The sequence below is a fragment of the Topomyia yanbarensis genome, unplaced genomic scaffold (assembly GCF_030247195.1).
Source record: "Topomyia yanbarensis strain Yona2022 unplaced genomic scaffold, ASM3024719v1 HiC_scaffold_51, whole genome shotgun sequence".
In the NCBI taxonomy this organism is placed as follows: Eukaryota; Metazoa; Arthropoda; class Insecta; order Diptera; family Culicidae; genus Topomyia; species Topomyia yanbarensis.
Window position 1 is genome coordinate 119,131 of NW_026683725.1, and position 72,089 is coordinate 191,219.

A 72,089-nucleotide genomic window follows, 5' to 3' on the forward strand; every position below is an offset into this window, starting at 1 on the left:
TTGGTATATGAGACTCGGCCCTCCGGGCCTCGGGTAAACTTTTCAAAGTTTGAGCGAATCCTATACATTTCTTTTGTAAGAAATGTAATAAAACGTGAAGGTTCTACAAACAACATATATTATTTATATCAAAAATCTAAACGATGGAACCAACGGTTACAATCTTAATAATGATAACACGGTGCAACCAAATAAAAAAAATTGAGGTGATCTGGTAAAGGAAGATCTATTATAATAATTCAATAATTATTGAATGTGAATTATTGATTCTCGTCAAGTCTTAGCTTTACGTAAGATATATAAAATAGAAATATTTTTTTCAAAAGTTTTGCATGGTACCGAATATACCGGTATATATAATAATATACCTACTTATTTTTATTCCGTACCAATATTTCGGTACCAAAAGTAGATCGGTATTCTCTTATTGTTTATTGTTTGCACAAATTCGAAATTGCTTTTGTTACCAAATTTAATTAGTTATTTCATTTTTTATTTGTTTATTCAACCATGTAAAGTAAGACAGCTGCCTTTTTTAAATACTTTGCTTAAGTTCAGTATTTATGATTATATCGACATTTCAAAATTAATTTTAATCTCTAATTCTATCCTCTCAAATATTTTAAATTTAGTCCGCGTTGTTGAATTCGCGTAATAATTCTCGCCTAAAAGCTAACTTAGAAGTACAAGATTGAATTGAAAATGGTAGGTTATTCCAACAAACAACACCTGTTACAAATATTGATTGGTTGTAATATGCCCTATAATTAAGTGGCATTGAAAAATTTAGTGTACGAGGATTACGAAGAGGTATTAATTTTGAATACAGGTATTCAGGCCGCTTAGACTGGATAAATCGATATAATATTAGATTGGACCGTAAATTAGGTGGTGATGAAGATGGGTCACTCGAGAAAATATACACTGAAAAAAATCCAAACGTTAATTCTATTTGCTTCAAACCGCTTAAAATTCATATGAAGAAGAAATGTTATCACGCGCACACATACCTTCTATGTGTCAACTGTATAAACTATGTATGCACACACATATGTTATATCGTCGCTGTTGTGCTATCTTATGACAAACGCCATTTTGGGCTAAACTGAGTTAGATATGCCACATTGCTTATCTAAAAAATATCTACAAAGTGACGTTTTCAGAATTTTGACATTCTGCTTGGTTACCGAGATATAGCGAGAAACGTGCTGAGAAATTTTCAATTTTGTGCTTCAAATGACTGTGTATGGGGATTGGCTCAAGTTATCTTGATGTATAAGATGTTTTTATGTGTAAAACTATCCGAGAAACACAATGGCATAATTATTTTCAAAACAAAAATACACGCATTGTTTGAAAAATGCAGTTTAAGTATTAAATTGGAAATATAGCATATTTGACAACACTGTAACCAAAAATAACTATTTTTCTAGATTCCCTGACTCATTTCCTTCAAAATGCATCTAACAGATTGTTTATAGACCAAATGAAGCCAAAGATATGACTAAAAGTTCATAATTTGTGATTTTTTTCTATGGAAAATTTTCCATGCACGATTATGACACGCCATACAAATTTTGTCATCACATGACACGTGTGAGCGCGACTTTTGGTTACATTTATAGTAAAAACTCGCAACATAGTCAACAGATCTTCGTAATATTTGAGAGCTTAATACAGAATAGATAGAAGCATCAATTGTATTCTTTGAATTGTTTATACCATTTATAAGCTTCAAGATATTCAATCTCAAACTTTAAAAATCGTTTTTCTCGGAATATGCTAAATGGCGCTTGTCATAAAATAGCACAACAGCGACGATATGTGCATATTGTTATAGAATGGGGTGTTATGTGCCTAATAGTTATGAAATGTGAATGTAAGATTAATATTTCTTGTAAATACACACATTAGGCTTATGTGCCAGCAAATAGTGTCTATATGTCTCCGTTAATTGCAAAAATCTATGTGTAAAATCAATAGGCATAACGTTTACATTTTTTTGAGTGTCGAAAGATTGTACACTGAAAAAAATCCAAACGTTAGATCTATTTACTTCAAACCGCTTAAAATCCATATGGAGAAGAAATGCTAATGTTACCACTCGCACACATACCTTCTATGTGTCAACTTTATAAACTATGTATGCGCACTAGACTGGTTCAATTTTTGACTTTTAGCTCCACCAGGCTGCCATACGGGAGCAGTGGGTGGTAAGCCTAGTTTACACTTGTATAACGATGAAGCTATTCAAACAGGGTTGCTATGATTAATAATAAAATCCACTTGTTTTGAAGCCATGCTGCTTCTTTAGTTAATAACTTTTCTCAGCGAATTTTCACAAACTTACCTTTAGAAATACATAGTTTTCTCATTAATTGATTGATGAGGTGATTTTTTAAGAATTTATTTTTAATTTTAGCCGATTTTCCATACTAATTTCCATATAAACTTTGGAATTTTTGGAGGGTCCGTAGACACAACCGATCGGTACCAAAATTTGCACAATTACTAAGGGCCATAAAAGGAATCAGTAAAGCCTGGTGTAGCTAAAAGTAAAAAATTGAACCAGTCTATTGCGCACACATAAGTTATATGTGAGTAAAAATTCCATAAAAGGAATCAGTAAAGCCTGGTGGGCTAAAAGTAAAAAATTGAACCAGTCTAATGCGCACACATAAGTTATATGTGAGTAAAAATTTCTGAAGTGCCCCCCCCCCCATTTTTCACAAAGTGAACGATGAACTTAAACAGAATGAATATCGCGTGAAGAAACCATTTAAAACTGGATTTTATTGAAAAATTGTTTAAAAAATAGTAGAAATAGTTAACATTTGTTAAACCTTTTTTTGACATTTCAAGACTAAACATTTTTTTCCATACGTTTATTTGACACGGCATTTGCAAAAGCTTTTTACGCCAGTTTCTTTTTTTACATAGCACGTTACAAAAATCCTTAAGACTAATTTTAACTATACTAGTAATTTGTCTAAAACTAACACTGAAATCACTTTATTGTTTGCTTTTTTCCTTACATTGCTGCATTTCATAATGATCTAGTATTTTCGGGTGTATTTATTTACTTTTTTCTGTTATTGTCTAAATTTAAAAACTGAATATTACAGACGCTGTTTTTAGAAAATGATAGATAAGATCCATGTATAGAGAATCGCGATACGCCAGGATGTCTCTAACAGGAACATGGATTGGTCTTCCTTGGACTCGGACTTGTAAAGAATCTACTAATTGTGATCTGGCTTCACGATATTCAGTGCAGGACCAAACAACATGCTCAATGTCATGGTAACCCTCTCCACAAGCACAATGATTACCCTCAGCGAGCCCAATACGACGGAGATGCGCATCTAAAGCATAATGATTGGACATGAGCCTAGACATTACACGGATGAAGTCCCGACTTACATCCAATCCTTTGAACCATGCCTTCGTTGATACTTTAGGGATAATTGAGTGTAGCCATCGTCCCATATCTCCATTGTCCCAAGATGTTTGCCAACTAGCAAGTGTCCTCTGTCGAGAAGCGCTATAAAATTCATTGTAAGCTATGGGTCTTTCATATATTGCACCATCTAGTGCACCAATCTTGGCTAAATTATCAGCTTTCTCATTGCCCGCAATAGAGCAATGGGCGGGGAGCCACACTAGGGTAAATTTATATCATTTTCTTGTTCGGTTACTCAGAGATTCTCGTATCAGTGAGGATAAAGTAATGGTTCGGGGGTAAAGTATTAATTATTTGCAAACTATAGTGAACTGGTGCTAGTTCCGCTATATAAACAGAGGCGGGTTCTGCAAGTTTGAGAGAAATTGAAAAATTATTGTTGAAAATACCGAATACAGTGGCCTCACTGATTCGTGACCCATCAGTGTAAAAGATTTTAAGGCAGTCTATGTGTTGATATTTGCTTGTGAATATTTTAGGGATCTCCCGCGAGCGTAGATGATCCGGGATTCCACGAAACTCTGCTTGCATGGACGTGTCGAAGAATAAAGAGGATTCAGGAGTATCTAGTATATTGACGTATGTGAGAACATACCTAGCAGGCGTTATTTCTTGTGACATTGGATTGAAATACACTGTCATGAATCTGGTTTGGGGTTGAAGCTCGACAAGTCTTTCAAAATTTTCAATTACCAGTGGGTTCATAACCTCACATCGAATAAGTAAACGAGAGGAGAGATCCCAGAATCGGTCTTTTAAAGGAAGAACTCCCTCTAGTACTTCAAGACTCATCGTATGGATCGACTGCATGCAACCTAAGGCGATTCGTAAACAACGATACTGTATCCGTTCCAGTTTAATAATGTGAGTGTTCGCAGCTGAACGGAAACAGATGCACCCATATTCCATTACTGAAAGTATTGTTGTTTGATACAATCTTATCATGTCACTTGGATGAGAACCCTACCATGATCCAGTTATTGTTCGCAGAAAATTTATCCTTTGCTGGCATTTCGTTATTAGATACCTAATGTGGCCTCCCCATGTGCCTTTAGAATCGAACCAAATTCCAAGGTCCAAGGTTTAAAAGTCAGGACTTGGGCTATCGTTCTACCAACCAACTGAAACTGAAGCTGAGCTGGATCACGCTTCCTTGAGAAAACGACCAACTCTGTTTTCTCTGTAGAGAAATCGATGCCCAGCTTTAAAAATTATAGAGAAGGGGGCTTAGACAAGAGCCTTGTGGGAGGCCCATGTAACTTATTCTGAGTGTCGCCAAATCGCCATATGAAAATTGCATGTGCTTTTCTGACAATAAATTGTATAAAGAATTATTTAATATCGGTGAATGACCACATTGATGTAGCTTCTCCGAGAGAACATCAATGGAGACTGAGTCGAATGCTCCTTTTATGTCTAAGAACACAGACGCCATTTGTTCTTTTTTTGCGTAAGCGAGTTGGATTTCTGACGAAAGTAGCGCCAGGCAATCATTCGTTCCCTTTCCTCTCCGAAAACCAAACTGGGTATCTGAGAGCAAGCCGTTCGCTTCAACCCAATTGTCGAGACGTCGTAGGATAATTTTTTCCAAAAAATTCCTGATTCAGGATAGCATTGCAATCGGTCGATACGAGTTATGATCGGAGGCTGGTTTTCCCGGTTTTGGAATGGCGATAACTCTCATTCTCCAATCACGCGGAATGGAAATTCAACAAGCGTCTTTTTGCTAGGTCAGGCAGATTCTTCACCAAGTTGAATTTAATTCTGTCTAGTCATATTGTCATTCCAGGATTGCATTTCGTTTGGGCTTGTTCTGCTGCTTCAATAATTAAACCCGCTAGGAATTCATATTCTTCGGTAGGGAGTAGCTCTTCTGTGGAAGCAAGAGAAGTGGAAATTAATGTTTCGTATGTTTTCCAATCAATATGTCGTGTTAAGTCATAAGGAACATTGATTGAATTCGTAAGGCCTAATTCACTGTTAATTGAAACAACGATTGGCAAATGATCGCTACCGTGAATCAGAATATATTGGCTCAAATGGCACGTTCCCCGGACATAGTCGGGGATTTGTGCCTAGATCTATCTATCTATCTATCTATAGATAGATCTAATGCACTTGGACGTGCAGGAGGTCTGGGGATGCGTGTTGTTTCGCCAGTATTTAAAACTGTCATACTAAATTCGTCGCAAACATTGTATATCAAAGAGGATCGATTATCATTGTAGAGGGAACCCCACAATACTCCGTGCGAGTTGAAGTCTCCCAGTATCAGACGCGGAGCCGCCATGGATTCCACTACCTCAAACATTTGACGTTGTCCAATTTGAACTTTGGGAGGTATATATACAGAAGCGATAGACATGCTATTCGTTTGGACTGCTACAGCCTCAATGCTCAATATTCTATAGAAAGAATAGCACTTTTTAATTTCTAGAAGCACTCCTCCATACGGAGTGTCTCGGTCTAGGCGAATAATGTTGAAACCATTTAAGTTGAAATTAATGTTTGAGGTAAGCCATGTTTCACATAGAGCAAAAGCATCGCATTTTAAATTATGCAGTAAAATTTTTAAGGAATCAATTTTTGGTATGATACTTCTGCAATTCCACTGTAAAACAGTGATGGAGTCTTTCACCTTAGGATTTGAATTATCCATCGAAAGATATAATTGCTGCAAGGATGGGCCATTGAGCAATCAGCTGTTCTAAAAATGTTCTAATTGTTGGGAGGAAAGCTGAAAGTCTTTAGTGGTTCAGAAATAGTGAATGCTTTAAAAATCCGATCAACAATTTCAGAAAATTTCAAAAAACCTTACTCCCGGTTGAGGCTCAGAGGAAGTCGAAATTTTATTATTTCCAGTAATGGTGTTCTGTTTCGATTGTACATTCCCAAAACCGGGCGGAATTGACTTCGGTTTTGAATCGGAATTTTTCGGTTTTGGGCGCAGTTTATCTATTGGTGGAGAAATTTTAAGGCCCATTCTTGGCAGCTTATGAAAAGAAGACTGTTTTCTTTTTCTGGAATTTACGGGTAAAACAAATGATGTACCTTCGCACGCTCCGTCAGAGTCAGACTGTTCCGAAAATAGAGATGTGTAAGTGTTTTCTAAAAAGATGGGTTTAGGGGTAGCATTTTTAAACGTTTCTGCATAGGAGCGCTTAGACCTCTCCTTCAAGGATCGTTTAATTTTATCCTCGCGCAATTTATAAATGGGGCATGCAAGGAGCTCATGCGAATTTTCTCCGCACATTAAACATTTTTCTGAATTTTCATTGCATGTATCCTCTTGATGAGAACCCCCACATTTGCCATACCGTGCCTTATTGGAACAGTAAGTGGCGGTGTGGCCAAGCTGTTTACAATTAAGGCAATTCATTACACGAGGGATAAAAAGGCGAACAGGGAGACGAATCTTATCGATAATGACATAGTTGGGCAGCGCAGACCCAGCGAAAGTCACTCGAAACGAGTCAGACAGTCAATAAACTTTTTTATCTCCTTCGTGCGATACTGAATGCAATTGCTTGCATTCAAGTATTTTTACGTCTTTAAGTATGGTGTCTTTGAAACGACCAACCCCATGCTTAATTAAGTCATCAACAGTCAAACTCGATACTGTGATGACCCCATCAATTTCAATTTCCTTTGAAGGAATATACGCTCTATATTCACGCGTAAAAAGCTCGCAAGAAGCAATTGCATTGGCTTGTTTGAGACTACCAACGACAATGCGTATTTTATCTTTATTAACTTTGACGATCTCTTTTACATCCGAGAATCGCGAAGTCAAATCTTTCGAAATTTGAATGATATTAAGCGCCTTTACTTCACGCCTAATAAATACAATCCATGGTCCCGTTGACGACTCTGGGTAAATTTTAATTCTAATCGGGTTGACATTTTCAGCAGAAGGCTTAGGGGGAGGGTCTGTTACTCGTTCTCCCTTATCGTCATCCATTTTACTTAGCAAGAAAAACTATCACAAAAAGGAATGAAAAATATACCTGTTATCTCTTAGGTGACGAAGACACTCGTAGAACACACCTCATGTGTCACGTTGTAAACTCGGTGCCCGTTGTTTGACAATGTGACACTTGCTGTCCTTCTTCGTCGCGTTGCTTCTTCAGTAGAGAAATAGGCCTACCTGCAACACTTCAAAACTCTCTCCGGTTAAGCTGCTCGTCGGTATCACCACCACAAGCGCGCTCTCTCCGTTTCCACCACCGCGGTAGACAAATGTGGCTACCTGTGGCTTGCTGCGAAAATCCCACTGTCGATGCGGTACTTTTCGGTGCCATTTGTTTTCCTTATTCGTCGTACCGCTTCTGCGGTAGACAAATAGAGCACATGGGTCTACCTGTGACGCTTCCCCTTCCGTCGATTATAATTGCCCGACGACACCAATACAATATATTTTTTCTGTGTGTACAGGCACGATCACTGTCGATTTCTGCCACCGCGGTAGGCAAATTCGTCTACTCGCGGTTTGCTGTCAAAACACCACTTGTCGAGGATGCCGTTGACCACGCCTCCGACGTATCAACTGTCGACTCACACTTAACAAACTGGTCTCTCTCCCACAAAAACGCATACAGCGTCTCGCACTTCGTCGCTCTCTCGAGAACAAAACCTTCCACCTGGAGGCACAACCGTCTCAGCCGGTTGCAAAAACTATTATGAAGACTAAACATTCGTTAAACCACCAGTGACGTTTGGTGCAATTCGAAATAAAACTTTGGCTGTGAAAATATTACAATAAAAAGGTGTATAAATTTTCAATTAACTAAAACTATTATAAACATTTCGAATAACGACAAAATACTTCATGTGGATGTTTAGGGGTACCTAAACAATAAAATTAAAATATGTTTTGCAAAATTCACCACTTTGTGAAAAATGGACGGGCACTTCAGAAATTTTTACTCATGTGCGTTATAGAGTCGGATTTTATGTGCCTCATTTATGACATGTGAATGTAAGATTAATATTTCTTGTAAATGCACACATTAGATTTATGTGCCTGCAAAATAGTGTCTATCTGCAAAAATCTATGTGTGAAATCAGTAGGCATAACGTTTACATTTTTTGAGTGTAGATGTATCGAACACATGCATTCAAAGACACTCTTAGTTTACGTAGTGACGTAACTGATGCATTAAGATATAAAAAGTCGCCATAGACGAAATGAGGAAGTATCAACGCTTTAAAAAGTTTTAGTTTAATTGCCGTACGCAGATGTTTCGTTGATATTACACTATTCGAAGAAACCCGATCACAAAAAGGGAGTTCACTATAGCCAGTAACAGCTACATAACATATAATCGCTTTCTCTACTCAAGACACGTAGCACAAACCCAATCGAACCTAAAACGAAACCCAAAACAGTTTTGGTCCTTTGTAAATGGGAAACGTGAAGAAAATGGGCTTCCTTCCAGTATGTTTCTCGCAGGTGAAACGTCCAATACTCCCAGCGGTATCTGTAATTTGTTCACAAAACATTTCTCGAGTGTGTTTAAAAATGAATCGGCTAGCTCAACTCAGGTGGACTGTTGCCTTCAAGATGTCCCTCGCGATGTAATCAATTTTGGAAACATTCAATTTACTGACGAAGACATTATGGCTGCCATAAGCAAGTTAAAGTCCTCTACATCGGTGGGGCCAGATGGGATTCCTTCCATTATACTGAAAAAATGCGCAAGCGCATTGTTTACATCTTTACGACTAATCTTCAACCAATCACTGTCGCAATCAGTGTTTCCCGTGTGTTGGAAAAAATCAGTAATGTTTCCCGTTTTTAAAAAAGGTGATAAGCAAAATGTTGCGAACTATAGTGGCATAACCTCGCTCTGCGTTGGATATGGAAACTCTGGCAAAATACATTCAGAGCGGTATTTGTTGGGAAAAAATTGACTGGCCAAATGGATGCACCAGATATTCTCTCACAAATCACATTAACGTACCCCCCAGAAACCTTAGATCACGTATTTTTTTAAGAGTAGACTTTCAGTGCACCGAGTACGGTCAGAACGAACCCATAAGGGCGATGTGTAATGTTTTCAATAGTGTGTATGACCATTTCGATTTTTATGTTTCTAGTGATGTTTTCAAGAATAGACTTGGGAGATTGACTTAGCTTATAAGATTATGTGAAAATATTTCTGTAATGTTATTGCAATGCTGTATACCTTGTAGGTAATTTTGTTAATTTGTACAGCGGCGGCGCTAAGGGGGGGCGAAGGGGGCAGCCGCTCCGAGCGGCAAAATCAGGGGGCGGCATTTCCTACTAAACAAATTTCTACTTTAGTTTGTAGTAATTCTTCAATTTTCATTAACAACGATAATAATCAGGTGCGGGTGAAACGCTTGAATTTATATTATTTTCGAGCCTATGGACAATTAAAAAGATAGGGGATCAGGACGGCGGATGCGATCGAAAAAAATTATATACATATTGCTTAGTCTCAAAAGATTGAGTTTCCGAATGTACTTAAAGTTGTGGGAGTATGCGGAGTACCCAGGTAACCAATAAGCATGCAAAATGCGCCTTAACGCCTACCTGATAAGCATTTAAGTCGTTCTAAATGCTATTTAAAAGTTGCTTTTGGGAAAATATACGGCTACATTACTACTGTGCCATAAAAATGCATCTTTACTGCTGTTGTGCATTCAGAATGCTGTTTACTGGCATAAAGTTTTTAAACAGTTTTTTGAATGCTGATTAACAACAGCTATGCATAACGAATGCTAATATAGTGCAAGAAGCATCTGAAATGCAAATTATATGCTACTTTACTGCATGCACTAATTCTTACTGGTTACCTGGGTAATTTATTGGGATTAAACTAGGGAGCTCTATCATATACAGAGTGTTTAGTTCATAGGTAAAAAGAATCTTTCGAGCGGTGGTAGAAAATCATATATGGGGAAAAATTGGTCTACACAAACTATCAAATCTCAACTGTTACAAAACTATTGAACTTTTTTTTGCAAACAACTTGTTTGTTTTTAAATGTCTCAAACTCAAAAAGTATACTTTGTATTTTCAATCTTTTAATTCCATTGGAAAGGTGTTCTCTTTCCCGTTAAATACCGGGTGCGTTGGTCTAGCATAGTCGATAAAACAAACGGTCTAATAAGTGTTTTATAGGTTACTAGCTAATACCCATCGCGCGTTGCTGCGAAATAGGAGGAAAACACAATTTGTTCCAATGCGCCATCTGGCGGGCAGATAATCTCCAACTAATAGCACACAAAGACGCCCCATACCAAATACCTACTGTGTGCAAATTTTTACGGAAATTGGTTAAGCCGTTTGGGAGTCTATAAATCATATACATACAAAATTTGACTTTTATATATATAGATAGATATAAGATATATATATATATATATATATATATATATATATATATATATATATATATATATATATATATATATATATATATATATATATATATATATATATATATATATATATATATATATATATATATATATATATATATATATATATATATATATATATATATATATATATATATATATATATATATATTAGGGTGGGGCATTGTTATATGGAAAAACGTAATCAAAGCCACATCAACCGAGCACAGCACTTTTTTAATTCCTTTTGGGGTCCCAAACAACTGTGCAAAATTTGGGGTCGATTGGTGTTGACTCGGCGTAGCGCATTGCGTTTGAAATTTGTATGGAGATTAGTATGGGAAAACCTACATTTTTGCATTTTTAATTCTACAGGCTACAATTATTCCTGTAATGTGCCAACAAATAGATAGAAGTATAGTCCAGGATATGCTGAACAACTTTGCCGAAGGATGTATGGTGTTAGAATGTCTCTAAGCCAAGTTATAGCTGTTCAAAGTTCGATACATCGAATTAAATGCCAAAAATCATTTTTATTGCCAACACTGCGGGTGTACCAATGGTATTTCATATAGCATTCCAAAATAACATTATATATTTTAGTTTTACCACATTGGTATGTTTGGATGAATTATTCAAAAGCCTTAGCTCAATTTCATGAGCGTAGGTAGTTGAGCAATAGGGCGTAGTGAGGGGTGAGGGGGGATGGGTACGGGAATTTAATATGTAGAAATTATGAACTGAAATGTTGTCGAGTTGGAATGTTCAGATGAATTATTTCAAAACAATTACCCAATGTCCTACGCATAATAGTAACGATGAAATAAAACATACTGTCTCTCTTTGCCTTGACTTTTATCAATAGAAGTTACGTTACAGACTGAATCAACTGATGTCGAGTTGATATGTCAGAGAATTGCATTGATTATATTTCAGTTTAATAGGCACTATGATTTAATGGGATGCTCATTTCGATGCTGTTCGATCACCTGAAGCAAAAATTGTTATAGGGATCTGGTGGATTTCATGTTCAAATCCAGAAATTAACTTCACGCCTCGTGATCGAACAGCATAGAAATGAGCATGCTATCAAATCATAATGCGTATTAAACCGAAATATAATCCTCTGACATATCAACTCGACATCAGTTGATTCAGTCTGTAACGTAACTTCTATTGATAAAAGTCAAGGCAAAGGGAGACAGTATGTTTTATTTCATCGTTACTATTATGCGTAGGACATTGGGTAATTGTTTTGAAATAATTCATCTGAACATTCCAACTCGACAACATTTCAGTTCATAATTTCTACATATTAAATTCCCGTACCCATCCCCCCTCACCCCTCACTACGCCCTATTGCTCAACTACCTACGCTCATGAAATTGAGCTAAGGCTTTTGAATAATTCATCCAAACATACCAATGTGGTAAAACTAAAATATATAATGTTATTTTGGAATGCTATATGAAATACCATTGGTACACCCGCAGTGTTGGCAATAAAAATGATTTTTGGCATTTAATTCGATGTATCGAACTTTGAACAGCTATAACTTGGCTTAGAGACATTCTAACACCATACATCCTTCGGCAAAGTTGTTCAGCATATCCTGGACTATACTTCTATCTATTTGTTGGCACATTACAGGAATAATTGTAGTCTGTAGAATTAAAAATGCAAAAATGTAGGTTTTCCCATACTAATCTCCATACAAATTTCAAACGCAATGCGCTACGTCGGGTCAACACCAATCGACCCCAAATTTTGCACAGTTATTTGGGACCCCGAAAGGAACCAAAAAAGTGCTGTGCTGAAAAAACGATCATTTTGCCCCACCCTAATATATATATATATATATATATATATATATATATATATATATATATATATATATATATATATATATATATATATATATATATATATATATATATATATATATATATATATATATATATATATATATATATATATATATATATATATATATATATATATATATATATATAGAGAGAGAGAGAGAGAGAGAGAGAGAGAGAGAGAGAGAGAGAGAGAGAGAGAGAGAGAGATAGATAGATAGAAGGTTAGTTTGCGCTACTATTCGACCGAAGAGTTTTTTGGAGTGAGTGAACCCGGCGATTAGCAATGGGTAAACAATCCAGCTTTTTTGTTCCCTGATTTCTAGACGGAAGGATATCCGAGAGCTTAACAACGATAAGGCCGTTGGGAAGGGGGGAGTCCCGGGTGAACTTCTAAAAGTCTAAAAAGAGATCTGCTGTCCTCACATATCCTATCTTCAAGAAGGGTTACAAACTCGAACATATCTTCCGAGGCATAAGTCAATGCCGCCTACAAGCTAGTCTCTCGTGTTCTGTTGGGGAGATTGCGCCTGTTGGCTGAATGCTCTGTTGGTGAATATCAAAGCGGGTTTCGAGAAGGACGATCAACGACGGACCAAATGATTATTTAGCGGCAAATGTTTACCTAGCGAAGTGGAAATCGATGAGGTACAAATTTATATATCTTAGAACACTGGTGACATATGATAAAGATGTTAGCCGTGAAGGAAAAATGCATGTTGCTGCTGCGAATGTGGTTTACGTAGTAAGCTAAAGTCCCACATCCTAAGGAACGCAAAACTTGCTCTATTCAAATCGCTTATACTCTCTGTTGCACTGTACGGCCATGAGGCGTGGATGTTGAAGGAAGTAGACAATCGAGTGCTCGGTTTGTTTGAGAGAAGAATTCGGCGTTCAATACTCGGCTGCACAGTAGAAAATGGAGAATGGCACGGTCGCATGAATCCCCAACGACACCAATGAAGGAGCGCATACAGTAGGCGTCCATGGAAGTTGGAAACTGGCGGTTCAAGATCAAGGAACTCCAAAATACATTCAATTATGATTCGGATTATCTGGATTGTTCGGTCACTAGGACACTAAGATAATGATGACAACTGTTGGTTTGGCACGCAAATTTGAAGTTATGGCAGATGCATTTTAATCGCCCTTTTACCTAGGGTTGTACAGATTAAAATGTCGTCAGTAGATATCTGGCAAGTCAGAAACTGACACGTTGAAATCGAAATCCGCTGGCATGAAGAGAATCGGATCATGATCACCATGCAGGGAGTTCCTATGTTCCAACAGTAAAAAGCTTCGTTGACAGAGACCACGTTCCGGTGCATAGATGTGGAGTTGACCCAATAAGTCCGACGTATCTAACTCTCCTAGAAGAATCTTCGCGACGAAAACTGCTTGGGCTACTCTTCTTCTCGTATACCTAATAATCTGCAGCGGTCTTCGTATGGCGGAAGATTATTAGGGTCCTGCCACGGAAGGCGTCTTAGTGCATAACGAACAAATTTTCTTTGAATTGCTTCCATTCTTGCTATTCATGTTGCTTGATACGGACACCATATTACGGAGTTAGATTCCAATATCGACCGGAGAGGGTAATTAAATTCACTAAAAAAATTTAACATGAATAGTCGAAATGAGGTCGAAAAGTGAGTGCAGAATCCAAAATGACTCCAAGGTCACACACTTGTAGTACACGCTCAAGATTCTGATCTCCTATACAGTAGTATGAAATTGGCTTGTGCTGGCGATAATATGATATTACACTGCACTTGTGAATGCTAATTGTAAGCGAGCTTAAGGAGCACCAGTCACTGAAAATGTCCAAGAGCTGTTGTAAAGCTAAGCAATCCCTGATGCACTTGACGTTCATGTATAATTGAACGCCATCAGCGTAGAATATAAGACATCCCTGTGGTAACACTGTAGCTAGATCATTGAGAAAGTGTGTGAATAAGAGTGGGCCCAAATTAATTCCTTGAACACCCGAGTTGTTCGAAAATTAGTTAGAACAGTGTTGTCTTCCTGCAAAGTATTTTTGTCATGCGAAGGTGGGTGTGTGAGGAGGATGAATAAGTCACGAACGAACCACTCCCTAGCGTAATTTGGTATGTCTTGTGATATAGCGGTGGTATAAAGATGAAGTGGTTGAGAGAGGGAGGGGTATGAGTGATGGATGGGGTGGTGGTCTGAGGGGTGATCCAAGGGAAATTAAAATAGGGTGTGACCAGTGAGGGGGAGACGGTGTAACCCTTCTCCGTACAACCCAAGAAACGCCCCTGTTCAAATCCAGAAAGCTTGTGTCAGTCGAAATTAGGTTGGGGATTTTTTAGTGATTGCATATCCATTCTATATGAGAAAGGCAAAAATTTGTGTCGTGGCACACTAAAACCCGTAACTCCGGAACCGGAAGTCGGATCAACTAAAAATTCAATACCAGCTTGAAACTAGGTTTGAGCAATTCGGTTCAGCCATTTCTGAGAAAAGTGAGTGAGATTAGAATATGCATACACTCAAAACAAAAATGTCTTGCAATAATTGCAAGCGACATCGCTTGCAAATTTGCAGTTACAGCCGCATGCAATGTTTGCAAGCATATAAAATCACTTCATCTCTTGCTATACGTACATACGTTTCTTCAACACACTGTCAAAGGATTGCCACCACATTCATGTGCCTGTGCTGGTAGTTATAACAACGCACGCCGAGTTTTTATTTACTGTCTGTGTTTTATTCATTCCACATCGACATCATCAAACGCAGTATTATGGCTTATTTATTACATACGAGACAGCATCGAATTGCGGATGTGCTGATTGTACGAGTTTTAACGTCCTGTTCTTATATGTAAGAACAGATCAGTGCTTACAGTCTGTGCTACGATGCGTAAGGGTATGAGTTCAAATCTGGTTGCATCTTTTACAATATCATTAATCGTAATGTCAACCAAATGTTTATATAAAAGTATTATTTTATAAAAGTAATTATTCACTCATAACTATCTGATAGCGTGGTTGGATGGATAAAGGATTGATTAGTAAGCAGCCCGTGTGGGGCTCATTTTCCAATACAAGCGTCTTTTTATCTAACGCATATTTGTCACCAATACACATACATCGTTAATACATAGGCAAAATTCGTTTTTCTATTTCTTGCATTACATGCAAGGAAGCTTCTTGCAATTTTTGCACATTAACAGAACGCTTGCAATTTTCGCTCGTAATTATTGCATTAATGTAAGCAATTCTTACCGGGTACGTTTTGGGTGTAACGAGGAAGAAATAACCTTATCAACGGTATACTATGTGATGTTCTTTTGTTATTAGTGTTATGCGGTATTTTTAGTTAAAAAAATGTCAGCGTTTCCTAATTAGAAACTTGCTCGCATGAACGTTCAAGTGGACGGTTTCATATAAAATAATTTGAAAGCATGTTTGTAAAGTTTAAAGTTAAAGTTTGAAGTTTTCAGCCGAATTTGGAGATAAGATGATCGTTAGATGTAGAATTAAATCTCTCTAATTTATTAATAAAATAAGAATGTTGAGTAATTTTCCTTTTGACGGCGAAGGTCCCGAAAATACGAAATTTTTTAGCTATAAATCAAGATTTTGAGGGTATACAGCATATTTCGTATATTATCTTTACATTATCTTTAATAAGGTTTAATAAGGATTAAAAGGAAATTATGTTTCTCTGGACGTTTAGCTAGAGAATTTAATAAAAAGGTTGATCGCCAGTAACTCACAGAAATAATATTTAAAATGATTTATCCGATTCTTTGATACGTAGTTATAAATCAAATGAAGAATGGCTCAAACAAGAAAATTTTGTTACTATGTTTTAATTGCCGCAAGGTTCTACTGCATCGATTTTGTTGGCTATTTTCGGCAAATTTGAGACTAAGAGAAACGAAAGCAATGAAATTGAAAGACGGATAGGTATTCTAGAGCGAATCAGTTATAAACTTAGAACGGAAAACTAGAACTAGGCAGGCTCATATGGGCATGATCGAAAGGAAATGTGAAGAATTCTTTGCCTTCTGCAGAGTAGGAGTTGGGCGTTGCACCCAAGTCTACCGCATGGTCTATGGTAGAACATAACTCATCATCATGTTTTACCGCCGAAGCCGGCAAAAAATTCTTCACAAATTCTCGCCTAGAACGACCATGCGATCATTCTTCTGCTTTTCTGTTAGCATCAAGCCGTGACGTATGCATTCAATCGACACCAAGCTAATTTTTTCTGCATTGAGTATTGATTTGGTCATCCCAATCGAGATAAGCCTTAAAAATAACTCCAAGATGATTTACACGGTCAATAAATTCAATAGGCTGATTGTTAAGAAACAATGCTGGATGAATTGTTGTATTCATCCGATTGAAAAAATTAAAGACTAAAGACTTAAAGACGTAAATAATTTTTTTCCATTATATATTCATCCTAATAAGCACAGTTTGCTAATAACTATGAGACGAGAATCCTATGGAACGAATTGAGCCTTGCCTGCTCGGCTGATACACACGGAATAAACCCAGTCACCAAATTTTCTAGCAGAGACCGCTCTGCTAGATTTCTGTCAGGCTTGGTTTAGCAGCCCTGTCAGATTTCTGCGCGTATCCTGTCGGGTTAGTTGAGCTAGGGCGAACTCGGTTTCGCTAGCGTTTTCTGGCAAATTTTGACAGGAACCGAACAAAACCCTGACATAACTGGGACATAAACTGTGCAAAGATCTTAGCAATTCCTACACCCAAAACGAATCTTTGAGAGCAGAATTGATTGTTTTTTTCGCTCTCGAACTGTGAGCGAAAAGCTCCCACACGATGCATTAGTGTTCAACCAACCTCATACTTGTGCAATACAATATCGTATCCCATAGTTACACGCTGTTGGCTCATGCAGTGCAGGGATAACTTGAATAACACATACCATCGTCTGCATGCTACCCCATTTGTGATCGCTGCTGCAATGATGCGAGGTTTATATAGCCCATTCGAACGACTACTCATTATGTGTCGTTATGGCAACAGGTGTAAAGTAGGAGTTTTAGCGAGTAGATGTTTGTCGGTTCCAGTCCTGGTGCTACCCGTTAATCTTTAATTTTTTTCTAGTAAGGCTTAGTTCACGACATATACATACAAACGAAATATTAATAACAGCAGGGAAATGGTACAAAGCAAATGGCGTCAATGGCGATGCTGACATACCGACGCGGCGGCAGGAAGGCAAACGATATTATCTCACTCATCATTAGTGTGAAGCTTATAGATGGCATTATACTACTCCACCAGTGTGTCGTCATGGCACGGGTAGTAATGAGGTGTTTTTGCCGATGAGAAGTTTGTCGGTTCTAATCTTGAATCTCTGATATCAGAATTTTTTTACTAGAAGTTTCAGGTCACGAGCTATTTATAGCAGCGAAGAAAAAAGAATGAAACAAAACAAAATGCAATGCAGCAGCAATGGTGATGAGATTGTTTGTGGTGGTTGTTGGGTGGGGGGAATGCAAGATGTAGAAGAAAGATACGAAACCAAATACTAACAAAGTTTCCTTATGTGCGAGTGTGTGTCATCGTTTTTTTTCGTGAGCGTTGCGCTCATCCCGAATTGTGCGCGAGCAGCTCAATGTTCAAAAAGGATTGCTTTTGGGAATGAGATTGTGAGCCCAAAAACAGAAAATCTGAGCGCCGTTTTGGGTGTACCTGGTAGAATTTAGCACTAATCGAGCAAAACATTTGACAAAGATGTGGCAGGAAGCGTACAGAGATCTTGACCGTACATTTCTGACTGAATTCTGGATAAAAGTGAGCAGCATTGGTTAGTTTAACCGCTTGTCAGAAAAGGGTTGTTGCATTCGAGCGAATTCTTTGCCAGAATTCTCGCACAAATCGCGCAAAATGCTCGCAGAAACTCTGCCAGCATCAATTTCGCTTTACTCAACTTTTGTTAACGTTCTGCTTGCCACGGTGACTGGGAACCCGCAGTTCGCCATCTCGCTTCTGTTCCGCCATCGTGGTTTGAAGCTGCGAATAAAATTCTTCCAGCGCACACAGACAAACGTTCCTCTTTCCGTAGCTCGTGATCAAATGAAAGATCTAACAGCAATCCTACAAGCAACAATAGCGATAATCCAACTGGTTCTCCCAGCAGAGCAGGCATAGCAATGAAGGAATTCGGTCAAAAACATTGCTTTTATATCAAGCGATGAATTGTGTAGGACGCTTACGAATGTCGAGATGAGGTCCGTGTTAGGGAAAGTCTTGCGCAAATTTGTGAAAATTATACATGTTTTCCCTATTTATAGCATATTTACGAATTTTTCAATAGTGTGTTAATAAAATACACTGATAAATTTGATAACAATTTTTTACTGGCAATTTTCTGAGTCGATTTGTGTTCGCATCACTAAAATCCATATATAATTAACAAATCGTAAGCGAAAACTTTGTCTGTTTTCTTACATTTTCCCAATGTTTTTAGAATGATGCGGATTTTTCAATAGTGTACAGTTGAAATACCAATTTATAGTTGCAACCAATTTTTAAGTTGGACTTCTCTGAATCTATTAGTATTTAAATGCCGCAAATCCATCAACAATTAACAGCGCTACAGTCGTTTTAAATTATGCCACATTTTCGTGACGCAGTTCGAAATCAGATTTTAGTTTTACACCTAACCCCAGCCCCATATAGTAGAGTAAAGCATTTTCAATGCTAAAAAATGGCTTTAGTCTTACGGAGGTTGATAAACAACGAATTTCGTTGTGTCCACAAATAAATACTTGCTAGATCGCTATTGATTTTATTGGACATAGCAGCAAATTTACAGTTTTAGCAGTCAGAGGAATTCCACGAAGATCCGTCCGAAAATCTTTAAAATCGTGACCGACCATCTTAGATTCCAATAAAACTTTACACGTTTCACCGTCATGCAAGACTAAATATGTTCCACAGGTAATAAGATTATTTTGACTCAAGAGCAACTTTTTAAAAGGACGTAAACGTTTCTACGTGTATGAATTTCAAAAAAATTTTGTTCGATTATTTTATACAGCAAAACTATCTGAGAACGAGTTACAGGGAATGAATACTTCTGTCTGAAAAAAATATATTCCAAAATGCGATAGTTTTCGAGATATTTGAAATTTTGCTCCTTCAAAAACAATTAATTCGTTTAATTATGCTCTTTTTTAAAGTTATTCGCGTTACCCCATTAAAAATGTCAAAAATTTAATGTTTATCGTTTTAAAGACGTAAAAGCAACTTTTTTAGTGTATTTGGATCCTGGAGAAGCTTTCAATAAAAAAGTTTTCCTAACAACAACTTTTGACATTTTTTTATAATTCTTACTATTTGCAGTCAAAAATACAGTTTTCTTTTTGAATATGATTCTAAAGGCCATTTTAAATCGAAATGCTCTTAACAAAAATTTTCTAAAATGTAGTAGTTCTCGAGATATTTCAACTTTTGTTTTAACAACACAATTATTTTGTTTTATTACGACCTTTTCATAAGTTAGTCGCGTTTCTCCATCATCAGTAACTAGTAGTAACTAGCACCAACTGGGTGTCTAGTTAGACGATGTATCTAAGCTAGTACCCAAATTAGCACTAATTAGACACTAAAATCCAATAACGAGGACGAGGAGAATCCGAAACACTAAAACAAAAACCGTACATGATGTAAGGTATGTGTCCTTATGCACAAAAAAATTTGGTATCGTCCAAAATTTTCCCATTTGCATAATTTCAGGCGTTTTGGTCTTCAAACCATAAGACAGTTTCGGCGCGTTAGATTTAATAGAATGGATAGCATTAAAAATTTCAGAAACGTCTAGCAGCTGAAAGAGAAAACCAGCGAGATATGAAAAACTGAAATTGATGTTCCGTCTGTAGTGAAATTGGAAGAAAAGTAGTCGTTGATATCATCAACTGAATTTTTTTTTCGGTTATAGAGGTTTTAACCTTAGGGTCATTCGCCTCTTCGGGGTAGAAAAATCTCTTATGAAAAATTTCTAACCCTATGTGCGGGGTCGGGACTCTAACCCAGGTGCGTTGCGTACAAGGCAATCGATTTACCAACTACGCTACGCCCATCCCCATCAGCTGAATTAATACAATTATCGTTAGTTGATTTATCCTTCGTGACTCCAAGTTTCTTGATATTGTTTCACAATTGTTTGCTAGGCAAATTGACATTCAATTTCAGACTATCAAAATCAGTTTTTGCCTTAGTGCGTTTCCATATTCTGTAAGCAATATCTCTGTTAATCATTTTCATTGTTGAAGCATGGGTTATTCTTGGATTTGCAAATTCTTAAAGGATCTAGCAAGGAACATCCAGTTTGGTGGAAGAACGTTGGTTCGGCATTAATGCATGTATAAGACAAGCAAACATCGCGAAACCTGCGAGCTTTACACGAAGTTTTGAGTAAGTCTGTGTTAAAGTCCCCAATAAAGAAGGTAGAATCACATCTGATTATAAATTCGTCAAAGTGGTTGGAGTTTCCGAACAGTCAATATCAGGATTATTATAGTAGATCCTAAGAAAAAACGCCAAACTAAGGGTCCATGCATAAATGACGTAGCATTTTGGGGGCAGGGATGGTATACCAAATTTGTGACGAAGTGTGACGAGGGGGAGGGTAGGGTCAGAAGTGTGCGACGTAGCATTTAGTTTAAAACCCATTGTATAGAGAAAACAATTTAATAAGCCGTGTGGTGTCCGGCGGGCTGAAATCTTTTTGCACTATTTCAACCAAGAATAGAACCTCTGGGAACTGCTCCCATGTCGTAAGAGGCGACTAACAACATGCTAGGAGTTCCTAGGCCGACGTTTTGCTCCGTACCGAAGACTTAATCTGGACGGACCTTAAGGTTTTCCATATTACCCTCTTTCCAGTCTGTATTTAGTGAATCACTGACATATACTCACCTTTTCTGATTCGCCTTTCTTGATTGTGTACCAACGTTTTAAGTTTCTTCTGGCGGTTGTATATTAGCCGTAAATGACGAAATCTAATTCTACACTAAGTAACAGAATATATTAATATACCGGCACTTCCACGCCAAGGTTTAACTTCCAAAGCTTTGGTTTAAAAACCGTTTTTAAAAAATGGAAACTTTCATGTAGGAAATTTATTGAATTGGCCTAAGATGGAGCTGTCGAATTTCACAAAAAGCTTTTTATGTTGCAAGTGATCTGTAGTTGTGTTAAATTAGGTATTTTTCTATTATATTTGGAACCGTCTACCGACAAATCTACATTTACGAATACCTCCAAAAGTGACTCCTTGAGGTCTCATGAAGGCCTGACACTAGCTTTATGATACTTTTGCTTTTCTAAACAGTAATAAAAATCTCAACATTCAAGAACTTCACTTTGTCAGAAAATGTAGGGCCATCGGAAGCTAAAACTTCGTAAAATCGCACTCCTGGTCCTTTTTTCAGTGCAGTACTCTACGTCACTCGTTCAAATTTGCACCGCTCTTATGGTAGTCGGTATTTGCTAGTATTACTGTTCTCCCATCCATTCTGGTAGTCAAACGGTGGGATAGCAAAATTCTTACAAGTTTCCTATCTCATGCCTCCACGCGAGTCTAAGTCTATTGATGACATTTGGTCCTTAGACCGCAGAATGAGAGGGTGCGAACAGATCTAGTCGAGAAAACATTGCCGTAAAAATGAATAGTTGATCGGAAATTAGCCCCAATACGACTAATCTGACTAGTATCTATGAACACGGGTCAATACGTATTGAAAATTCGCCGCGTCTGTTTTTATGAACCTAATTTAAAGCTCCGTTATTGCTAACAAGCCCGTGCATCAGGTTAACAATCCTTTATATTTCCCTTCAGTGTTCGGTATTATCGCTCGTATACTTGTATTCCACAAACAATCCGATATGGAAAATAAGAAATACTTTCCTTGATTTATAACATCTCTCGCTATTTTTGCCTGTATAATGTGTTATCACTCGGTAGTTTTCAAGCCAATAAATATATCGTAGAGAAGAAGTAGCGAATTCTGTCCAAATACTGTTGCAATAAATAGTGATCCGGCCCATTACGCGGATAAGATTAGCTTTTCTAGGCAATACTCCCACGGTCGGCCGTGTGGAGTTCAAATTGCTTTTGTTTAGGGAACATAGTATACTCTCGGTAGCCGGCTGCCCAGAGTTTAAAAATAACCAAAAACTAAACAAGATCATCTCTTTTTCGAGTGATCGTGCACTCGAAGACTAACTAAACAACTACCTAATAAAACATGCTTTACAGGTCGCATCGTTTGCTTGGAGCGAATCCTAGACCTGATACCCTTCCAAACCACCAACTCCGCGACACCTATGGAAGAGTCTGATGAATCGTCGTCCTTCCGTTAAGTAGGTGGAGCATCAACACTTCCCGTCTACCTTATCCTTTATCCTTCCCCGTGAACGATGGAGATGGGGGCGGCCGGCAATGATGGCTATCATGCTGTTGAGGTTTTAATATGGGTCGGATTGGTATGAATTCCTACTTACCACTTCCTAAGCAACTCTTATTAGATAATCAGCAGTCAAACATGATGAAGTCAGTGTGCAATCCGCCAAAATCATCGTCACAACGCAACGCAACGCAACGCAACGCATTGTATAGAGAAAACAATTTAATGATCCTCCATTCCCAAGAGAAATAAATTTAAATTCACACAAGTTGATGCGGTTTTCCATGAGGTAAATTTTACGATTTGCGGAATTACAAGTTCGCAAAAATACGAAAAGATTTTGTATGCGGATTTAACTTGCTACTTTAGTTAGCTAATGTTGCTAACTAGTATACTTAATTTGGAACCTGAATTAAATTTTCATCTCGGATTCAACCAAACAAAATTTAGTAATTTAGATGAACGTATGCTTCGTATCATTGGCAGCTGCAGGATTCTGAACTGAGAGAACTTCTCTTGACATATGAAATTCAAAACAAAACTATCAACACTATATTTGTCATGATATGGGCTTATTTTGCACGCAATTTTCTGTTATAATGAAAATGTTGATAAATGTCGCAAACATTTTGAAAGGACATGTATTTAAAATAATTGAAAAACATATGTAATTTTTTTTTTTATCGCTCGGCCGCTTTGCATGCGACGAGGGGGAGGGGGTAGGTAAATGCTACGTTATTTACGATGGGGAGGTTAGAATTTTGTGACCAAATGCTACGATGGGGGAGAGAGGGGTCAAAAATCGCCGAAAAAAGCTACGTCATTTGTGTACGGCCTCTAAGTATTACAAAACAATAAACTGATCACCTTGTTGATCACTTCTAGAATATTAACATATTCAAGTAGGGAAATGCAAATGTCTTTTTACCAAAACAGCTTCTGGTCGAATAGGAGGCGCACGTGTTTCTCCCTGGAGCCGCCAGTGCTTAGCTCTGAACGTGTTGAAAAGCTAATATATCATTTATTTAACTACAAAATTTATAGAGAAATCTGAGATCAGTGATTTGGCATTGATTAATTCGAAGAAAACTTATCGGAATTTTCAGATTCCAGAAAAACCTGATGACAATACTGCTCATAAATAAAAAAGTTTAGATAACAAGACATTCATGTTCAATTAATAAAATATCAAAAAAACCTATTTTAATCCACCTAGCGGTGCATTTGTGCCTCTCTCAATCATGAATCACGAGAATGTATGTGTGTGTGTGTGTGTGTATGTGTGTGTATGTGACCAAAAATGTCACTCATTTTTCTCAGAGATGGCTGAACCGATTTTGACAAACTTAGTCTCAAATGAAAGGTGCAACGTTCCCATAGGCTGCTATTGAATTTCTAATGGATCCGACTTCCGGTTCCGGAATTACAGGGTGATGAGTACGAACACGCAGAAAATGTCGATTTTAATGAATTCTGCAATGAATGTATAAAGGTGAATATTTTTCCAAAATATGACCACAACTGCTTCGATTTGTAGTATTAGGTCACTAACAGCCATTCAAAGTCTTTTTGGTCACATTGGCCACCATCATCGGTTCTGGAAGCCCCGGCGGAAGTATCCAAATACAGAATAACAGTCACATCGGTTTCTCGGAGATGGCTAGACCAAATCAACCAAACTTAGTCTCAAATGAAAGATGTTGCGTCCCCGTAAAGGGCTATTAAATTTTATTCCGAACCGACTTCCGGTTCCGGAGTTACGGGTTGTGGCGTGCGATCACATAGCAAATTGTGATTCAAACCGATACTCCGATGAAAGTAAAAAAGGTAAAAATTTCGCTAAAATGTCTCTCAAACAACTTAAATTTGCAGTTCTAGGTCACCGACGGCCAAACAAACTTTCGTTGACTACATTGACCACCATAGACGATTCTGGAAGTGCCCGGGAAAAGAGACAATCTTTCAAAACTAGCAAATTCATATCAGCTTCTCGGAAATGGTTGGGCCGATTTTCACAAACTTAGTCCCAAATGATAGCTATATTATCTCTACAGATGTCGCACGGATCGCTTATATGGTTCCGGAAATATAGACTGAACCGTCCGGTCACATATGAAATTCCCATATAAGCCGGAACTCAAAATTTTTTTCAAAGGGGGGACCCCATGAAATTTCAGAAGTCGAATTCGTATTTTTGATGACAAACATCTTTAAAATGCATGGAACGTCGAGATTTTATGTTATCAAGAATTTTTTTTCATAAAAATCGACTTTTTGGGACTTTGTCGATTTCGCATCTTTTTGCCTTTCTCATATAAAGAAAGGCTATGCAGTCACTGTAAAAATCGACTTTTTAACCGAGGCCCGGAGGGCCGAGTGTCATACACCATTCGATTCAGTTCGTCGAGATCGGAAAATGTCTGTGTGTGTATGTATGTGTGTGTGTATGTGTGTCATTTAAACTCACACAATTTTCTCAGAGATGGCTAAACCGATTTTCGCCGAATTAGTTTCATCTGAAAGGTATAACGCTCCCATAAGCTGCTATTGAATTTTTAGTTAATCTGACTTCCGGTTCCGGAGTTACGGGTTGAAGAGTGCGGTCACACAGCAAATTCCCATATAAACTGATACCACCATGATGTTCAAATGATGTAAAACATATTAAAATTGATGTAACATTACTCTAGTTTGCGGGTCTAGATCACTAATGATCAATCAAAGCAGCTTTGACCCCATTGGCCACCTATGACGGTTCATGACGCCCCCGGGGAACCCGCCAAGTTCCTAAGCTAATATCACACCCATTCCCCAACGAATTCTCTACCGATTTTTACAAACTTGATTTCAAATGAAAGATACAGTAATACCATTGACTGCTGCTGAATTTCATTCGGTTCTGACTCTTGCTCCCGGAGTTACAGGGGTGTTAGTAAGGATACACTGGAATTTCCTATATAAATCGGTACAATCGTAATACCTCAGAGGCTAAAAACTATTGAAATGGTCACCAAATTACTTCTAATCGCAGATCTAGATAACTGATTGCCAATCAAACATTCTTTGAATATATTGTCCACTATCGACGATTCCGGAAGTCCGGAATTCCGGGCATATTCTACAATTAAAGTCACATCGGTTCTTCGGTGATGACTGAACCGATTTTCTCAAACCAAGTCTCAAATGGAAGGCAAAATATGCAGTTAAGTATTGCTTCGCCGCCCCTCCCCCCGCCTTGCCCTTACACCTCCCTCCTTCATCACTCCCCTCCCCGAGGACCACCTTCACGCCCGCATTTCCTTCATCCACCCCGTATACATAAATAAGATGAAGGATTTCTGATGCATCTTCCACTCCCACTCTACTAACACCCCATTCCCTCCACTTTCAAACCCATTCCACCAACATTTCAAAATATAATTACATGAAGATAACATTGAACTCATGCTGATTAAGCTAATTAAATATTATTCTTTTGCCTTTCTCATATAGAAAGGTTATGCAATTGCTCCAAAAACCGACTTTCTAACAGAGGCCCGGAGGGCCGAGTCTCATATAACATTCGACTCAGTTCGCCGAGATCGCAAAATATCTGTGTGTATGTATGTGTGTATGTATGTGTGTATGTGTGTATGTATGTATGTATGTATGTATGTGTTTTTTTTAATTTTTTTTAGAGAGCAGTAAAAAAATTTCAGGAAAACCCTGAGTGAGGAAAAATGTTCAAAAACCCCAGGGGGGGGCTTGGGCTGCCATCACCCGACCCGCTAAAAACCTCTGCTCTTGCCCAGAACCTGATACCTCCCCGGCACTACCTTACGGGATTACTTCGGGGAGGGGTTTTTATGTGCATAGCACACACTCTAATTCAACTACTTACTAGTTCGTTTCTTCCGCAGGGTTACAGCCCCACTCCTCTACATACCACTAATTCTCTACCATCCACACAGACTGGCAAGTTCTGCATGGCAGTCGGAAAGCTGGCTGTGAGTCGAGGCTTAGTACTCCTCCCCTACGAGTACAGTAGAGTGACAGAAAAAAAATGACCCCCATCGGCCCACCCCTGAGTCGATTCCTAGTCCTACCAGGAGTGTCTGCTCCAAATTTGAGCCAAACCGAACAAGTCTAGCTACCGGACCAACGTGCTTGAAATTTGTATGGGATTTTTCGACAATTTACATGGAGCAAACCCACTTGCGAACATTTTCACCGCTAGGGGGCACTGTATACATCAGATTATCACCAAAAGTGAAACTTAAGAAGATAATTCTATTATCTACAACTTTGTTGAAGACTGCAAAGCGATCCGACTCGAACAAGAAAAGTTATTAAACTTATAACGAAGTGATGTCTGAGTCAGTTTTGCATGGGGCCTAGCAGTGCATGGTAGTGTATCAGTACTAGGTTCTAACAAACTAAACATTTTTATGGAATAATGGTTAGATTTAGCTCACTAGTGTGTTCGGAAGAATTGTAGTACATAATACGAGTTATGTTTTGGTTAGAAAACTTTAGTTTCATCTGTGACCGCATAGATGGCGCCAACACTAACTTTTCAACGGAGAGAGATAGAAATTAGGTATCTTCTACAAAGTTGTAGAACAAGATTTTTTCAGTAATTTTGCCAAACATCTCGATATTCTATCTCTCTCCGTTGAAAAGTTAGTGTTGGCGCCATCTATGCGGTCACAGATGGAACTAAAATTTTCTAACCAAAACATAACTCGTGTTATGTACTGTAATTCTTCCGAACATACTATTCAGCTAAATCTAACCATTATTCCACAAAAATGTTCAGTTTGTTAGAACCTAGTACTGATATACTACCACGTACTGCTAGGCCCCATGCAAAACTGACTCAGACATTACTTCACTAAAAGTTTAATAACTTCTTTCAACCAAGCCGGATTCACTAGCAGTCTTCAACAAAGTAGTAGACAATTAAATTATCTTTCTTATTTTCACTTACAGTGATAATACGATGCATACAGTGCCACCTAGCGGTGAAAATACGAGCTAGTGGCTTTTCTCCATGTAAATTGTCGAAAAATCCCATACAAACTTCAGGCACCTAGGTCCGGTAGCTCCACATCGGTTTATCGGAATTTTCTGAACCGAATTTGACAAACTTGATTTTAAATGGAAGGTCCATCAGCTGCTGTTGAATTTTGTGTGGATCCGAGTTCTCGAATAATGATTTCTTTTCTTGTGTATAGTTGTCATGTCATGTATAATAATAAAATGTAATATATGCATTTGAAAGCTTTTAATGAATATAAACAACGCAAACATTCTCGTGTTCATGATTGAGAATGGCACAATTGCACCGCTAGGTGGATTAAAACAGGTTTTTTTTGAAGTCGAAATTACTTTACAAAGAAAGTGTTTAGGTTTGATAGCCGGGTAAAAAAGTAAATTTACATGTATTACGAATCGCAACAACTCTCGATAACCGAAGTTTTAAATTCTTTTTTTCAACTTCGTACTCGGTTGTAGTACAATAACTGAAGGAACAGTTATTGTACTACAACCGAGTACGAAGTTGAAAAAAAGAATTTAAAACTTCGGTTATCGAGAGTTGTTGCGATTCGTAATACATGTAAATTTACTTTTTTACCCGGCTATCAAACCTAAACACTTTCTTTGTAAAGTAATTTCGACTTCAAAAAAAACCTGTTTTAATCCACCTAGCGGTGCAATTGTGCCATTCTCAATCATGAACACGAGAATGTTTGCGTTGTTTATATTCATTAAAAGCTTTCAAATGCATATATTACATTTTATTATTATACATGACATGACAACTTTCCTTACTCGTCTAAAAAAAAATTGGCCCAGTCAAAAAAGCTGAAGTGATGTGATTTGAGAATCTCTACAAGCATTTCGTTTAACTGTTCCACCTATTCCATTACATGCTCCTTTTCCGTGTGAGGTAGCGAAAAATTTTCATTGCATAGAAATACCAGTCTCTTTTTGGAGATAAGTCATATTTATGCAGTGTGATTTATTTTTATATTGCGACGCTGCACGATCGGAGAAAAATATCAACTTTTTAATATTTTCCTTTCCATGAATATTGGTCAAATACTGGATCTATGGTTGTTTATTTTGTCCTCTCGTTTGTAATAATGGTGCGCTTGAATAGAATCTTGAATAACAAATGAAAAGTTTTCAGCAAAATCGAGACACACGACAAATTCTTCCTCTTCGACTCTTTTTTTTTGCTTGATCAAAAAAGCCGCTTATGATGTCGCGATGTAATCGTGTTGTAACTGAACAAGGAATTTCGAATCCATCAAAAAATCGTCTGTCGTTTGATTGTAAATAGATATTCCACCTCTGAAAAATAAAAAAATAGATAAAAATTATTACATTTATAAATCAGTGAATATTCCAACCACAACTTATTGGTTGATGAACTGAATGCATTTCGATAGTAAAGCAACGTTCACGTTTGCTTGATTAGATCTCTGTGTCATACCGGCTTGAACCTTCGTTCGAACCTGTCACAAATCTTGATTGTTCCTGGTTTACCTAGAGTTTTTCAACAGCAACAACAGTCTTTCTCAAGACTGCCTATATTTGTTGACAATCAGTCTTTCTCAACACTACTTACTTTTTCTACTCAATCCGTCTTTTTCAAGACTAAAACATTTTTCAAGAATAATTCAGCCAGAAGAAATATTTAATTCTTCCAACATGACTGGGTCTTCCCAGAAAGGCATTATATTGAAATGTTCGTCAGAATGTAACGTAACAACACACGATTTGATCCATATAGTCCATATAAGGTGGGAAAGTATATGACGGTTGCATACACATACATTTCAACGATCTATTTTTGAAAGGGGATGTTGCCCTCAGGCACACCGTGTAGCAGAAAAGAGCGTACCATGTAGTAAATTCTCTCGCAAGGGTTTCTCACGTATATGTTTTTTCCACTCGTGGGATAAGCAGAAGGATACTTCAGAGGAACGAAAAGGATCACAAAGTTTTGTGTGCGCCTTGAAAGTAGTTCACAACGGAGTAGTGTTCGACATACTAAACTTTGGACTATTTCAAGTGAGGTTTTAGTTAATTATTCAGTACTTGTGTGTGCTATTAATACATATTTGCTAGTAACAGGTGTTAGCTCAGAACCGAAGTTTCGCCTAGAAACAGTGTATGTAATTTACCCGAGCGCTAATATATTGGGTGAGCACAATGAATGAAACTGATTATTGCATGCGTACCTACAATGATAAATATAACTGGAAAGATAGAACACGGTAAAGATAAGTGACCCGCCCAAACTGGAAGTTGAGTGAAAAATAAGAAATACGTTTGTTTTGTAGGACTTTGGAAACGCTTTGCAATGTTTTGCAGTGAATATTCCATATTATGACTGCGTTTTACAAGAGATGATGATGACTGCTAAGAAAAACTGGGCCAAGGCATAAACGCGCCATTCATTTTTGCAACATCTACCCACCATTCCTTCAACAATATTCTGTCTAGTTGGGATAGCTGAGATAAATATACGAGAGTAATGATCAAGATGCTGATGCTGTCTTCTCACTCTCTCTCCCACTCTCATTTTGAAGTGAAAAATTCTCGCACATCAAGGATAAATAGAATGCTAGGATTTTTGTTGAGTTGTTTTCATGTGCATTCGTTATTTTAATAATTATTTACTTCATCACTTTAAAATGATGAGCGTGATATTCAAATGTCGGGTGAATGTTAGGCAAACAGAATTTCACTTCATACTCGCTACTTGCAACTAAGTTTTGCACCGCTCAGTGTTACAAAAACAGAAGCAGATCTAAAAACGGAATCTTTCCATACTACAACGACTCAACATTCCTATTAGCATACATTTGGGCGCAATGCTTCAGAAGAGTAAAATATAGGGGAACGGTGCCTAAGACGGACACCTTAAGGTTAAATAACAAATTCGACTCTTCCATGGATGCGTTGCTCGCAAATTACACGTAAACCGTGATTTGAGATCCTGTTGCATTAATATTAGAACTTATACTCTAATAAAATTTCAAACAGAAATATATTTAAAATGGTTATTAAAAAAGACCCAAAATCGTCATTTCAAAAGTGGTATGGGAAAGATGGACACCTGGGATGGGTAAGATGAACATGCAGAGTTGGTAAAGATGGACAAAGGATAAGAGCAAATTGAGACGCTTCTCGGACAATTCATTTTGTTTTCTGTCAGTACATCACAATGTAGCGATAACCAAAAATAGCCCAAGGGTATGCAATTTGACGGCATTCCGCTTTGTATTGACGTGTGTCCCTCGTACCCAACATGATACAAATTTAAAAAAATGTGTCTATATTCATGATTATGTAAAGTTTCTGTATTTTTCACCAATCATGTGTTAAATACACAGTACCTCATGCTCACTTAGAAATATTTCCCGAGATCAATGATTTTCAGTTCATTACATTTTTATTTTATTTTGCAGTTTGTGAGAAACGCAAGGTGTCCGTCTTACCCACCGTGTTCGTATTAACCGACTATCCCCTATAGTTTTGCGGCAGCAATCACCCTGATTTTTGCCGAATATTGGGAATATTATTGACTCGCAACAAAACTTTTCAAATTGAGAGTCTGGGAGTACGCTTGAAATGAATTTGCACCAATCCTTTTTGTATTTTTTTTTTCATGGGAAAACTGGTAGCCCTACATACTTCATGTCAAAAACTAGAGTTTGTTGTATGTGTAAGTGAAGCTCGCTTTCAATTGTACACATAATTGAAATAAAGAATATGTTGGGCTACTGTGCCCTAATTCACTTTAGCACCTATATTCATCTCACTCATTTGAACAAACTAGTTAAAGCAGTGTCAACTATCTTTATTAAACTATTGGCTCAACTGCTAGTATGATAAGTACTCCACTTTTCGCTTCGCTCAAACGCTAGTATTTAACATTTTCTAGGTCAGATTAATTGTTGTACATACTACATCTTAGGAACAAGCAAAGATGTCGACCTATTTAACCGCTAGCCGAGTTATCGACGAAATAGTGTAACATCCTGACTAATGACATGAATAATGGCCATTAAGCCTATTATAGTTGTTCGAAATAAGAATAAATTCGAATTTACATTGACCAAAGAAACTGAGGATGAAATATTTAGGCTGATTGGTCAGATTATTCAAATACCAGGTATTTACATTTTTTTAGTGGATGAATAACATATAACTAGTATGACATATTCCAAGTGGTTAAGACGTTATTGTGATTGATTTCCGTTGCTTGTTATCAAAATATTTCTGGTTCATTGAAGAATGAGTACTAGTTTCTTTCCTCTCTTCGAATCTGAATTTATAATATAAAACGGTCGCTAACCATAGTTTTAGTTACAGATATTACTAAAGAATAATAACATGATATAAATTTCTTCTAATGTTCTTCTATAAAGACAGCTTTATATAAACATTTCATTTTGTCTTATACCAATGCTAATATTTATCCTCGTTCCATATCCAAATAGGCAACTTGTGAAGATTGAGATTGTATTCAGCGTCACTAGTTTGATTACACTCAGTCGAGGTTGGTGCGAGCGACCGTGCTGTCCATTCGTCAATTGAACGTTTTGTAATCCAAAGTGTGGTGCAGCAGTAAAAGGTTTTCAAAATAAAGTTCACAATGGATGGTGCAAGTGTAAGCCCCATGCCGGAGGCTCCTCTTGCTATGATGGAAGTGGAGAAAACACCACCTCGAAGTCCGAGCAATCACGACATGCCTCCACCGCCCGATGAAAAGTAAGTAAATACAGTTTCATCCCGTTTTAATAAATTCCTAATTTTATACGCCCCGATTTAGCAAACAATTGAATGGAACCTTTTTAAATCATGCGGACCGAATGTCTGTTGAATGCAGAAGCTAAAGAAATGCATGAATTATCTGAAAATCGCCAGCAGAGTTCTCCAGTATATTAAAAGAAAATAGATTAAAAAATAGAGCCGTTCCAAATATTTTTGGTGATACAGAGAGTGTCACTCTGTATCACCAAAAAATTTCCGATTAAAACTGTATTTGTTTGAAAAATTATTTGAAAAATAGTAGAAATAGTTAACATTTGTTAAACATTTTTTCGACATTTGTTAAACCACCAGTGAAGTTTGGTGCAATTCGAAATTTAACTTTGGCTGTAAAAAATATTGAAATAAAGAGGTGTATAAATTTTCAAATCATAAAAACTATTATAAATATTTCGAATATCGATAAAATATTTCACCACGATATTCACGGGTACCTAATTAAGAAAATTAAAACATGTTTTGCAAAATTCACCACCTTGTGAAAAATGGGGGGGGGGGGCACTTCAGAATTTTGTACTCAGATACTTGACACGTTTAGTTTTACATTTCTTACAAAAGAAATGTATAGGATTCGCTCAAACTTTGAAAACTTTTTCCAAGGCCCGGAGGGCCGAGTCTCATATACCAATCGACTCAGCTCGACAAATTGAGACAATGTCTGTATGTGTGTGTGTATGTGTGTATGTATGTATGTACAAAATGTCATGTAATTATCTCAGCAATGGCTGAACCGATCTTAATGAAATTAGTTTCAAATGAAAGGCTTAACGTTGCCATTTGACACTATTATTTTTGATTTTCGATATGTTGTTTACTTTCTGAGATATGGGCGATTTTGTCAAAACACAGCAGGTTTCTCGCAAATAACTTTCAAACAATACAATTTTGTCCTACAAACTGCACATAAATGGAAAGCTTGTAAAAATACCTTTCTAACAAGCTCTAGATTGTCTAAATCCGTGCACGAGCGGCGGAGATATTGAACATTTTGTATTTTTAGTCCGCGCTTACTAATTTCCCCTAACTAAAAATGAGATTGTTTCATACAGAGTATTGTTTTACTGGTGTTTTAGGGGCAAAACTAAACCGATTTTGAATATCGGGGTATGAAAACACATCTACGATGTTGAGAACATTTTGTGAATTACCTTTATAATAAATTAACTATTTTTAAAAAATCAATATATAAGTTCACTTCAAAGACAAAATAATGTGTTGATAAAGAAACAGTGAGTTCTAGTATTTATTCCTTGGATTAGGCATTGCGTTCAATCATGAGGTAAATGTTGGATTGTTTAGCAATACACAGATCAACAAGTAATTCACCTAGTAGTGAGATAAAAGATTTCTCATATAATTATACTCGTGGCGTCACCGAAAGCAACTGTATGTTTGAAGCCCAAAAATCTAGCGAAAATTTAACTCTTTTGCAAGATTTAGGTTATACTGGTTATGGCGCAAAAATTACTACTTACATTATTTATGATAAGAATGTAAGAAATAAATATATCATAATAATATACCTATAAAAATAATGTCACTGCATTAACCATCATTTGCCATTCCTCACACGCCCCCCCCCCCTCCATCTCTCTCTCTCCCTCTCTCTCTCTCTCTCTCTCTCTCTCTCTCTCTCTCTCTCTCTCTCTCTCTCTCTCTCTCTTGCTCTCTCTGTCTCTCTTCCATCGCATCTATCTAACTATTTCTGTATCCATTTCTAAGTTGTGTGATAAGATCTTCTGCCAATCTGAAATATTTATTAATTGTAATTGCGAAGGATTGAGAAAACAAAACTATTTTTGTCTGCTGCTACATCAACTCAACTTTAATTCAATTGTATTCAAAGCCTGTATCTACACTATAATTAAGGAAATTCATGGCTATATCAGAAAAATATTTGGCTTAACTGGGTAATATGAAAGTTTGACGATGAAAATTTTCAAAAGAGACATTCCACGTGCGATATTTAAACTATTCGTATCTCTATTGAATTTTGAATGAAATATATGCTCAAAGACTGAAAGCTGAAGCCAGCAGGATTGGACTGGCCATCAACGTTTCGAAAACAAAATACATGAAAGGAAGAGGTTCTAGAGACGACAATGTGAACCTCCCACCCAAGTTCGGATTGACGGTGACGAAATCGAGATGGTCGACGAATTCATGTATTTGGGCTCACTGGTAACTGACGACAATGAACAGAGAAATTCAGAGACGGATCTTAGCGGGAAACCGTGCCTATTTTGGACTCCAGAGGACGCTCCGGTCGAACAAACTTCGCCGCCGCACGAAATTGATTATCTTCAAGACGCTGATTAGATCGGTGATCCTCTACGGCCACGAGACCTGGACTATGCTCGTGGAGGACCAACGCGCCCTTGGAGAAAGGTGTTGCGTACCATCTATGGTGGCGTGCAGATGGAAGACGGAACGTTGCGCAGGCGAATGAACCATGAGTTGTATCAGCTGCCCATTCATTGTATTGGTACGAACTTTCATGAAAAATAACGGATCAAAGACCAAAAATATCCACAAATTAGATCCAGGAAAAGAAGTCTCCCAAAGTACCCACTCTCGATGGGGGATGCAACTACAATGTGTCTTCTAACTTATCGTCGTCCATATCTGGATATATTGAGTAGTTTGAACCATTTCTTTTTCACAGTATTGGACTGTATAGGACTTATTTATTCATATTTCCTGCATGAGAATTCCGAACGAAACAATATGAAAGTTATAAGGATGAATGGAAAGAGACTGCATTGCAATCAACTTGCACGGCCTTTATGCTATCGACATAGCCTAGACATTTCACACTATTTACTTCAATGCAAATAAAAACTTTGAAATATCTACCTGTCTCATTCACGAATCGCATTCTCCCTGTCGTTCTCTGTTCAAGCGGCTTGAAAGCACATCTGACCTTGTCTCACTTTACTATATTCAATTGCGCGTCAAAATACTGGACCAGTAAATTCTATTCTGTACATAAATCGTTTTTCGGGAATATGTGACGAAAAAGTAAACTTCGAATTCCAAAGCAAATTGAACGTTCCAGGTTCCTGATAACTAATTAAGGTCCAACAATAAAGTAGAAACACCAGATAATCTTAAAACGACGCCGTCAAGTAAAGAAGCATGAAAACAAAAAGAATAAAACCAAAAAAAAGCTTCCAGCCCTAGAAAATCCATTGCATATTTATTAGTCTTTTCTCAGAAGATGGGATTTTCAAAAACATTTCAAAACTTTCTGATGCATGGTTCTCAAATTCGTACAATCCGGTTTATTCATTTTCTTTATTCAAAAATGTTTTTAGCTTCAAATATATGACCATTTCATTTAAATTATTATTTGATTCCGCATCTTTTTATTCGTTATGTTCATCTGCGTTCATTTTACTTATTTTATTCGTTTAATTCTTTGGATTCACTCTGATCAGTTTATTCTGTTTGTGCATTTTGCTCATTTCATTCATTTAACAAATTTATTCATTGTTTTCATTGTATGCATTTTATTCATTTTTTCCAGTTTATTCATTTTGTTCAGTTTCTTCATTTTCATAATCTGACTACTTTTTCAGTTTTAATCATTTCATCCAAATAATTTATTTGATTCAATTTATTTCTTTATATTAATTTATAACCTTTTACCAATGTTCAATTTTTAATTTTAATCAATGCATTTAATTCTGCTCATTTTCTTCTTTTTATTTATTTTATCACTTTTTTGTTTATTTGATTCGATTGTTTTATTTATGCATTTCATTTATTTTTTTACTTTATTCATTTTGTTCATCCATTCTTTTTATTCATTTGATCCATTTCATTAATTTGATTCATTGTATTCACTGAATGAAATTTCAGTGATTCATTTGATTCGTTTGATTCATTTGATTCATTTGACTCATTTTATTCATATGTTTAATTTTATGCATTTAATGTTCAGTCATTCGTTTTATTTCATTCAATTTGTTAGTATGAGTCGATTTATTCTATTAATCTTATAACTATTTCTAAATATAATCTTAACTTTTTTATAATAACCTAATACAATTTGATTCGTGTATATTATAATTTTTTTTTACATTAATTTTTCTACTCGTTTTATACATTTAAAAACCTATTGTCTCATTTTTTGCTTTACTTTTTTATTTCGGTCGTTTTGTTGATTTCTATAATATATTCAGTTTATTTGAGATTTTATTCGTGCAAGACTAGAAACTGTTTTCATCCAACCTCTAGTTGGGTGCCTACTTCTCGTGAGTTCTGCAAACTAATCCAATAGTGAAATGTGTAAGAAATGTCTCATCTCACTGCTAAGTGGATTAAATCGGTTTTTATACATCAAAACTACTATTATAAATCCCATTTTACGAGCTCTCGATTCAATTCTTTACAATGTATCAAGTGAAATTTTCGACATATGACTATGTTTCCGTGCTCACCAGTGTGCTTACGCCTTAATAAAATCTTGCAATCTTGGTTAGAGAAAATAATGAAAATTTCTAATCTTTGTCCAACCGCTACATATATGAACCCTTAAGGGGGTGCCCTGCTATCCAAGATCGAAAAAATCCAGTTTTTTTGCTTATGGCGATAGATAAATCGAAGAAAATATCACAATATATGTAGATTTTATACTATTCTAACAAAACATTTAACCATTTCTGTGGCACGCTAGTAACAAAAATGTATGCCAAAAATACGTTATTTCTAGAAGACCGCGGAAAAACGGATACGAAAAATCTAACAGAAGGTATACTTATGGATGCAAACTTGAAATCGACCTTCACGGATTTTAACCAAATTTGGAGGAATTGTTCATCTAGGGCCAATATATAAAAACCAAAATTTTTGTGTCAATTGAACCACCCCTCCGGTCATGGAAGCACCCCCCCCCCCCTCCCCCCCCGTTTAGGCAAATTGCCAAAACCCTTGATTTTCTTTTGATCATATCTCCGGTTCTATTTACTCTAGAATCAAACCGCAAGTTTGCTTTTGAAGAAAATTGTTCAAGGAATCTAGAAAAAAATATAATTTTTTGCCGGCAGTGCTGCCAACTATGCGATTTTTTCAGTTAAATATTAAAAGTTAATTTTTCTCTCAATACATATATTTTAATTTTGAAAATTTTAATGCCATCGCGTTCCTCAGACATTTTTACATAAAAACACTTATCATCACAATATAATATGAGCGCATCCTGAGATATATCGGTTTGAAGGGAAAAACTCCCATTTTCTCATATAAAAATCCATTTTTATTGGCCAAAATTGAGAAAATCTTCAAACGGTCATAAAAATCGACCCTGATCTGCTAGAAGCAAACCAAAAACATAGTTTTTCATCATTTCTCATCTAATTCAAGAAAAATTGTTTTTTATATTATTTTCTATTTGATTATATTGTTTTGTTTGCATTACATGTCTAATTTAGTATATTGGGTGTTCAGCCACAAGTGGTGACTTTTCATCCCTATTGTTTACATGATTCAGTTAATTATTATTAAGTTATAATATGTTTTCGCAGTTAAGTATTTTTTTCAGTAGGATGTTTTAAACCTACTTGTCTTCTGAATAAGGAGCTAAACAAATCTTATAAACTAGCTTATAAACTATAAAGAGAGCTAATCGTTGCAATTGAAGATTGCAACGATTTTTGTCGGAAGTTGCTTATAATACTGTTCGTCATAATTTCTTATGTTTCTATGTTTGCCAGTCTGTGCAACTCATTTGTGCTAAACCAGGGAGGACGCTTCAAAATCATTGTCAGAATTTTATTCTGAATCCTTTGAAGTGTTTTCTTCCTACTAGCACAACAACTTGCCCAGATTGGAACTGCATATAGCATTGCCGGTCTAAATATTGGTTTATAAATTAATAGTTTGTTCTTTAGGCAGAGCCTAGAATTCCTATTTATAAGAGGGTATAAACATTTGATATATTTGTTGCATTTTGTTTGGATTCCTTCAATGTGATCCTTAAAAGTGAGTTTTTTATCGTAAATCAAACCCAAGTATTTAACTTGATCTGTCCACGTTAAATTTAAACCATTAAATTTAATAATATGGTTATTATTTGGTTTAAGAGAAGAAGCTCTTGGCTTATGCGGAAACACAATCAATTGCGTTTTTGCCGCATTAGTGGAAATTTTCCATTTTTTAGGTAATCATTGAAAATATTCAAGCTTCGTTGCAGTCGACTGCAGATAATACGAAGACTCCTCCCAGTGCCTGAGATGCTAGTATCATAACAGAAAAGTGACTTTTTACAGCCTGTAGGTAGATTTGGAAGATCAGAGGTAAAAATATTGTATAGTATTGGTGCGACGCTTGATCCTTGAGGGACGCCTGCTTTAACGGGAAGCTTATTAGATTTACAATTAATCTTTAATTTTTAATTATCTTTATTATGTAAATTGGAAAATTGAAATCCCATATTTTGGCAATTAAATCTTTGTGCCAAACACTGTCGAAAGCTTTTTCGATATCTAGAAGAGCAACTCCAGTGGACTAGCCCTCTGAGATATTTGCCTTTACTCTCACAAGTTGATGAGTAGTTGAATGTCCAATACGGAATCCAAACTGCTCAGGAAGAAAAATAAAATTCTCATTGATATGTGACATCATTCTAGTTAGGATGATTTTGTCAAGTAATTTACTAATAGAAGAGAGTAAGCTAATTGGTCGATAGCTAGATGCTTCTGCTGGGTTTTTATCTGGCTTCAAAATAGGAATAATCTTGGCATTTTTCCATCTTTCAGGGAAGTATGCTAATTCAAAACATTTGTTGAATATTTTGACCAAGTATCTCATGGTGATTTCGGGAAGGTTTTTAAGAAGAATGTTGAAAATTCCATCATAACCTGGAGCTTTCATATTTTTTAACTTTTTCATGATGGATTTGATCTCATCATAGTTTGCTTCAACAATATCGTCTAGAGACAATACTTGATTTGAATCGTTTTCATATTTTTGTAAGACTTCGGTTTCAATAGGACTCACAACGTTAAGATTAAAATTATGGACGCTTTCAAACTGCTGAGCAAGTTTTTGAGCTTTTTCTTCGTTTGTAAGAAGTATGTGGCCACCTTCCTTCAGAGCTGGAATTGGTTTCTGAGGTTTCTTAAGAACCTTAGAAAGTTTCCAGAAAGGTTTAGAATTTGGCTTGATTTGTTCAACCTCTTTCGCGAAATTTTTATTTCTTAAGAGGGTGAATCTATGCTTAATTTCTTTTTTTAGATCCTGATAGATACATTTCATAGCAGGATCACGAGAACGTTGATATTGACGTCTTCGAACATTCTTCAAGCGAATCAAAAGTTGAAGATCGTCGTAAATAATAGAAGTATTACATTTTTTCTGTGTTGTTGGTACTGATAAATTTCTAGCATCAACTATAGATATACTTAAATTTTGTAATGCCGTATCAATGTCAGCTTTATTTTGTAAATCAAGGTCATGATTAAAATTATTCTCAATATAAGTTTTGTACCTTTCCCAATTCGCTTTGTGATAATTGAAGAAGATGATCAGAATCAAAGTCAGCATGTGTAATCAATTCGCTACAAAGGTGACTTTGATCTGTCAAAACCAAATTGATGGATTCCTTACAGACGAATAGCATGTAGGACCATTCGGGAACAAAATTGAATAATAACCAGCAGACAATCATTAAAAAGTAGTTTACCGTTGGAATTGCTTTGAGCATTATTCCAGGCTCGGTGTTTGGCATTAAAATCACCGATTATGAAGAATTTCGACCAATTTCTTGTAAGTTTTTGTAAGTCTCCTTTCAAGAAATTCATTTGCTCGCCAGTGCACTGAAAAGGCAAATAGGCTGCAGCAATAAAAATGATACCAAGATCAGTTTCAATTTCGATACCCAAACTCTTGATCACCTTGGTGTCAAGAGACGGCGTAACGGAATGTTTGATCCTGCGATTATCCGCTATTGCGATTCCTCCGCCGAATCCAACAATTCGGTCAAATCGATGAATAACAAAATTGGAGTTACTCTTCAATTTAATATTTGGTTTTAAAAAAGTTTCGGTCACAACGGCTATATGCACATTATGTATCCTCAAGAAGTTGAAAAATTCTTCGCACGTTTTTAATGAACGAGCATTCCAATTTAATAAATTTAAATGATTATTTAAAGTCATTGTTAAACTTTAATTTCATTACAATTTTGTTAGCAAATTCCCAACCCGCTTGAAAAGCTTCAAACATGGAGGTAGAATTTAACACGGCAATCATCATAGGTAACATAGCCTCCTGTAGGTATTTTAATTTTTCTTCCGTTACGCTACCTAGATCCATTGGACTACAGGAAGCGTTGAGTGCAAACGAGATTGAGGGCGTGGTAGTTGTAGCCGTTATTTTGGCATTGCTACCTGCCACTGAAGCATAAGATGACACGCCATTGTAGGATGGTGTGACGGAGGTAGAAGAAGTTGTTATGTCTATTTTGAATCGGATTAACACGTTTGGGCGTGTTTTCTTGAAGTGTACCTGAAGAAGTAGGTACATTTTTTATTTGTTGTTTTTGTTGTCTAGAGCGAGAATTTATAATTTTTTTCTCGAACAGGACAACCCCAGAAATTCGATTTATGATTTTCGCTACAATTAGCGCATTTGGAACTTTTTGTGGTTTTATTCACTGGACAAGTATCTTTCGTGTGCGATTTATCACCACAGATCATACATTTGGAATCCAAATGACAATTTTTTGTGCCGTGCCCAAAGCCTGGCATCTACGACACTGGGTCAGATTTTGAATTCTGCCCCCATGTCGTCTATAATGTTCCCACTTTACTTGCACGTGGAACATAAAACGTGCTTATTCAAATACTTTCAAATTATTAACCTCATTACGGTTAAAATGAATTAAATATAGCTTCTGGATAATTCCAGAGCGTACTGGCGTGTCATCGCCGATAGCCTTTCTCTTCATAAGAATAACTTGTGAAGGAGAAAAGCCAAGTAAATTTTTCAATTCGTTGGATATTTCATCCAAACTTTGACCTTGTTGTAGCCCTTTCAAGATAGCCTTGAATGGTCTATCTGTCTTGAAATCATATGAATAAAATTTATATAACTTCTCCGTAAGATACTGGAGTAGTCGTTTGTGGCCAATCAATTGCTCCGCTGTAACTCGACATTCTCCTCTTCGGCCAATCTGAAAAGAGACTTTTACGTCCGGAAGGAACGCCGAAAGCTCAGTTCGAAAGGCTTTGAAGTCGGAGATCATCACTGTTATAGGCGGAGGTGATTGCGTTTTCTTCTCATTGGCATTATGCGAAATGTGAGGAATTTTAGAAATTTCATCAGCTTTGCATTCGGATAAAACATCGAATGAGTTGCTGCAGTCAATTGAATTTTCGGGTGGAGAAGATACCCTTTTCCGTTTAGCTTTAATTTTTGGCACACGACCTTTCTGGAAGGACCCAGGCATGTTGGAAGAATTAAATATTTCTTTAGGCTGAATTGTTCTTAAAAAATGTTTTAGTCTTGAAAAAGTCTGATTGAGTAGAAAAAGTAGGTAGTCTTGAAAAAGACTAATTGTCGAAAAAACACAGGTAGTCTTGAGAAATACTGATCGAGCGAAAATATAGGCAGCCTTGAGAAAGACTGTTGCTGTTGAAAAACTCTAGGTAAACCAGGAGCTATCAAAATTTGTGACCGGTTCGAACGAAGGTTCAAGCCGGTATGAAGAAAAATTATGTTTGAACTCAGAATACTCAAGTTGGTTTTTTAGTGCTGAAATTGCGGTTTTTTCTCTTTAAAACGGTGTATTTCAGGATGCGCTCATATTATATTGAAAAGATAAGTGTTTTTTATGTAAAACTGTCTGAGGAACGCGATGGCATTAAAATTTTCAAAATTAAAATATATGTATTGAGAGAAAAATTAACTTTTAATATTCAACTGAAAAAATCGCATAGTTGGCAGCACTTCCGGAAAAATAATATATTTTTTCTAGATTCCTTGAACAGTTTTCTTCAAAAGCCATCTTGCGGCTTGATTCTAGAGTAAATAGAACCGGAGATATGATCAAACGAAAATCAAGGGTTTTGGCAATTTGCCAAAACGGGGATGCTCCCATGACCCGAGGGGTGGTTCAATTGTCACAAAACCTTGGGTTTTTATATATTGGCCCTAGATGAACAATTCCTCCAAATTTGGTTCAAATGCGTGAAGGTCGATTACACGTGCCTTGATCACTTCGCATGGAATGACCCTTATGTAAATCGGAAATCTGTGTTGTTTCATTGATTTCAACTAGAACTACCAGCTGCACTTTTCCAGTAACGAAATATTTCTTAATTGCACCATTTTTTGAAGTTTTTCAAGGAAAATTAATGACAATATCTCACTTATAGGGGGATTAATCTGTGAACAAATAATATCAAAAGAAAGAGCATATTACTTACAATAAATTTTCCGAAGATACTATGTAAGGGAGATTCCGGTAGGGCCTCTAAATACCCGACTTATGCGTCAGACAACGAAGTCGTCTGCCGGGATTACTGATCAATTTGCCCTGGCTAGCTTGACCTCCAACTCCAAAGCTCCCAATAAATATTCGTTCGAGTCTTTACGAATACTCCCAAAACCTTCCCAAAATACCATCAGAAAAATAAATGCAAACATTCAAGGTTTTCAAAAAGAATGGAGTTAAGAGTACGACGTAGAAACGATAGGTAACTAAACTGAAAACTAGATTTAAAAAGCGCCAGAAACTTAAAAAGCATTCGTTCAACATTTTTGCAGAACTGCAAGAATAACTCTTCAGCAATCATTTATCGCCAGAATACAAATACACTCAAGTTTTTTTACGCGGTTTTTTGTGCGCGGTATTTTTTTACGCGGATTTTGAAATTTACGCGGTTTTCATTTACGCGGATTTTGAAATTTATGCGGTTTTCATTTACACGGTTTTTGAAATTTACGCGGTTTTCATGTACGCAAATTTGGGAATTTACGCGGTATCCATCAACGAGGTTCCCTTTATCGCGGATTCTTAAATTTAAGTGGTCTTCATTTACGCGGATTTTGAAATTTACGCAGTTTTCATTTACGCGGATTTTGAAATTTACGCGGTTTTCATTTACGCGGATTTTGAAATTTACGCGGTTTTCATTTACGTGGATTTTGAAATTTACGCGGATTTTGAAATTTCATTTACGCGGTTTTCATTTACGCGGCCTATATCCTTAATGAAAATACCGTTGAATTAGTTATGAAAATTGCTCATTGCATTGGTGCTAATCTAGACCGTTCCTCAGTGGTGTCTGCCGAAAGGTTGTCACCAGGTAAAAAAGCCACAAATAGTTTGGTTCCCATAAAAGTGGTTTTCACAGATAGGACCGTGAAGGAGATTTTGTTCACCAAAAAAAAGGTCATCAATGGCAAACCTACAAATGTTGCGATTCGCGATGAGTTAACCCCACTTTGCTTAGAACTATTGAACGAAATGCGCGAGCGTCAGGAGTTTCTCAGCATTAAATATGTCTGGTCCGGTCGAGGAGTTGTTCTTGTTAAGAAAAATGAAAAAGCAAAACCTGATATCTAATCTGAAACCGGAATGATCTAAACCGCATAACTAGCCTATACTCAAATGGTTCTTCTGACGCTGCAGACTCGCTACCTGCGAATATTTCCCCATCACCCAAAAGAAAACGAACAAACAATATCCCGAGGGAATAGTGCTTCTTGCTTTTATAACATTTTGCTCTTTTACATATAATTTACATTTCATTTCATTTTTCAATGGATTATATAGAAAATTTCTTTCACGATGATATAGACAGTTATAATGCGAGTGTTTCAATGAATAATAGTAAATCGCTGAATATTTTGCAATGGAATATAAGGGGTATGAATGAGCTTTGTAAATTTGATTAAATCTTGCAAACATTGGATCGTTGCAATAAATTAATTGATGTGTTTATTATCGGGGAAACGTGGATCAAGTCGAGCAATGAAGATATCTTTAAAATTAGGAGCTATAATGGGATTTTTTCCTGTACGGTGGAGTAGCTATCTACGTCATGAAGAATATTTCTCATAGAGTAGTGCTGAACACTGCTTTCATCATACTCACATCGAACTCTGCATAATGCAACATTATTTCGATGTGCATTGTTTATATCGCCCTCCATCTTACGATATTGGTCAATTCCTTGCCAAGCTTGAAAGTGTTCTTGCTTCCGCTTCAAATTCGCGCCCCTGTTTCATTGTAGGAGATCTCAATATACCGGTTAACCTATCGAATAACAATGTCGTCTCACGTTATAAAACTCTCCTGAAATCGTATGGTTTCATATGCACGAACACATTTCCGACTCGCCCAGCTAGTTCAAATATTCTTGATCACGTTGTTTGTAGACTGGAGGATGCTGCTCGCTTACGAAACGACACGGTTTACATCATAGTTAGTGATCACGTTCAAATTATATCTTCATATAAACTTGCAGTAAAAAGGGGACCCGTTAATTTAACTAAATCAATAATCAATCATGAAAAACTCAATAACGACTTCCAAAATTTCATAGAAAACATCCAGTTGATTGATAATGTAGATGTATGTCTTACAAATATCATCACAACCTACAATTCTTTACTCGCGGAAAACACTAGAACGGTCTCCAAAACTTTTAAATGTAAAGGCGTTTTTTGCCCCTGGATCAATTTCGATTTGTGGACACTGATTAAAATCAAAAGCAATTATCTGAAACGAGTAAAAAATAACCCCAATGATGAAAACCTCAAAGCTCTTCTGCAACACATAACTAAAAAAGTTAATCTACTGAAAAAGCGGTGCAAAAAGGCGTACTTTGAAAACCTTCTATCCAACACAACTCATTCAAAACTTTGGAAATATATTAATACCATTTTTGGTCGTTCAAAGTCGGATGTTCCCAGCAGCCTAATTTGCAATGATATCAGACTCACTGAGACTAAAGAAGTATGTAATGTTTTCAACGAATATTTCTCTAGTATTGGCAAAAATTTGGCTGATAATATTCCCACGAGTCCCAACTTAATTCCTATTACAAATATACAACACGTCCAAGAAACAATCTTCTTGCGTCCTGCAACCATAAACGAAGTGATCCTTTTGATTAAAGGCCTCGAAAAAAATAACAGCTGTGGTCCTGATAAGATCCCCGCTAGTGTTCTTAAGAGTAACTGTACCACTTTTGCGAACATCCTAACCAAAGCCTTTAATTTAATAATTCAAACCGGTAGGTACCCAGACTGTTTAAAAATAGCCTGAGTAATTCCAATTTTCAAAGCTGGTGATCCAAACCAACCTGCAACTATAGACCAATTTCAACATTGTGCGTTTTCAATAAAATTCTTGAGAAATTGCTCATCACTCGACTAGTCGAGTTTTTGAACAAACACAACATAATTTACAACTACCAGTATGGGTTCAGACAGGGCTGCAGCACTTTAATTGCAATGACCGAACTAATTGACTCCATCATTGATCAAATTGATAGCAAAAGAATTGTTGGTGCCCTTTTTCTGGACCTAAAAAAAGCATTCGATACTCTGGATCACTCAATCCTGCTTAAAAAGTTAGAATGCTATGGTATCAGGGGATTAGCAAATCATATTATTCGTAGCTATCTGTCGTATAGGAACCAATTCGTATCTATTGGAGACTCGTGTAGCTCTTATAGACCAATAGAAATAGGAGTGCCCCAAGGCAGTAATATGGGGCCACTGTTATTTTTATTGTACATTAATGACCTAGGTAGACTCGGGTTAAAAGGGACTCCTCGTCTTTTCGCTGATGACACAGCGTTGTTCTACCCGAACAATAACTGCCTGGATATTGTACGCGACATTGAATCGGATTTAAAAACACTAACGACGTATTTCAACGAAAACCTTCTTTCCTTGAACCTATCAAAAACTAAATATATGCTTTTTCGTTCATCTAGAAGAACTATAGGCGTGCATCCAGACCCAAGAATGGGACAGTCTGTAATTCAGGAATCTAACTGCTTCAAATATTTAGGACTTCACTTAGACCCCGCAGTCTCCTGGATTGAGCATATAACATCTATAGAGAGAAAAGTTGCATCGTTATGTGGGGCTATGCGTAAAGTATGCTCTTTTGTTCCCCAGCATGTACTTCTAAAATTTTATTATGCGCACATCCACTCATTGCTGAACTACCTTGTATCTGTGTGGGGCCGTGCCAGTATTTCGAATCTGAAAAAGCTACAAACACTTCAAAACCGATGTCTTAAAATTATTTATAAAAAACCAATTATGTACCCTACTATTTTGTTATACAATAATAATGCCCATAACATTTTACCTTTGCTTGGGTTGACTAACTACCAAACAATAATATACATCCACAATGCTTTGCATAATACTGTATTGCTCATAATAATCTAGAATTTACAATAGGCATTCGAGCTCACAGCACTAGACAAGCCAATCATTTATTATACTCCAGAGCATCCACGAACCTTGGTCAAAGACGCATTTCTTTCATCGGACCTAAGTTATTCAACCAGCTTCCTACTGATTTAAAGCAAATAACATGTCGCACTCGTTTCCAAGCAAAATTGAAACTAATTTTAAAAAATAAAATAGGAGAATTTTTAATTTAAACTTCGTTCACCACCAATCAAGCTTATTCCTTTAGTTATAATTGGTTAACATTTTTTTTAAATAAAAATAATTGATAAATGCATTTTTTTCTAGCAATAAGTACTAAATAAATTTAAATTATTATAAGCTTCCTGCAAAGCTACGATGGGACCCTTAAAAGGATTTTTTTTCCGCTAGGTACTCGCCGTAGCTTCTTGTCAAATTTTGTGTTTTGTCGGTCTCGCATTGTTTTTTTTGTTCTCAGCGTTTCCGCGATTCGTTTGTTTTGTTGTGCTGACCTTTTTTTTTGTACGCTGAGAACTGATGTGATGTTGGTGTGGGGGTAAGAGGCGGGCTATTAAACGAAAAAAAATATCCCCCGCGTAAAAAAAAACCTGAGTGTATCATATTTTATTCATTTTAAAAATTATCTCATACAAAGATATTCCCAATTGTTTTATATTATAAAATCAACTACAAAATTGAGTATAAAACAATATTAATCTAAAACAAACATAATGCGTTAGCTGTATATGTTTTCCTTTGGGGGGCGTCTGATGTAAAGTACTTAAACCGAAAGTGATTTTGGTCTAAATTGAGATCATTAGTTGAGTTCATAGTCGTTTCATAGAAGAAATAGTTTGAAGTAGATTTAGCCTACGCGTATGCAACGTGAAGGACAGTGCTCGAATCACAAATATACATTTTCGCGTAAGTGGTATGTGGGAGGAAGGGGGGAAAACTAATATCAACCAGTTGTACCGGAAACCTTTGTTTTGCAACAAAATGTCAAGTAGAGGAATAAAATCAAGCAACCGGAAACACAATCAAACCGGAAATCTATATAGGGGAAAATCGAAGGGATGCGTAGCTTTGTAGATCGTAGTTCACGTTCGATTGGGTCTTTCCCTTGCGAACCGCCGAGTGAACAACATTAAATTCTTTCTTCAGAAAAGTTTAGTGATAACAGATTATTTAAACCGAAGTAGGGATAAACATTAAATTTATAGATTTTTATAATTCCTAATTTATTTCAGAGTTTCTTTTCGTAGTTTCTTATTTAAATTGAAAGTCGTGAGTTAAAAGAAAGCGTATCTATTGGTTTAAACTGATAGTCAGGAAAACGAGTGAGTTAAGAAAAAGAAGAATAAAGATTAAAGTGTTTAGAGAAAAGGAAAAAAACAACTCAGTTGCCACGTTGGTGGCCAACATCATTGGGCCTTCTGTTTCTTTTTACTGAGTCTTGACCCAAGCACCTGCTAAGCACTGGAGTGCACGTTGACGCTCAACTCCAACGGGGCTCCACTCCATCCAGCAAGGCAACGGCGGATGAAATCCGTTATTTTCGGTGAGTGCAGTGAACACGGGTACCCTTGGCAATCCCCCGGATGTGACAATCGCCTCGTGGCTGCGTGCTACTATTGGCACATCTGGAGTGCGTTGGCTGCAGAAGAAATCTTGGCCTCGCGGCACCACCCGATCATCAAAGTTATATATATATATATAAATATATATATATATATATATATATATATATATATATATATATATATATATATATATATATATATATATATATATATATATATATATATATATATATATATATATATATATATATATATATATATATATATATATATATATATATATATATATATATATATATATATATATATATATATATATATATATATATATATATATATATATATATATTAGACTGGTTCAATTACCGATCGGTTGTGTCTACGGACCCTCCAAAAATTTCAAAGTTTATATGGAAGTTTGTATGGAAAATCGGTTAACATTGAAAATAAATTCATAAAAAATCACCTCATCAATCAATTAATCAGAACACTATATATTTCTAAAGGTATTCTTCTACTGAACACATTCAGGGAACATTGCAAGTTTATGAAAATTCGTTGAGAAAAGTTATTAACTAAAGAAGCAGTATGACTTCAAAACAAGTGGATTTTATTAGTAACCATAGCAACCCTGTTTGAATAGCTGTATCTGCTATACGCAAGAGCTGGGTGGTAATTGTCGTATTTATGTGCTTGCTGTTGGTTTATTGTATCATGTTCATTATGTGAATTGTTTTCGTTGTGTTATTTTAATATATTTAGTAACATATCGTTTTGAGTAGTACATGCTGGTTATTAAGTTCACCGTATTTCATCAGGTGCATTGTGATATTGTGGCTTGATTGTTGTCGTGGGAGGCGAGGTCTTTTTTATTTTTTTTAATTTTTTTTTATTTTCTGTTTTTTCCGGCTTCGGTATAGTGTGATATTAAATGTGTAATCATTCTTCTTGTATCTACTTTAGTAGTTAGCATAAAACAACGCGCGTGCCGTCGTTAGTATGTTCGCCATACAAAGCTAGTCGTTCCGAATATATTTTATACTATTGCAAGTTAACATAACAACGCGCGCGAATATTGGTTGCATAGGAGTCGGCATTTTATTCAACCGTTCATAGAAAAAATAAAATAATATATAGTTATCATTCCATTGCTTATAATAATACAAAAACTTATACATGGCAAATATTACTTGTATTGCGAAATCGTCAATTACGTATCTACATCGTCAAATATCTCGAGACGTTAATGGCGTTATATTCCATAGTTCTTGGATTAACTGGTTTCGCCGGAATAATGAAACAGGATATAGTAAAATCATTCACATACCGTTTGAAAAAGATCTGATTAAATTAAACAAGAGTGATATTCCCGACAGTCAGCTGTCCAACTATCTATGAGAATAGTACCTGCTACAATAAAAAGTAAATCGCACACAAATACCTGTTGTATATGATTTCGCATTTATTTCAAACGATCCGCGGGTAAAGTTAGCACTGACACCACTAAAAATTCGTTGCGTGATAAAAAAGGGGATGAAACCGATTTATTAAAATATCAGCAATGCTCCTCATAGTCGGCTATCAGGAGTTCAAGTTGCTTATTCGGCCTATCGTACTAATACAACAAATGGTAAACTTGCCAAATTCTCGGCAGCCGGCTGTCCAGAGCAATTATTACATGGTAACGCTATTGGCACACTTTCTAACAAATCTTCCCTTCCCGTGATACATGTGGAGATGCAGAGGATTTCACGGACTCTGGTAGCAACATGTGTCGGACTAACATTCCTTCCTTCCCCAGAAGACGTGGCCGGCGTCGGTATTGATTAGCATGCAGGGATCAATATCGATTGCACAATGTGGCTCATCATGTTATTCCCAAGCATGTTGTTCCAATGAACATTTTGCAATCTAAATTGGTTCTGGTCAATAACGGAGTAGCAACCACGGCGATCTCTTATGCTTATGCTATGCTTATGCCTATTTAAGTCCCCCCCCTCACCCCTCATTACGCCCTATTGCTCAACTACCTACGCTCATGAAATTGATCTAAGACTTTTGAATAATTCATCCAAACATATCAATGTGGTAAATATAAAATATATGATGTTATTTTGTAATGCTACATGCAATATCATTGGTACACCCGCAGTGTTGGCAATAAAAATGATTTTTGGCATTTAATTCGATGTATCGAACTTTGAACAGCTATAACTTGGTTTAGAGACATTCTAACACCATACATCCTTCGGCAAAGTTGTTCCGCATATCCTGGAGTATACTTATATCTATTTGTTGGCATACTGCAGGAAGAATTGTAGTCTGTAAAATAAAGAATACAAAAAATTAGGTTTTCCCATACTAATTTCCATAAAAATTTCAAACGCAATGCACTACGCCGGGTCAAAACCAATCGACCTCAAATTTTGCACAATTATTTGGGACCCCAAAAAGAACCAAAAAAGTGCTGTGCTCGGTTGATGTGGTTATGATTACGTTTTTCCATATAACAATACCCCACCCTAATAGATACGAAAGTTCAGCTAAACACATATCCTGACAATTTAAATAATAAGATTACCTTTTAAGATGCACGACAAACTTTATAAAGTCGAGACAAGTATTTGCGGTAAATCAATGCTGTTTAACTGGATTTTTCAACCTTCAATAACTTATACCATCATTTGTTCACGGAAAAAACATTTTAGATCAATTAATAGCGTCAGGTATGTTATGAAAATAATGTTTGGCTATTTCTATACATTTCGGAAGTGTTTGAGAGAACTAATGATAGGGATCAAGAATACCCAGTGTTACAGGGATCAAAGATACATGTTGTATGAGGTAAACCAAATTTAATTTTTTTTGCATGTGTAGTGAAACTTTTTATTCGAAATACGTGTTTTTCTAGGCAAAAGCCCTTAGAAAGTAACCGTACTTGAAAATATTCATAAATAATTAGTTCGACGATCTCATACAACCGTTCAAAAATGGGATCAAAGATACCTGTTGTATGAGGTAAACCAAATTTAATTTTTTTGCATGTGTGGTGAAACTTTTTATTCGAAATACGTGTTTTTCTAGGTAAAAGCCCTTAGAAAGTAACCGTACTTGAAAATATTCATAAATAATTAGTTCGACGATCTCATACAACCGTTCAAAAAATTTGTGAAAAGATCTTCGAGATGGATTCAAACAAATATTTTCTAAAATATTATACAACTTTTCCAAACCAAATGTAATACATCAGATTTGTTTTTTAAACATCATGAACGACCAAATACTTCATTTTATTTTTATATTGTGATAACTATGCGTATAGATTAGTGTTTGTCTATGTTGGCAATTTTGACAGTAATGTCAAAAAAACTGTGAAAACCCCCTTTTTTACACATTCAAACATCCGTATCTTAGAAACTAAATCAAACATCCGTATCTTAGAAACTAAACAGTGTTAGGCCTTTCATTTGAAATTTGCTTGGATAAGATCGGTTCAGCCGTTGGCGAGAAAAACAAATGAGTTTGTCCATTACATACACGCAGATACACACAGACATTTTCCAAAATCGTCGAGCTTAGTCGATTGGTATATAAGACACGGCCCTCTGGGTTTTGGAAAAAATCTTGAAAGTATGAGCAGATTCTATACATTTCTTTTATTTATAAGATATGTAACAAGGAGAATCAACATAACCTCTATAGATTATTTTCTTGTACATTATGTCAAGGAAGTCAAAGAATGTGAACTTTTAAAGTGGGATAAATGTTTGAAAACTTTTTCAATGTTCACGATGATATAACTTATTTTTGAAGATTTGACAACTTCGAGAAGGTCTCCAACCTAAAGCAGCGCATACATTGATATAAACATATTAGTGATTAGTTTTAATGTAATTTTGGAGAATTAACTATTCTAAACTAGTAAGAAACTTGGCGCCTTCAGCAAAGTTGTTGGTTATGTCATTTTAAAAAATTTGGTTGAAAATATGAAGGCTACATGAAAGCAGCATATCGAGATGTAAAACAACATTTAGGACTGTGCTATATTTCTCCTTAGTGGAGAAAAATTTAGGTAAAAACTATTTTTTCTGTGCTAAGGAGAAATTTGTTTAAAAACGTCGTTGCGTTTTGAGATCACAAAACCTAACACTAAGGACTAATCTAGCGCCGAATTGAAGCTAGCTCAAAAAAATTCGGAAGCACTCTTTATGTTTCTGCGCAAACCCCTAGTCTTTCTGATATTTAATTTTTTAAGGCCAGTTCTCTTAAATATATTTTCTCGTAAGCTTCAGAGACTCATACCTTGAATGCAATCTGAATTTTATTGTTTATTAACCGCAGAAGAGAGTTATCAAATATAATAATATCGGAAAAACTTGTTTTAAAGGTTTTCTTTTACTATATTTTGATACTCTGAATATATGCAGTATTCATGTCTTCAACAAAGTTGTTTAAAATAGCATTTTCGAAAACTTTGCTGGAGACATTAAGTCTCGAGCTGAATTTGCTTAAAGCGTAAATTCTCTATAATTACTTCTAGGAGGATTAACCGCCACAATTATTTTATCAGAAGATGTGCAGTTTTTTTTTTCAATGTTACTAAATCTAAATGTGATCGTTTCGAATGAATGTGAAAATGTATCGAGCATTTTTCTTTTTTCATCATTATTCAAGCTCACAATGAGTTCTAATACCTAGTACACGTATGCCATTCAATTCAGCACTCAAATATACACTATTAATTACCACTAATTTGAAATATATTGAAATATCTAGTAGTTACAATCCTACTTAGAGGCTATTTATATAGTTGATAATACAACAAAAATAAAATGCTCATAAGAACCGATCCAGAACCTGCTAGAGACAAACTGTATACGTCATTTTACATCCTCTTCCATCTAGTTTCCGAAATGTTATTCTAGTTATTAACCATATTGTCTCAACTGTACGCAATCTAAAAAAAACACATTTTCAGCAAATGTTGAAATGTAAGCAAGGAATCATTTATTACTCGGTGCTGCAGCATCGCTTTATTCACTCCCACCACTTAAATTAGCAACATCCTTATTGGATGTTATGATAGAGTGTTGACTTTCTGAATAAAATGTCTCTCCAGATGCGTGACTGCGCACAAAATTCAATTGATAATAACATAGCCAAGATATAGGGAGCTTTGAATGCGTTGTGTACATATTGCGATTTTACTAAACGGGCACAGAGGTCATTCAAAACACGTTGATCGTAAAAGATTCTGTAAAATATGTTTTCAATTGCGATTAAACGAAATTGAAAAAAATTCCAGGAAGCAGTTTAGCTTCGTAATATGCAATATGTATAACTAATCAATTCTGCAAGTATAATTTAGGTACAAATGTTATCTTACATTTTGCATAGAAAATGTACTCTAAGGGTCAACGTAAGATATCATCCATATGCCACGTTAATGGACAGGGAGGTAAGTGTATGATATATTGTCACAGTTGTGATATCTTATGACATGCGCCAATTAGAACATTTCGAGAAAAACAATTTTAAAGCTTTGAGATTGAATATCTTTTTTTTTTAATTAATTCCTCCACTCATCCCCACGCTGGAAGGCTCGAGTTCAAAGCCTTCTGGTTGTATGTGTCCATGATGAATGATATTACAATTAAAATCTGCAGAAAACATTGAGTCCCAATGAAACTCAGTTTCTTTCAAGGGACTCAACTAATACTGCAAGAAATTTACTATATAACATACATGAAAGTAAATAATATTATATATTTAACTAACTTTAATATATATTTATTCGGTATTTTTTTAAATCAACAGAAAGCGTATTATATTAATATACTGAAATCCATTCGATGAAATGAAAAATGTAACTAAATTTTACTTTAATTTTACGAGATTCTCAAATTATAGTTATTGAAAATTATTATTGATTTTGATTCAAGTCGCACACCATACGAAATAACAGCAAACTAGCCAAGATGCACATCTAACTGAAAGACATCAAAGTACTGACAGCAACAATTTTTTATCCAATTCGTTTATTTGATTGAAGTCACGTTTGCATTAGCTTAAAGGTGCCATTTTTTCATTGTTTTACATTTTGAATTTCTTAAAACTAGGGGGTTATACATTTCAAATTGAAATGTATAACCCCCTAGTTTTAAGAAATTTTCAATATAATTTTGTTTTTGTATAATGAAACTAAAAAAAACTTTACAACTAACTGGTTGTACGACTTTCCCCCGAAAACCATCCCCAGAAACTAAACCACCGAAGTTTTTTCCTCAGAAAGAACCATTCTCCAGAATACCATTCCGCCTAAAGTACCAATTACCAGAAAACCTTTTCCCAGAAAGTATTTTTGCCCAGAAAACCGTTACCCAGAATGAACAAATACCTAGAAGTTCATACATCAGAAAAAACCATTTCCTAGAAATTAAGATATTTTATAACTTAGATAACTGAAGATGACGTATGTATTAGTATTAATATTCAGGTTTCGTTTTGTAATATAAGAGCTCTTAATAAAATGGTATCGTTTAATGTTGTACTATCGTCCTGGCGGGATTTAAAACTTCTATTAATTTTTTGTCTCTCCTGCATATTTTTTACAGCGACACCAGTTTATCATATCACCTTGCAGATATCGCATATATTTCGCGACGTGGTCTGCTCTTCTTCCTTGAATGTTTTCACAATCGCATAAAATTTAGGGTCACTGGTACCTTTTAAGAGTGCATTTAATTTGCTGTGATATCCTTTTATTGCATTTAAGGTTCTGGGTATGTCATTGAGGCCCGGTCAAAGAAATTGCGGACGAATATGGTCAGGCGATTTAAACAGTTTGACCTTTGACTCAACTCGCCTGTGCTAATTGCCCCTAGGAACAAATGTAATTTTCGAATGCGATTTAAAGGCAATTTCAACACTTAAGCAAATTTTCTGGCGGCTGAAAGGCACTTGGTTGTTTTTGCGTTTTTCAAACATGTTTGGCTTAAGCTTAAAATAGTTTTTTTTAACGCTTGTATTTTGTTTATCTAGTGCACTTTATTTAGCCAACGAATGTGGGAAATTGTGGAATCGTGTGTAAATATAGTGGAACAAGATCTCTGACCTAAAATCTTAATAAAAGTCAGATTGTGGTAAGTTTTGGTGTGCAATACCAATTTCACCATTAGTTCTTTCTATAGTTTGGTGGTCATTACCTAGTGTAGTGGTAAGTTTATGTGAGTAGATAATGAATCCAAAAATAAGTATTATTTGTAATTTTTAAATATGAGGCAATTAAGGGCGATTAAATGGCGCGTTCCCTGGGCGATTTGGGGGCGATTTAAGGGCGCGTAGAGCGGCAAAAAATGACGGCGGCAAACCGCCCAAATGTTGCATTTGAAATAGCCCCCTAATTGCCAGCAATTTGCTGGCAAATTGAAGGGCAATTAGCGCATCCGAGTTGGCAAATAGCCCCCCGTTAGCCAGCAACTTGCCCTTTTTGACTGGGGGTGTTGTATCGCATGGTCCATAATTCAGGGGAAAATCTGGGTTGTGCCTGTGCGCACTGTTTTTCAACCCTTCGCTTCCCCAAAACGTAATTTCTTTCGATGTAATCGAAGGACGGGGCCATTTGTTCCGTAGTTGAAGCACGAACAATATCCAAGCCTTCAGGCACATCTTGAGGCTTCAAAAAGTTCAAGGCTTGGGTCTGAAAGACATCTATATTTGCACGCTTTTCAAATAAATTCCAGATAATCCCAATTTTTGGAACCGTTCCCACCAATATTTAGCAACCTTATTGCACAGAATCGGGAAAAAATCCTTGCTATAGCGTTTATTTCAGCGGTTTCATAAATCTGTCAATACAATCGACGGATTAATTATAATATTGTTGTCACCCGCTATGGTTTTCATCAGTTTTAGAGCTTTTTTGTTGGTGGATTCGGATTTATCTGGAAGGAGCATGTGTGACCGTCAACAATTTTGACTTTTTTTGCAACACTATGAAATCAAACGGTAATTGGCGTTACATACCATACCATTTGTCAAATTTGAGTTTTTTTTCGAAAACTCTAGCTCACTCGCAAGAGTTTTCAAGTTTGTATGTGAAAATATATGAAACAGAGACAAAAGAAAATATTGATTCATTAAAAAATGCCAGTATCACCTTGTGCATCCCATAATCTGCAGATATATAGCTTAAGGTGTAAGGATCAACATTGACGAAGATTGCAAATTGATCAAATTTTGCAGTAAAAGATAATCTCATATAAAGTTATATGTTGCCTCTCTTTTTCGCACATGCTTAAGAATAGGAAATTCAAAAACAATTGGTTGGTCTTCAAAATTAAATAACTTTTTAGAAGAACCTCCAATCAATATTCGATCTTCAACAAAGCTATTCGTTATAAAATAAACTACGCGACCGTAACTTTTGAGGTACGCAGAAATACTGTGAAATTTTTTATTGGAATTTAAGTTTTTATTTCCAAGTTTCCATATATATGACTATAGAAACTTGAAACCTCTTGTGGGTTAACTAGAGCCATCGGAAAAAGCTCATATTTGGCATATGATTATCATTACCAATTACCATTCGAATCGGCAGTGTTCCGAAAAAAAGTCAAAATTGTGTATTAGGGCAAGAACATTCGGTCAATGCTCAATGTTCCGATTGACCCGTGGATGGAAGTTGATGTAGCAGATGAATCAAGAAGGGCATGACCTGTGATCAACTTGCCCGGTTTATTCGAACATAGGAGTTCACTCCTTCTTTTAAACATGAGCAGCAATAAGCTGGTTAAAATAGGGAAAACATATTCGAACTATAACATTAAAGATTTTTTATAACAATGTTTGTTACATCATGTGCCATCGAAATTTCAAGGGGGTTCTCTACTCTCGAGGCCTAAAATTGAGGTGTTTTTGGGAATAAATTGCGAAAGATCTCCTGAATAGATGCTAAATTTTGTTTTTATTTTGAAGATACATGTTTCGGTTTGGCAATTTAACTTCTAACGACGAAAACAAAAATCTCTGCGACCTTGAAACATCATTGGTGATATTGATGTTTAGATTACATGGGTCCCGCTTAAGTAAAGTTTCGGCTAATTTGGTAATCTGTAACCAAAAAGTTGATATTCTCTATAACCATAGTTACGTTGGCTATGTTTTCCCGAGGCAGGTTTTATTTAAATGTTTTTTAAAGTTATGTAACGATTTGTAAAAAAATTCAATTATTTCGTCATTTTTTTAATAAAATTTTGCAAATCGTACTCGACCCAACATAACGGTATGGTTTCTGAACAATTAAAAAAAAATTGAAATCGGACGAAACTAATTGGGACGAAAGTGTTAGAAGTGAAGAAGTTTTCGGAAACAGCTACAATGTGTTTAGAGCTGACCGAGACATTCATATGTCTGAAAAGAAGTCGGGAGCGGGAGTTTTAATAGCATTTACATCAAAATTTAACGCAGAAATCATTACTACAAGGAAATTTAAAGAATTTGAGCAGGTGTGGAATAAAACCTATCTGGCAGGTGAAACACATATATTTGCCTCTGTGTACTTCCCCCCAAATAATGCCCGCAAAGCTACATTTGAAAAGTTTTTTCTTATTGCCGAAGACATTATAACCAGGCTCCCCCAGAGTTAAAAGTTCATATTTATGGTGACTTCAATCAACGAAGCATTGACTTCTTTCCAGACACTGAAAATGAAAGCATCCTACTTCCAGTCGTTGGGGATAACGAAACTCTGCAGGCCATATTCGACAAAACTGCAAGTTTAGGACTTAACTGTTATTTAGATTTATTATTCACAAACATTCTTGAAGACTTCTGTGTCACCGAATCATTAACTCCACTATGAAAAAATCAAGCGTTTCATACAGCAATTGAGTTTTCTGTATTTGTACATGATAACAAAAGACCCGATGACTGCGAATACGAAGAGGCCTTTCAATTTCAATTGGAAAATTTTGACAACATAAAACAAAGACTAAGCAGTATAGATTGGCAAACGTTGTTTAGAATTGAAGCAGGTATCGAAAATTCAATAGACGTCTTTTACACAAAATTATTTGATATAATAGTTGAACAAGTACCACTGAAAAAAATTAGGCGACAAGGCAACACAAGATATCCAGTTTGGTATAATGAGCAAATTAAAAATTTAAAAAATTGTAAACAAAAGGCCCACAAAAAGCATAAAAAAACTGAAATGAAAGGAACTTATTTAACTGGACATTTGCGATCAACCAAACCTATCCATTAATATAGCATTTGAAGAGTATAACTCAAAAACCGAACTTCAAATCTTGCCCAAAAAACTTCTTTAATCATGTTAAAAATAATTTAAAATCGGAAAACTTCCCTTCAAAAGTGAAACTTAAAGAAAATGTCGGTATCAACTCGGAACAAATCTGCAACCTTTTCGCAACCTTCTTTCAAGACATCCATAACATTTTCTGAAGAAGATCGTGATTGCGAATATTTCGGTTTCTTCCCAGAATTCATTACAGACATTAGCGTCAATCATGTCAGTGTGCAAGATATTATGGAGGCTCTAAACAAACTAGATGCCTCCAAAGGTTCTGGACCTGAAGGGATTCCACCCGTATTTATAACGAACTTAGCGTTGGAACTCACAGCTCCTCTGTTTTGGCTTTATAACATGTCGCTTGAATCTGGCATTTTCCTCATTTTATGTAAAAAGCTCGTACCTGGTACCCTTTTTTAAAAGTGGCAAAAAATCTGACATATGTAAGTACCGTGGAATTGCCTTTATATCATGTATGCCTAAACTCTTTGAAGCAATCGTTAACGAAAAACTATTCAATCAAATCAAAAACAGAATTACTAACATGCAGCATGGGTTCTTCAAAGGACGTTCAACTAATACAAATTTACTAGAATTCGTCAACTACTCATTGATTGCAATGGAGAATGGAAACTACATTGAAGCTCTTTACACAGACTTTAGCAAGGCATTTGATCATATCGACATACCTATTGCAATTATTCAAACTGGAAAAATTAGGAATTGAACCAGGTCTTCTCAAATGGCTCGAATCATATTTAACTAACCGTCAACAAATAGTTAGATTTAAAGGCAAGAAATCGAATCCGATTAAAGTCACATCAGGAGTTCCTCAAGGCTCCCATCTAGGCCCTCTTTTGTTCATTTAATTCGTAAACGACATATCATTCATTCTCAAAAACATAAAAGTTCTTATCTATGCCGACGACATGAAGCTCTTTTTAGAAATTAGGAACGAACAAGACATAAAGATATTACAGGAAGAAATACATATGTTTAACCTCTGGTGTAACAAAAGCCTTCTGAAATTAAACGTAACAAAATGTAATGCAATAACTTTAAGTAGAAAACGAAATAAACCTGACATTTCAATCGCTCTAGGAAATCAAGTGGTACAAAAGTGCGAAAGATTTGGGAGTCATTCTAGATTCAAAATTAACATTCATTGACCATTACAACACAATCATCAATAGAGCAAATAACATGCTTGGATTTATAAAGCGTTTTAGTTACAATTTTAGTGATCCATATACAATTAAAACATTATACATCTCGTATATAAGGTCAATACTGGAATATTGTAGCATAGTTTGGTCACCTTTCTCAATCACACATGAAGAAAGAATAGAATCAGTACAAAAGCAATTTTTATTGTTTGCACATCGCAAAATAGGTTGGACACGATTTCCTCTCCCATCTTATAAAGCTCGCTGTATGCTCATTAACATCCAAACACTAAAAGAGCGCCGAGAATATGCAATGGTTTCATTTGTAAACGATATCATTTCGTGTCGTATTGATTCAGTCGAACTGCTATCTAAACTTAATTTTTATATACCTTCCCGGCAGTTACGAATCCGAAATACATTTATATCAAACAATTATCGTACAAATTATGCCAAGTTTGGACCATTAAATCAGATGATGGCAACTTACAACAAGCACTGCGAAGCTATTGACTTAACAATGACAAAAAGCAAATTAAAAAACTATTTCAATTCTATTCGCTTACAAAGAAGATCCAAAAGTAGTGCTATGTAAACCAGATAGTGTTTAGTTTAGTTATTAGTATTTTATTTTTTTAATTGTATACTATATTTTATCGTTGTAACAAAACGGTCTACTCTTGTTTGACGACAATAAATAAATGAATAGCTCTATGAGGAGACTCGACAGCTAAAAAACACTACTTTCGGGAAAACGCGCTTCAAGATCGCACGAGATTTTTTTCGTCTTCAAAACTGAAATTCGAGAGCCAAAAATAAAAAAGATGGGTGGGTATTGTCAGAGACATAACCGGAGTGGAGTAGAATACACTTTAGTTTGTTAATACGAATGCTACAATTTTGACTATCTTCTGATAGGTTGTATTAAAACCATTCTAATGGAAATACCGAAATATCGGTACACGTACATCGAAAATAAAAATAATTGAACATATTTATCCTCATACGGAAACCCTGAAAAGAGCATTTAATGAGAGTGAAACAACAACAGTGGCAACAGCAGAGAATCGGATATACTTGTACCTTTATTTCGCTATTTCCATTAGAAACACCGAAATAACTTATTTTAATAAAACCTTTCTGAAATTAGTGAAAATTGTAGCATTCGTATTAACAGCTTAAAATGTATGCTACTTTATTTCGGTAAAGTCGTTGACATTATCTACCCATCTTTTTCTCTATTTGCAAAACAAAAACCAATATTTAATCGATCACAAATTTCCAAAAAATTCTCATTTCTAGCTTAAAAAATATGGGTGGGTAATGTCTGCGACATACCCTAATAAACATGATTCAAGAGCCTAACGACCGGTTCAGGGTACCATCCAAACAATATGTGGAATCGTTGCACTATATGGGTTAAAGTTCGTGTATACTATGACTTATGGGTTAAAGTTCGTGTATAATAGACTTCGGGGCGTTAATTCAAATCTAATGCTATTGAACGTAATCACGGTTGAATGGAACATTTTCAAATGATACGTCATGATAATTATGGTTAAGAAATTAAAAATCAAAATTGGGAATTCTTTTCCATCGTCAACTATTTTTCTTCTTTTCAAATCTGCAACATTCTTTGAAAATATTATTGAAATTTTATTGATGAAAAGCTGAAAATGCGTTTGGCAACACTGCCCACTAAATGGATGGTGGGGGAAAGACGCGTATTCGTTTGGATTATGCTAGTATTAGTAGCAGAAAGGAATGAAAAGGTGCATGGCACGAAAACGAGCGAGCAAGAGTGACAGTAGTGCGCGCGGCTTACATATACTAGGCTAGGCCCTGTGAGAAATTCGCCGCTATCGGTAGTGAACGGAATTTTCCTTCCACCAAATTAATTATATTGCAAGAATTTTTAATTGAAACTTCAGAACACTTCGGTTGTCAGACATTACATGCTCGTCTTTTTATTGGAACTGAAAAGTACATAATTTGTTTGGTGATGAGAAAAATCCGCTAATTATTATCACAATTTGAATAGGTGAGCGCTGCTCAGGCTAGAAACATGAGAAATAGCATTAACGGAAACTTTGCACTTATAATTCTTCACAAATAGATTTTGTTAGTCCTGAAAAGGACTGTTTTGGCAACATTGCGGACGCGCGAGTTTACTTATTGCTGGCGGTGATCTTCGGGGCAGCTTTCTTGGCAGGTGCGGCGGCCTTCTTTGGCTTGTTCTGTGCAGCCTTCGTTAGTTTGGCCTTCTGTTTATTGCCAGCTGCTACCGTCTTTGCAGCGACACCGTTGGCCTTCTTTCGCAGCCTGTTTTTTACCGGCAGCCTTTGGTTTTTTGACCTTCTCATTACCTCCACTACCAGCGGTTTTTCTTCTCTCCTGTGGTAGTCGATTTCTTCGGGTATTTTTCGTTGCAGCCTTCTTATCACCAGCCGGTTTCTTATCCTCGACCGTCACCTTAAACGATCCGGAAGCGTCAGTATTCGTGGTGTTTCTGCTTTCCGGCAACCGTATTAAAATTCTTCCTGCCAGCCTGGCGATACACATGTAGTTGACCTGGCGATGCTGCTCCTGCTTTACTGCTGTCGCCGGAATCGGAAACATGTAAACGAATGACGAAAAATTCATATAAACCTTATATCTTATAATCGTTGCATGGTTTAAGGGCATGTTCAGGAGTGTTTCAGTACCAGATTCTTAATTTTGACAGTTCTATAAAATAAAACTAAAAATTTTAAAACTAGAACTTGCTGTTCCCAGCAGCAATTTTAGCGGGTGTTCTAATCAGTTTAAAATTCATTTTCCGCCATGCTTTCAGCGTCACTGCATTCAAATTTATTTTTCCCCAGTCTATCGTGTCCAAGTTTCTGTGCTGAAAAATTTGCATGTATTTAAAACACAGTTCTAAACGTGTTTTAAAATCAGCAACAAATAGAACGGCGTCGTATAACAGTTTTAAATTTTAAAACAAAACGCTCTGCTGGGGATGTGAATGTTTCAGTTCCAGTTCTACTTTGAAACTCCTATACAAAATAAAACGCTCCTGAACATGCACTAACGTCGCAAAAAAGGCGTGGGTAACTATGAAATGGAATACTAACATACGCGAGTCGAATAGTACTGGTCAATGGTGGGATAGATAGTAATTGATTTCGGAAAATAAATTCTTCTTTATTCATGTAAGTTATACATACTTACAAATCTTATAGAAGATTCCTAATTATTTTTCTGACTGATTGGTTCAAACATTGTGCATTTTGGTTAAGTACAATGAAAGTTACAAACTTTCAAAACGCTACCTACGGTTTTTTCCGAAATTTTGAAATGGGGCTTCTATTTTGAAACGTTAGTCGTAGTCACAATAATAGTTGGCGAAAGAAAAGATTTTCAAATTTAAAAAACTACAAGAGGCAGCCCTATGGGGTTGCACGAACTGTAGACGTAGGACTATACTATATTTATTTTCTTAGTACTTAGTTTGTGGGAAAAAACACCCGGACCGGTGAAGAAAAATCAAATTTTAGACGATATAATCACATCACATGTATAGACCAAGCTTTCTAGTTGCTCTCAAACAGATCCTAAAAGTTCAAACACCCATGGATAACCCCAAGTTTATAGATGTGTTTCGATGCCACAGGATTGTAAAATGGTTAATATTACGTCATGAAAATTCAATTCTTTCGTGACAATTTTTTTTTGCCTGCAAAATGCCCTGTGTGTATGCAACGTTCATGATTTGCTGGGATATCAGCATTGATCGGAAAATGCTTTCCAACGCTGCGCATTGCATACATACAGGACATTTTGCAGGTCACCAGAAGCTGTTAATTTTACCACCACCACATGTTCATTTTACCCACTCGCAATAAACATGTCTCATTTTTGGACATGTTTTGAAATCAAGAATCATGTTTGAAAAAATGTGTTTATGACGAAGTATTTTTACCAGATATGTACAAAACATGTCTAACAAGAAACATATAAGGTGATCGTAATATCTCATTCATTTATTAGTTAGAAAATAATGACTTTGCTTAACGTGTTCATTTTACCGCCAGTTCCCTACCTACCAACACATTCGCCCCAAACATTGATCCCAAGCGCACAATGCAAAATGAGTCAACGCTGATGATGATCAATCAAGTATATATAGGTGTGGCAGATCACACGGTTTGCTAGTGCTGGCAACCAAAAATATGTAAACAATCCAGAAGCACAACGGGTCGACGTCATAGCGGTCACACGATTCAATGGGAACGGAAAGACTGCTATGACGAAAGCAAGTCGATTTATACTGTGATCACTCACACCACTCATGTAAGATTCATCTTACGAATACCAAAGTGCCATCTTCGCCAGACCTGTATATACGACATTGGATGATGATGGGTAGAGCGAAAGAGACAACTAGTATCACCACGACGCTATTAGCACTTTGTGCAGGTTGATTATACCAGTTGCAAGTGGTGCCAAATTCACCACGATCAGTATAATTCAAAAATTCTTTTTAAATTACAAAATTGATAAAATTGCTTAAATGAGCTAAACTAATTAATCAAATTCTGTTTTAAAAACTGTCCTTGTATTTAAACCAAAATGGGAAGCTTATTACTACCACTACATTACATAATTTCAAGCGCAAATAGCAAATACATGTGCTAGTTAAACCAAAAATTTACTGGCAACATTACAGCGGCATTTAGGCAGCAGTTGGAGCGGTCGCCTGTTGGACGGCACAGGGTAGCGTACCTCCACAGCCAGTGTAACGGACTTCTAACTCAGCTACACTGGCTGTAAAAAACACAGCGCAGTGATCTGCTTCGCCAGCTGTTCAACAGGCAACTGAGCGTGTCTGGCCAAGTCCGTTCTTTAAATAGTCGATGATGACGTCATTAATAGAAGCGTAGCGCGCTAGGTGCACAAATCTGTCGTGCCGGATTTGGGAAGCGCCACCTTCTGTGTGTAAATGCGCGATATTTTGACTGGGTTGTACATTATTTAAATTTTTAATGCCATGATATTAAAAATCTTTGTTTTTATCTATTGGAATCTATTCTTAAAAGTATTTCGGGGCGATATGAACAAACATTTTTAAAATTTATCGTGAGATGGCTGAATTATATGCGTTTAAAATTGGACCACTTTTCGTTACATACAATTTTGGTAGAATTTGCAAAGTGCACCCCCATATCGAAAACAAAGACGTAGTCCTACGTCAAAAAAAAAATCGACGATATTATTTTCTGGGTTTTGGTACTTGCTGCGGAACAGTTTTCTGGGTTTTGGTTCTTTCTGGGTGAAAGTTTTCTGGGCTTTGGTACTTTCTGGGAATCAGTTGTCGGGGAATTAGTGCTTTCTGGAATATGTGTTTCTTCGGCATTTTTTCTTCTGGGGAATGGTTTTCGAGGGAATGTTATACAATCCAAATGGCTTATACATATACAAGAGGATATAATATAATATTCGTAAGATTAGGGGGACGGGTCATTTTGTGTGTTCTTTGTATAACGTATGCGGAATAAAATTTGGATAAAATTCAAAAGGCAATTTTTTTGTAGAAAACCATTTATTAAATGTTCTCTCTGTATGAAAACATTTGTCAGCTTATTTACTTAATGTAGAAAAAAAAATTGAGCCCATTCGAGAAGCTTTATCATAGTTTACAGGAACTTTTTGCAAAGGAGTCATAAAAATTGATGTTGGCATATTCTTAAATTCTTTCTTAATTTTGATTATCACGTTAGTTTGTTTTAGGTCGAAAATTATTGGCATATACTCTCTGCTTCAAATTATTCCAGAAATCCTCATTTGGGCGAAGTTGTGATACATTTGGAGGTTTATCAGCCTTTGGTACAAAAGGTATGCCGTAATCCTCCAATGCGCCAAAACTTTTTTTTGGCATAATAGCTAGGTGCCAGATTGGGCGTTCGCTGCCATTTCGTTCACATGGTATCTCCTAGCGGGTCGAAATTAATACTGGATGTTTAAAATAAGTGTGCCTAGAGTATGACGTTTAGTATGATGCCTTGCAACCGATTGCATTTTTGTTTTAGTGCTGGAAGCGTTGTCCAAATTTCATTCCGCATACGTTAGTGGATCGACAACACACCGCGTTGCGCGTGTGATGTTGTACTGTAGGTCTCGTGTTGTTAGGTCATTGGACAGATGTTTTATCTCGTCTTGGAGTCGCATCAAACCATCGTTGGGGTACGGTAGGCGAAAGAGAGCACTTCTGAGAATGAAAAGGAAAAATTTGAAATTTGAAATCCCCGACTACACACGGGGAACGTGCCATTTAAGCCAATATATTCTGATTCCTGATTAGATCTTGATATTGATGGTTTTAAGAATGTGTATATGAGGGACATATAGAGGGGATCGCGACTTGCGAGTACATCTCGAACCGGGACATTGGGCGATCTTCCTCGGGCCCAAAGGGAATCGAATAGTTGAGATCTGGCAGGACAGTACTCGGCGCATGCCCAGACAATATGTTCGATCTCGTGATAACCGTTGCCGCAAGCGCAGATACCGCTATCCGCGAGCTCAATACGCCTGAGATGAGCGTCCAGCGTGTAGTGATTGGGCATGAGCCGAGACATCACGTGAATGAAATCCCGACCCACATCCATCCCCTTGAACCAAGGTTTCATCGATACCTTAGGGATTATCGAATGTAGCCACCTTCCCAGTTCACCATTGCTCCATGAAGTTTGCCAACTTTCGAGGGTTCTCTGATGAGTAGTACTGAAAAATTCGCTGAAGCTAATTGGTCTTTCATATATGTCACCTTGTAAAGCGCCCGCCTTATTTAAAGAGTCTGCATCTTCATTAACTGGAATGGAGCAATGCGAGGGAACCCAAACTAAGGTAATCTTGTACGATCTTACAGACAAAGCACGCAGGCGCTCCCAGATTTTCCCCAGAAAATATGGAATGTGCTTTCTAGGTTTCATTGAACGGAGAGCCTCGATTGAGCTGAGGCTATCCGAGACAATAAAGTAATGATCGGTGGGCAAAGTATCAATGATCCCAAGAGTATACTGAATAGCAGCAAGTTCTGCTACGTAAACTGAAACAGGATCATTGAGTTTGAATGAGGCGGTGAGGTTGAATTGAATATATTGAAGCCAGTGGAGCCGTCAAGGCTTGACCCGTCGGTGTAAAACATCTTGTTGCAGTCGACTTCTCGAAATTTACTATGAAAGATGCTTGGGATCACTTGCGGGCGTATGTGATCCAGGATTCCACAAATCTCGTCCTTCATGGATGTGCCGACGAATACAGTTGAATCAGAAGCATGGGGGAGATTGACACGTTTGAGATAATATGAAGAAGCATTGATATTTTGTGCTATGTAATCGAAGTACAAAGACATAAATCGGGTTTGAGAATAGAGTTCGACAAGCCTTTCGAAATTTGCAATTACTAACGTGTTCAAGATATCGCATCGGATGAGTAATCGATACGAGAGGTCCCAAAATCGATTTTTCAGCGGAAGAACGCCCGCCAGCACTTCTAAACTCATCGTATGTGCCGAGTGCATGCAACCCAAAGCAATACACAAACAACAATATTGGATTCGCTCTAGTTTGATGAAATGTATGTTGGCAGCGGAGCGGAAACAGAAACTCCCATACTCCATCACCGACAGTATCGTTGTTTGGTACAGCCTGATCAGGTCTCCTGGGTGGGTACCCCACCATGTTCCGGTTATTGTACGGATAAAGTTGATCCTTTGTTAGCACTTCTGTTTCAGATACCTAATGTGACATCCCTAAGTTCCTTTAGAGTCGAACCAGCCCCGAGATATTTGAAAGTTGAAACCTGAGCAATTGTTTGACCCATTGATTGAAGCTGTAGTTGCGCTGGTTCACGCTTCCTTGAAAATACGACTAGCTCAGTTTTCTCCGTGGAGAACTCGTTACCCTGCTGGAGGGCCCAAGCAGACAAATTGTCCAAGGTGTCTTGCAATGATCCTTGCAGATCGACGGCTTTGGGACCACACTGTCATCTGCAAATTGCCTTAGCGTGCAGGAATTGACAAGACATTCGTCAATGTCATTCACGTAAAAGTTATAGAGAAGGGGGCTTAGACATGAGCCCTGGGGAAGACCCATGTAGCTAATTCTTGATGAGATAAATCACCATGCGAAAAATGCATATGTTTTTCAGACAGCAAGTTTAGCAAAAAGTTGTTTAGAGTCGGTGAAAGACCATGCTGGTGCAGCTTCTCAGAAAGAATTTTGATAGAAACTGAATCAAAAGCCCCCTTTACATTTAGGAAAACTGATGCCATCTGCTCTTTGCTAGCATAAGCCATTTGAATTTCTGTTGAGAGCAACGCAAGACAATCGTTCGTCCCTTTGCCTTTGCGAAAACTTATGATTTAGAGATCGGCGTTTCAGTCAATAAAAATCAAGAACACTCGTTGTGCTCTTTCTCCAACGTTTCGGTCCTTATTGGACTTTTTCAAGGAATCTGTAATGTTTTATTATGTCATTTTTTTCCCAATTTAAAAAAAAATTAAAATTTTTTAAAAACAATTCTAAACTTTACCGAGAATTTTTGTGTGTTCTGTTGTCGTTTTGCTCATGCTAAACAATATAGCTGTCATACTATCCTGAATTTAGAGTGAATCGGAACATTAGATAAAATGGCAATTATATTCGTGCTAATTTTATCGTGCACTTACATTTATCCGTATGGCTGTTAAACCCACTCGTCGCAATAAACGTTTAAATCAGACACTTTGAATTAGGCCACGATTGGCGTCACTGCACTATTTTATCAAGATGTCCGTTCACTCTCATTCTGTGTCTGTGCCTGTCGTGTTGCTATTTGGTGTAGTTAGTGTGTGTGATCTTGCTAATATGTCTAATCTCTGTTTGTTTTGATTCTGGTTTAGAGTTTTTTCCAACGTATTGCTACATACAACTACGGACAACTTGCATGCAGTGTATGCCGGGCGTAGCAGCCCGTAGCAGTTGTCCGTGTCTGTACGTTTGTTCACCGTGTTGTGTGTGTTGTTAATGTGACAACTTTCCGGTATAGGCAGGCTGGTTGACTTGTATGTTCTGTCGATGATTCTAGCTGTGTCCAGTTGGAAATTGTGATCCATAGCTGCGGCATGATCAACGAGTGCTGTCTTCTCCCGAATGCTAATGACGGCTGCATCAGCATTTGTGTATCCAGCTTCTTTGAGTGTGTGTAGTTTTTTGAGATTTGATCTGTGTCCCGAAATTCGTGTTTTTAGTTTTGTTTTGGTCATTCCTATATAGCATGCTTCGCATCGTTCACAGTCAATCCTATAAACAACGTTGCTTTGCTCACCGGGTTTCTTCGGGGGTACCAGTAGACGAAAATAGTGTTACCCTTTTGGCGAAGTTTAGCGCAACATTAATTTTGTTATGCATCGGGTGAAACGAATGGAAGTTGAGTAATCGGCCCGAAGCAATCGGTTTCATGTACCATTTCGTTTTTATGGTTTGGTCTGCCTGTCGTATCAGAGTCATATCAAGAAAAGGTAAGCAGTTATTCTGCTCGATTTCTGATGTGAACTGGATATTACTGTGTTGGTCATTAAAGATTTGTTTGATGTTTTCGACATGGTCCTTCGGCAAAGACAAGAAGAGATCATCAACATACTTTCTGAGGTATGGAATTGGTATGTTTATTGAACGTATGGCTTGGTCCAACAGATCTTCAAGCACAATATCTGCAATGATTGGCGATAGAGGATTTCCCATTGCTGTGCCAAATTTTTGTTTGTAGTGGCATTCATAGAAGTAGGAATAGCTGCAGTCAATACAAAACTCGCAGGTTTCAACAAACAGGTCTAAGTATATTTTGGTGTGCTTTTGTATATCATCCCAGTATTTAATTATGCTTTTTCTTACAAGTTCTTTGGGCACGGAAGTAAATAGAGCGACAACATCAAATGATACCATTATGTGGCTATCCGATAGAGTGATGCTGTTGACGTACTTGCAGAAATGGAATGAGTCCTGTATGTTATACTTGCTGGAGAATGATTTCTGAATGATCGCGGCGATGTACTTAGAAAGTTCGTACGATGGTGACGTCATACAGGGGACCACTGGCCTAAGAGGCAGGTCCGGTTTGTGAGCTTTCGGCTGCCCGTAAATTTTTGGGCATACAACTTTGTAGGTGCGTAGTTTAAGTGCAGTTCTACAGTCGATCAACCCCAGAGTTTGCAGTCGGCGAACAATTTCATTATTTTTCGTCTGAAAACTGTTTGTTGGGTCTTTCTGCACTTTTTCATATGTATTGGCATCTTCTAACAGTAGTTTCATTTTAGCAGTGTAGTCGTCCATATTACTGAGTTTTCGGTTGTGGTCCGCGTATTCCTTGCATTGTGCTTTGATCGTGTGCCAAAATTCGTGATTGATATTACGAAAAAATCCTGCCAGGCACAGGCACAGACACAGAATGAGAGTGAACGGACATCTTGATAAAATAGTGCAGTGACGCCAATCGTGGCCTAATTCAAAGTGTCTGATTTAAACGTTTATTGCGACGAGTGGGTTTAACAGCCATACGGATAAATGTAAGTGCACGATAAAATTAGCACGAATATAATTGCCATTTTATCTAATGTTCCGATTCACTCTAAATTCAGGATAGTATGACAGCTATATTGTTTAGCATGAACAAAACGACAACAGAACACACAAAAATTCTCGGTAAAGTTTAGAATTGTTTTTAAAAAATTTTAAAATTGGGAAAAAATGACATAATAAAACATTACAGATTCCTTGAAAAAGGTCCAATAAGGACCGAAACGTTGGAGAAAGAGAACAACGAGTGTTCTTGATTTTTATTGACTGAAACGCCGATCTCTAAATCATAAATTGTCACATTAACAGTCGAAAGTACACTAATACTTTGCGAAAACCAAATTGTGTATCTGACAGTAAGCCATTTGCTTCAACCCAATTGTCGAGGCGAAACAAGATCATTTTCTCGAACAACTTTCGTATACAGGACAGCATCGCATTCGGTCGATACGAATTGTGGTCGGAGGCTGGTATTCCTGGTTTTTGAATGGCGATGACCTACACTTGCCTCCAGTCGTGAGGGACAATATTACCCTCAAGAAACTTTTTAAATAAATTCAACAAGCGTCTCTTGGCAGAGTCTGGCAGATTCTTTAGCAAGTTAAATTTGATTCTGTCTGGCCCTTGGGCTTTATTATTACATGACAAGAGAGCAAGTGAGAACTCCACCATCGAAAACGGTGTTTCGTTCGCGTTATCGTGAGGGAACGTGGCGCGGTAGATTTTCTGTGCCGGGGCGGAATCCAGACAAACCTTCTTGGCAAAATCGAATATTCAACGGTTTGAATATTCCACGCTCTCGTTAGTACTGTTCGGTTTCGTAAGCACCGGGCCGTACTCCAAAGAGTGCTCATCGATGTTTCTCTCGTTAGTCCGTCGTTTCCGCCATCGCGTGCTGTCGGTAGCTAGCTGGCAGCCCGTCGTCTAGGAAGTTATACGCAGCCACGGTGTTCTTAAAACCGTTATTAACAAAAAATGATCATAAATTTTTCATACGGCATTCGAAAGATACAGTATCCAAGCATCTTCTCAGTGATGCGAATTTGACATTCAGAT

At 36.6% G+C, this 72,089-nt stretch overlaps 1 long non-coding RNA gene across 1 annotated transcript; it reads left to right on the top strand.

The window, feature by feature from the left end:
• Positions 1–30,104: 30,104 nt before the first annotated feature.
• Positions 30,105–34,561, top strand: LOC131695752 (uncharacterized). The gene is made up of 3 exons (XR_009306711.1): positions 30,105–30,328; positions 32,635–32,905; positions 32,967–34,561. It is a non-coding gene; the product is annotated as an uncharacterized LOC131695752 (long non-coding RNA).
• Positions 34,562–72,089: the final 37,528 nt, after the last annotated feature.